This window comes from Vicia villosa, linkage group LG7, assembly GCF_029867415.1.
Source record: "Vicia villosa cultivar HV-30 ecotype Madison, WI linkage group LG7, Vvil1.0, whole genome shotgun sequence".
Classification (NCBI taxonomy): Eukaryota; Viridiplantae; Streptophyta; class Magnoliopsida; order Fabales; family Fabaceae; genus Vicia; species Vicia villosa.
Genome location: NC_081186.1, coordinates 98,278,276 through 98,350,364, shown reverse-complemented (window position 1 = coordinate 98,350,364; position 72,089 = coordinate 98,278,276). Strand labels below are relative to the sequence as shown.

The window sequence follows — 72,089 nt, the reverse complement described above, 5'->3', positions numbered from 1 at the left end:
GAAGTTCATATGAAAATACTTTTTCCGTCTTATATTATAAAAAAATTTACTTTTTAGAACCATTAAATAATTATGTATCTGGTGTATATATATAGACCAAATATATTTAATAAATCTAAAAAATAAATTTCTCTTATAATATAAGACAGAGGGAATAGAAAGTAAACAGATAATAAAATGTATCTTTGAAGAAAACATCGAACAATAAAAATAGTAAAATATACCTTGATGAAAAATAAGCAATAGGAGCAAGAAAAATGGTTGCAAAAGCACATCTGTAGACTACAAATACCCTTGGGCTCATACCATCAACAAGGGCAATTCTTGTTCCAAGAGTCATACCTGAATATATAAATTGTATCAAAACCATAACTATTATTGGGAGGTAGTATTCCATGTTAAAACTTGCCATTATTTGCTTTCCCAAAATAAGAGGTTTATGTTATGTATGAAGAGGAAGAGAAACTTGTTATATACTCCTATTCCCTCATTTTTTTTTTCTCAACGTGATTTGATATTAATTTTTCTATTATTATTATTATTTTATTGCAACGTGATTCGGGATCAGTATAAAGGTAACTTTAATTATTTGTTCACACACGATTGATCATAGTCAAGAAAGCTGGAAGTCAACAATGGATTAAAGTTAATTAATGGCATATGTTGTGAATGTGTACTTTTATAATAGATCTTACAAATCAATTTTCGAGTAGTATAAAGGTATCTTTAATTATTGGAAAACAAACATTCAATAAGATACAATACCAAGTTCAATAGTAGTATTTTGGTTTTTAAAAAGAGAAAAACTATATTTACACTTAATTTATAACACTACACCGTATATTATACCCTTTCCTATACCATTTGTGATTTTTTAAATAATTTGTTTACCTTAAAATCTGTGCCATATTATATTTATCTTATAGTATAAAATTGGTGCCATATACGGTGTTAGTAAATTAGTGTAAAAATAGCAAAGCTATTTTAAAAATTTGGCATCGATCTAAAAACCACTAGTTAATAAGGGTTTTATTGAAGGCAGTACAAAATTTTATATGCTCTACTAAAAAGTAGCTTTTCAGAATCTACTTATTAGCGTCGGCCCGGCCCCTCGTATAGTAGTTATTAGTCCGTATTTAGTGTCGGTCATATTATGCAAGTGACTTCAAATAAGAAGGTAAATTGTGATATAATTTACTTCCTCCATTTTTATTTATAAGTAAATTTTGTTTTTTTGATTCATTGAATAAATAATGTATTTGGACTATATGTAGGATGTATGCATCAATTATTTAATGAACCTAAAAAGTTAAAATTTGTTTATAAATAGAAATGGATGGAGTACTTCTTAATAGTTTTAAAAACAAAAATGTTTTAAGGTTGATCTTTTAAGAGGATGATTAAGAGATGGAGAATGGTTTAGGTAAAAAAAGAAAGAAAAGTAAATAGAGAAGAGATTAGATAAGAATAATTGAATTTTATGGTGGTTCGACCTAAAATCACGAGGGATCCGCCTAGTTTCCAAATATATTTCTACTTCACACAAGTAGCCTATCCATTGTAGTTTTGATCTATGTTGATGATATACTCATCATTGGAAATTCCTCCTCCTTTATTGCTACTTTGGTTAAAAGCCTCAATGACAAATTTGCTCTAAGTAGCTAAGTAGCTTGGACTATTTCTTAGGCATTGAAGTCATACACTTACCAATGGCTCCTTGTTTGTCTCCAAGCCAAGTATATTCGTGACTTATTGGCCAAAGTCAATATGTCTTATGCCAAAGGGATGCCTACAACAATGGTTTCTAACAACAAGCTTTCTAGATCTGGTTCAGATGCAATCTCTGATCCCACTCATTTTCGATCCATTGTGATGCACTTCAATGTCACCTTAACTAGGCCAAAAACCTCCTTCTCTATTAACAAGGTGTGCCAGTTTCTATCTAATCCTATGGAGTAACATTGGAAATATGTAAAAATAATTTTCAGACATTTAAGTGGCACTCTTAACTATGGGCTACTCATTCAAGCTGCTCCTATTCATCAACCTTAGTCACAAGGTTGTCAAGATCGAGGTCTTACCTAAGATCGAGAGAGAATAGCTAAATCGTAAAATATAAAATCGTAGTTAAGATCGGAAGATCCTACTCAATCATTTTTATAAGATCGAGAGAGGGTAACAAGATCGTAAAACAGAAGATCGCAACAAAAATAGAAAGATCCTACTAAAATGAAAAAATAATACTATATATTAGTAGGCAAGTGTATTCGTGAGAAAATGACTCTTTCTCATATTTTTCATATTCTTTAGACATTTATGCTTGAGGTTTTAGTGAACATTTGTTAATATTTAAACACTAGGGACATATATGGTCAATTCCTAGGATTATCACAATTCAAGTAGTTAAAAAAACCCTACAAGTGAGAAGTTTATTCTCTAAACCCTAAATCTAAAACTTCTTTTAAAAAGGCGCAAATTCATCCCCGCCGAACCATAATTGTTGTGCCTTCTTATTTTTTCATCCTTCTCACCTTTTAATGGTGGTGGTCAGAAAACGGTCAATCATGGCTGAAGATGGAAAAGATCGCACAAAATCTATGATTTTACGGATTTTTTTTCACAATTTGGCTACAACATGCGATTCTACTTAAGATCCGAATCATTGGGGGTGAGTGAGATCGTAAAATCTTAAGATTTTAATATCTAGATCGAGATCTTGACAACCATGTTAGTCAATTCTAGGAATATGTGGCGTTGTATGGACTTCAGATCCAGATGAAGGTCGACCTTAGGCACATGTGTATTCCTTGGTCATAATCTTATATAATGGTGGTTAAAGAAGCATCCATCTGTGGCTAGATCCAGTGCAGAGGCTGAATATAGAAGCCTAGCTAATCTTGGTGTAGAAATGCTTTAGGCTCAGTCACTTATCAATGAACTTTACTGCAAGTTTCAAACCCCAAAGATTTTGTGTGACAAACACAGTTTGATTAACACACCCTCAACTTTTAAGGGGGAATGTTAAATTTATTTGAAAACTATTAGCTCTGTATTTTCTCTAAATGTTAAAAGTGTAACTAACTTAGTTGAGCTAGAAGTTTGTTAGTGTTGAGCTGAAAGTTAGTTAGTTAATTCTATCTCTATATAAAGAGATATTTTGTATTCTTTCTCATTAAGAAATACAATATAGATATCATATTCAGTCTAAAAGAATTCTCTCTTTCAATTAGTTACCAAATTTAGTATTTTTAAAAATAATTTTAATCAGGTTCTAGTCTAATTTCTTTCTCTTAAGGTAGATTTTTCTTTTCCCATTATTTAATCCTTAACTTAGGGATTTTATTTTCCTTTGATTTAGCTTTTATTTAGGGATTTTTTTCCTTTTGAATTTGTTTAGATTATATTTAATTGGATTTTATTTATTTTATTTTTATTTTAGTTTTTTTAATGTTATTTAATTCTTCAATTTTTATTTTACTAAATACTACCGAATATATATATATATATATATATATATATATATATATATATATATATATATATATATATATATATATATATATATATATATATATATATATATATATATATATATATATATTGGTTAAGTTCTATTTAAGGTACATTTCCTAAAAATTTTAAACCAATTTTAGATGCAACCATCGTATAAACACGAATGACAAGACCTTTTGTGTGACAATTGTGGCGGTGATTATATGAATGACCAATTCAATTCAGCATGAATGACAAGACCTTTTGTGTGACAATTGTGGCGGTGATCATATGATCAATGAATTCAATTTTGAAGAGTTTATTTGCCGAGGATGCGGTGTATAATGATAATTACCAAGGAAAGTGAATATCAAGAGCAACAATACATAAATAAAGAACAGCCCTATAAACTATATCATCAATTGTATGAACTGTCACAACAATATTACTATCTACTACCACACAAAATACAACAACAAAGATAAGAATATAATAATCATCAACAACAACCTTACAAAAGAAATTACAAAAAAGAAGTCATGTTATGTTTTGCAATAAAATGAATGCAGAAAAAGTTATTATCTTGTGTCTTAAATGACCGGGTCTATCACTTTTACTATGTTCATTTAATAAAATATAGAAAACAATAATATGGAAAAAACAACAAAAGTAATTGTCATATCATAGAGTCCTTGCATAAGGCACACAACAAGACTGTAGAAACTCGTTATGAGAAAAGATTTAGTCCAAAAGGATACTTCTTGAATTATTTCAAAATTTACGAAAATGAAATGAATACATTGTAAATTAAACATAATTTGGATTCAATAAAAACCAAGGATGTTTTTTTTTTTTGGAATTAACAGCAAAATGTAGTTCTTTAATATTTGATTCAATAAAAATATCAAAGATGGTTTTGTTTTTGTGTGAATATATTTGGGGTTTCAATGTAAAAGTTATGAAATAGAGAATAAGAATAGTCTTGTATATATAATTTTACTTGCCAAAAGAATCGATACAAAATGTTTGAAACAACCCTTCTAAAATTAGTTAAAATTCAAAATTTAGAATATTGTTTGGACGAATGAAATTTAACGGAATGAAGCGGGTTAGAAAGATGTAGAATAAAGTTCTATTATTTAGATAAACTAAAATCGGATAAAGTAAAGCGAAATGGAATGGTATGAAAGATTTAAAAGTATTGACTATGAAGTCATTTCTCCTCATCAACCAGACTCATCTAGGTTGTATTGATCATATCTTTCAATTTATTTAGGAATTCTTTTCACAATTTTCTCAATAAAAATTATTGCAGTAGTAATCTGAAATGATTAATCTAATCTAAAGAAATATAAGAAGAATAATCATAACCATAAAGATATACTTTGACATTCATTTATTATAGTACATAGCCCTTTCAATCAATATTTAGTGTAATTAAATTTTTTTAAAATATATTTTATAAAAAATATTTATATATACACGCAAGGGAATTAACCTATAACAAATAGAGATCACAGTCAGCTGTCACAAGTAGTGCCAAGAAACCAAAAGAAAAAGAAGTATAGGAGCTCCCAAACAAAACCACTTTACGATGCCCCTTCCTAACAGAAGACCCGGCTAGAGCTTAGACCGCCAGTCCCACCATCAACAGACCAAGAAACCCCAAACAACACCCAAACCAATGAATTCCACTAGATCAGGTCAGTTAGAACTCTTGATTTTCTAAAGGTTTGTTAGGTAAAAGAGGATCTTCCAAATCATTTTTACAGTGTATTTTTCCACAAGATTCAATATCAACAATCTTCTCTGTCTTATCTTTGACATCAACTGCTTCTTCAGCCTTACCCCATAGCACAATATACAATCCAATGACCACTCCAATCGCACCTATCAAACTAACACAAGAAACAACACAGTCATTTCATTACCAATAGATCAAATTATATTAATATTCATTAGTTATCATAACTTAAATATTAGTACCTTCCAACATATATTTTCTCATGAAGCAATAAGGTAGCTAGTATAGTCACGATCAACGTTAACAAAGGATTAAACACCGCAGAGAAAAGAGGCCCTCTCATTGAAATGCACCATGCTTGGAAACAAAGTGCAACTCCAGATCCCATAATTCCCTGCAAAATGTTTATTTCAAATTAGGCTAATAATGATGATTGATGTATTTATTTATATAAATTAATATTGTTGTATTACTATGAGAAATCATCAACATACCGAATATAAAACGCAACATAATTGAAGTAGAGAGTTAATCTTCCACGCATTTAAATTCGGATCCATGAACAATGCTACTGCTATTGATTGTAATGTTCCCATAAAACACATCCATGCTGCCAGTGATATGGAATTAGGATGGCTTGCATAAGCTGGAACCTGTGGAAGGTATTTGGATGTAAGGTTGCATGATACAAAATTGTCTATTAAGAAAATGGATTCCACTTTTTAAACTTTTTTCAAATTTTATCTTTAATCTACAAAAAAAAAAAAAAAATTTTCAAATAATATTCATATAACATAATTGAAAATAAAATACCTGCAAAATGAGAAAAATTGCCCAGGCAACATTGTTTCCTATGAGAAACAAACATCCAAGCAACCAATTATCATCACTTTCTAATGATAATCCAATGATTGATTTTGAAGTTAAGTTTTCGGCATTTAGTAGTTTTGGACCCTTCAACAATGCAATTGACAATGCTCCACATACGCATATAATTGTCCCAACTATTTTAGCTATACTTCTCAAACTTCGAATATTCACTTTCTCCATTCTGTAATATATTTAATTTCAAATTTAAAAAAAAATTCATATGCTTGAATTTTGACTTGAATAAAAAAATACATTGTGTTTTTTAATTACCCTGCAAAGGCTGCTATAACAAATGTGACAGCTGGAATAAGATTGGCCATGGCACTTGAAATTGAAGAAGAAGATAGTAATAGACCCTCGGAAAGTAAATTTTGATTCAATGTAATGCTGCAATATAAAAGAGTGAAATATAAGAATCAATCTCACATCTTAGTAAAATTGAAATCCTAATATCATTTTTTATTTTACTTTCAAAAATTGAGAAGAAATCCATACACTAAATATCGAGAAATAGAAAATTAAGAATTCTAAATATGTGTCGCGGTATATGAATCCTCACTATAATATTTACTATTTGAATTGAGTTTAATGGACATGCTCCGATAAAAAAAATTACATTTTTCGTCCAATAGAAAATCATCAAACCGCCGTGACATACCATTCATTTGAAAATATCAATATCATCTAATGGAATACACAATGCTCATCGGATGACCATGGAAAATTATTTTACAGTCACATTCCATCTTTTAATATGAATTATACTTACAACACAATAATGCCATGTAATTAACAGACGAGATGTAACTTTAGGAACACAATTTATGATTTTTCATGAATCTAAATATGCATTTATACTAGTTGAGAATAGAAACAAACCCAATTAGTGAGGTGAAGAAGATCCATGAAAAACTCCTTAAATTTAAGGAACATGAGACAGAGTTTCTCCTGTAAGAAAAGAAAAAAGAAACAAGTAACTAGTTAAAGAACATGAGAGGGAATATAGAGTAATTAAGAAACAATAATAACAAAAAAAATGAGAGTAGTAAAAGTTACCTTGATGATATATAAGCAATGGGAGCAAGAAAAATGGTGGCAAAAGCATGACGATATACCACAAACACCCTTGGACTCATTCCATCCACAAGCACAACTCTATTACCAAGAGTTGTACCTGCAGATATAAATTGCAAAACTACCATAGCTATTATTGGAAGATAGTACTCCATGTTGAACTTTGCCATCTTAACTTTCTCAAAACAAACTATGCTTATATGAATGTATGATGAGAATTGAAAAAGGAGAAATTTGTTATATATAGAGCTTGCTCACACGATGGATCAAAGTCATGAATGTGAAAGTCAACGAATGAATAAAATTATTGGCATGATTTGTGAATGAGTATTTTTATATTGTAGTAGTGTGAAGGTAACGTTAGATATCGGATAAACTAAGAGAATGAAATCTACAATATTAGAAAACATTTTAAAGAGAATGAGTTAGAATGAATAAAAAAATCATGGAGTAATAATTTTATTATGAGTTAGGTGATTGTGAAATCGAGGCAGCTTTTATTAGCTGTTGTGTTTATTAGTATGTTGGGCGTGATTGGGGATCACAGATCAATGATAGAAGCTGGGAGACAATAGCTGGCAAAGTTGAATGTTCCACATGCTTCTACATGCATACTTTAGAATTATCCTAAATTGAATGTGTAGGCCATTCTTTATTATTCTCTCTTCACATTGGGTTGGTCAGTTGGAAATACTCGGTTTGGTTTTAATATTATGTGGCAACCCATTTAAAGATTTTACATCTATTTTTTTTTTTATCAAATGGATGTTGAGAATACGACCCCAGCACCTCATCTATGATGTCTCTGAACAACTATCAATTGAGTTGATTTAACGGGATCAATGTATTTAAATTGTATAAAAAACAAGCGTAGATAAAAAAGACAAATATAATTAAAATATGCTCTTATGATATGTTAGATAAGAAGATGAAAACATGTGAAGCAGATAATGATTTTACAGACAAAATATAATAGAAAATTTACTTGCTTAAGAGATAATTCACTTTACTGAAAACAATAATTAAAAGAATTCTGATTAACATAGAAAGAGTGTTGTTCAATAAGACCATCAAAAACTCATTTAAAATTTCAAATTTAATAGTATATTGCTTTGTGGTATCCATGGTCAAATGCAGCTTTGACTGTTTGCAAAAATTAAAATATGGGTTCTAATTGCTTTAGGAAAATCTATGAACTTTTATTGTTTTAAGGAAACCTATATTGACCACATAATTATGAATTAAAACAACATAAAGCTCATGTGAGATTAAAATAAATTTAATTAGAATTGCAACATATGCATAAATTAATGTTTTTATTCAAAATTTTAAAAATAATGACTTAATTAACAAAATAGTATTACCAATCGTTAGTTGGTCCAGTGATGATTGACGCTGGACTTGGTAGGGAGAACCACGGTTCGATCCCCCGCAACTCCGATCAGGAGGGGGATGGAACCACTTGACGCCAGAACTCGCCTCCGAACCGGACTAAATCGGTGGTATAAAGCCAAAAAAAAAAACAAAATAATTTCTAAATGATTTTATACGTTTTTTTAAATAAAAGATTAAAGTAAAAAAAATTAATCAAATTAAAAATAAAATAAAACCTATCATTTAAAAAAAAATAAAATATACAATATATTTTGTTATAAAGTTGAATGATACCCTTAATTCTCTATTAAATATATTAATATATTCTTGCTTAAAAAAAAATAAAATAGAATGATACAACCAGGAGCAACCAACACCAACATTGTGTTTATTAGGTATAGTAATGCTTCCTACATACTCTTCATATTAGTAAGTTGCAACAAATAGTTCTGCAAGGCAACTCTTCTACTAGTCGTATGGAGCACACTTTTGGTAGGACTTGCCAACTATAATATAACACTATTATAATTGATAGATGGTAAGAATAGAAAATCTAAAAAATTATTATGTTCAACATTGAATTTTTTTTGTCTTATAATTCATTTCAAATAATGATGCGTATTAGTTTGGGGCAACAATATATAAATTAGGATTATGGAAAAATTTGTTTAATGAGTACTTTTATAATAAAATCTGATTATATTATTCTTCGGTTTTTAAGAAAATCAAAGGGATAGATCGTTTAGTATTCACTTATAAACAAATAAAAATATAAACTGCAATAGTTGAGACTTGAAGCGTGTCCTGATTTGTTTTTTCCTTCAGTTTCATTAAATATTGATGGAATATGTAGGTTTATTTTACTCGAGGTTTAAAAGTTCAAACCATAATGCTTCAGAATTTGGTGCCCCAGCAAGAGGTACAATTAGGCTTGATTTGAATCATACATGTCGTAACTCAAATCAAACATTCACTTGAAGTTTAGAATTTGGTTTTACCACCTTAATTCAAATATGAAAGTGTATGACTCAAGTCACAACACTTCTTGACTCGAATCAAATATCCTTTTACTCGTATCATGTGATCAAAATCTATTTTTTAAATAGTTGTGATTCAAATTATGTTTTCGTGTGACTCGAATCATAAACACATATTATGATTCAAATCAAATGAGAAATTATTTACTTTACTACCTTTGATTTAAATCATTCTTTGTTTGATTCAAATCACAACCTCATGATTTGACTCAAATCTTGTTGTCTTTCTTTTATTTTTTTACAAAATCTCTTGCACCTATTTAATCAATGTGTATCTTTTCTAAAAAGATTGATGATAATTTTTTAATAATCATTATTGATGCTTAGTTGAGAGTGATCATGATATTCCCCAAGAAACTTATACATGTTTTGTCAAAAAACTTGAAAGAAGCCTTGAGAGATTTCTTCATTCACAAACACACTATCTCTATGATTTAACATTGTGAAAAACTTTCTAGAAAATTGATGTCATGAGAGTTTATAGTTGTGTTGTGAGAGATTATTTAGACTTCGTCAGACTTGAGTAAAGGTTACTGTTAAATTAAAACTTGGAGCAGGATTACTGTATCTAGCATGATAGTTGGATCAATACCATTGGAGATCTTGAATATTATCAGTTGAGTATTGTGCTTCAACATAAGGGATTTTTAAAATTTTGATGGTAAAATCATCAAAGAGTGGAGTAGGCATAACGAGGATGAATTGTCAAACCATGATATATACGGTGTACATTTTTCCTTCCCTGTCTCTTTTAAATTTTTGCGTCCAATCACATCGCTCACTTGTGAATGCCCTGTTTAAAGTCAAAGTAAAGCTCTATATGGACTTGTCCCAGCACAGGAATTATTTGCTCCTATAGCGATTTGAACTTGAGACCTTAAGAGGATCACACTCTCAAAACCCAAGCTTTGACCACTAGGCAAACCCCAATTATATTAAATATATACTTTTTAATTAAATACTAAAATTTTCAAAATTAAGAGTTATTTAACGTATGAATCTAATATTTGAAATGCACACAAAGGTGGTAATAAGAATTTTGATGACAGTAGCCATGATAACCATAGTGTCTCAGGTTTAGATGGATTGATCTAAAATGCTAATGGTCTCGAGTTCACAATTTTATGTGTAATATTGATTATTCCAACATCCTTTATGATGAGCTGATGGTGCTATATATTGGTTTGTATATGGTCGGAGAACACGACATCAAAGACTTGGTGTGTTATTCCGACTCCAAGTATGCTATCAAACAATGTTTTAAAAATCGAGCTGGTTATCAAACCGGTGATGATACTGGATCATTGGTTCATTGATCAAACAAATGAGTCATTGATCGAACAACATGACTAAACTAGATTAGATTGAATAAATCAACTGAATAAGCGGTCTCTATAACAAAATTATATAATTATTAAATCGGTTGAAGTAGATGACTCGGTCTCTAAAAAAATCATAACACCTACAAAATTTTATAATATCACGATTTCACAAGTTCATTCTTTAAATTCTAATTCTAAACATAATTATAACATTCAACAAAATAGTACAAAATACAAATAAATTTTGAGTAAAATTTAATGGCAACATATAAACTGAATAACTAAATAATTGGAGTGTTTGGTGATTTTAAATTCAAGGAGAAAAAGTTGTTCCAAATAACTTTTTTTTAACAAAGTCTACTTATTTTTTAATTTTATTTTTAAAGAAATTATCAAAACAACATCATTTTGTATGAGGAAAAAAGCAAGCATTTAGCCTGTCGATTTTTATCGGACCTGGCTGATTCCCATTTGTCTAATAGCTTACTAGTACATGAATCAAACCAGACTGATGACCCATCTTGTTCCTGTTTTGACGGGTTCGATTGATCGATTCAGTTATGTTTTTAAAACATTGCTATCAAGCTTATCTCAGAGTTTGTTAATGTTTGACATCACTATGTCGCGATTCTTCACAAAATTAAAGAGTTTCTCTCTAGGTCTCTAGGAAATGACGAGTTCAAATATTTTACACTCTTAAAAAAGAAAATATTTATGTTGACTATCTAACAAAACATAAGACTGCGAATGACGTGGCATACCAAACTTTTGCGAAATCTCTTATTAGAATCATCACAATCAAATAGTGAAAATTTATTTTCTAATTTTTTTTTCCTTTTCTCAATTGTAAAAAAAAAAACTAATATTTGACTTCTCACGCATGCCCGATAATTAGTAACACTTCTTTGCATTTAAGTTTTTTCAAGATCGTGTCATAATATTTAAATATGAGTAATGCTATATAGTAAGAATTATTTAAATAAGAAAGACAAGAATGTATATTTGTCATTATTTTAAAAGATAATTTTAATTTTATTTTATTTTAAATTTAATTTCTTTTTTAATAAGAATTATAAGATATTGATAGTAATGAATGACTGAGATTTAATCCTTATTTTTTTTTTTTTACTTTCATACTTTTTATTAATAAATATTTTTCTTTAAATATATGAACGGCTATGTTTTGATGTTGAATATTAATGATTGAAATTGTCCACAAATATATTTAAATTGTCATTAATTATTGAAATTGTCCACGAATATATTTAAATATATGTACTGCTATGTTTTGATGTTGAATACAGTATTAATTTTTTAATTTTTTCATTGAATCAAGACTATTTGGTTACTTGAATGTGTTTGTCAGTATGTCGAAGCATATGCGATTTTCTTAAACCACGTTGAGGCCACTTAGAGATTTTATTATTTCTGGTTAAAGCAATTTTATGATTGATGATACTATTAAGATTATTTTATAAATGGAACAGAGAATTGTTCTCCTAATGACGAACTCTGAACGTGCTTTTGGTGCAATGATGACAGTTTGATTGTGTTGTTGAACTGTTTATTTATACAAATTGGTTAAATCTGTAAAATTCAACTATGTGTTTTTATCTTGTTCAGGTTCATGTTGATATACGACAGAATGTTCCCCCTTACATATTTTATTTAAATATTTGAACATGTATTAAAATTTACAATAAAATTATTAAGTGGTTATGAAATCGAGAAAACACTGTATAAGTTCTGTTTACATGAAGTTTCACGTGGTTGGGGATCAGCACAGAACATTTATAATGCTGGGACTCGGTGACTAACATAATTTATTATGTGAATATAAGTGATAGACCGAATTCGGTTGATTTTTTAACCAACATACCATTATTGAAAATAATCTACTAAAATATCACACTTTAAAAATAAATAAAATAAATTCAAAATGTCATTTTTCCTTATAGTTTCTTCCATTTATTGAGTGAATCAATACTATCAAAATGTTCCTTCATAGATCCGTCCATTAGACGAATTCTTGAAAAATTACATAAAACCTGTTAAGTCGATTAAACAGGATACTTGACTTAATAAGTTCTGATGGATGAACACTTGAAAAATTACAGAAAATTTATTAAATCGGTTAAACATGATACATGACTTAATAAGTACATAATCTGAAATTTACACTTGTTAAGTCAGGTATCATGTTTAACCGACTTAATAAGTTTTCTGCAATTTTTCAAGCATCCGTCCAAGCATGGATGAACCTATGAAGGGAAATTTTTTTAGTATCGATTCATCCAATGAATGAACAAATCTAAGAAGGAAAAGTGGCATTTTAAATTTTTTTCTTCAAAGTGTGGCAATTTGGTGTATTATTTTCAATAGTGTGGCATATTGGTAAAAAATCGAATTCAATTAGGTTAAACATGTGACTCCTTGTACAATAGGGGTGAATTGTGGAGATTTAAAAAATGATGGTTTGAAACAAAATTATTTTCTAAATCATAGTTTGAAAATATTTTCTAAAAAACGTTTGGATATGCAGCGGAAATTAAAGATAAAGAAAATAACCAAAAGGTAAAAACTTAAGGAAAGAAAGATAACATTAGAGATTTATAGAGCACATGTTACCTTGGGTGCGAAGGGAATTTTACCTTAGTGATACATGCGAGGTAACAAATGACGTCGTGAAAACTTGCCACTTTATCCCTTGGTTTCTCATTAACCGAGGGGATAGTTGAAATGGTCACTGGTTCGATCCCAAACAACATCGTTTTTATATTTTCAAAACTAGCGCCACATACCTCTCGGTTTATGACCAAAACTGAGAGGAAAAATATTTATTTTAATACAAATTACATTGTTTACACAAAATATTAAATTAAATTGTTTATTAAAGTAAAACTATATAATTAATTTTGAATCTGATTCATCGTCATCATTAACAGTGAAGATCATAACGGTTGGAAAAAGGATACAACTACGCCTGACCAACCGTTGTGAGGTAAGGGCTGGTTGTATATAAGATGATTTCCACTACGAGCGTGTGACCGTTGTGTTCAACTAGGTAGCATGTTATATATCACAACTGTTATAGTAAACAATTGTTGTGAAATCTATCTAAATGTCACGAGTTTGAAATCCAGTGATTGTATGGTATATAATATTTTGTGCTCTATCTATCACAATGGTTAATGTAAATAACCGTGATGAAATACTTTGTTTTTTTAAATTTTATTTTATTTTTCCATATATTACAAACCTGTATTTTTTATACTTGTATATTATACATATATTAGCTAAGTATTTCTTACATAAAAGTCAAAAATATTATTTACACACACATATACATCATTTACAAACATATATACATCATTGTCATATTTACAAAACATCAAATTAAGCAACAAAAATATATTTACAAACATCAAAGATAAAGTTATACACTAGCACCCATTTTCAACTAGCGCATTGAAAATAAACGCCCAACGTCTGCGGATGTCGTCTAAGTCATCTGGAGAGAAAGGCGTCCTGTCGTTAAACGTCTATATAAAAAGTGAAGAAAATTGAATATCACATGATTTAAATTATAATAGAAAATTACTTTAACATTAATATGTTATTCTAAATATTTCATGATGCATTCACTATATCGACATGAATGGTAATACTTTATGAGTGACTATTGTGGCGGTGGTCATATGAACGACCGATTCAATTCTGAAGGATTTCTTTGATGAAGAAACAATGTATATAGAAAATTATCAAGGAGCGAACTACTTCTCAAATTCGTACGCTCTTTTATATAGGAGCAAATATAAATAGAAATAATATACAAAGCAACAAAACAACCCTATCAATAATATCATCAACCATATCAACCATCAAATCAATGCTATCAACCACTTCACCAAAGGTAACAACAGAGGCACTAGGATGATAATCAACAAAAATATTACCAAGGACAACAACCTTATGAAACTATATATTTTTAAAAAAATTCAAGGGACACTTGGTAGCTCTAAGAAAAAGAAAGAAAGAAACATTTATTGAAACATGCCCCATTCCAAATATTTATACCACTACATTTGTCAGTGAACATCAATATGGACAACAACTTCAATTAAAGCATAATTACTAGCCACACCGACCTTTCGAGTATGATAGGTTTCCCTCTATCAGAGTAACTTTAGCGGATTTTCTGAAAATTTCAAGGAAAACTTTGTAGTGTTAGACGTCTGAATTGTAAGAACTTAGCAATTTTAAAATTTTAAATAGATTAATTAATTATTAAAAAAATTTTATCAGATGAATAACTGTTTGATCTTTGAGTTATTAGTTGCACATCTTGCTCGTTTTACAAATTCGGTATTTTCAGTAAAGAAATAAATAAATAAATTCTAAAAAAGATTAATCAGATGATCATCTATATTTGAATTGTTAACTCGCAAGTTGTACAACTTGCTCGCTTTAAAACTCATCTATTTTAAATCAATAAAATATTTAAAAACTCAAATCAAATTTTCAATGACTAATTTTTCGCATTCAACATCTCTTATTGAAACAAAAATACAATGACATTATTTTGGTATTAACACAAGAAATATATTTTTAAATTTAACCAACAAACAAATATTTTCTGCCTAAGAACTAGTAGTTTCAAATTCTCCATCACACGACGTATGACCACAATTCAACTCTTGTCAAGCACAATAATAAAAATTATTTTCCTTTTTTTTGTTGTAAATATGTTATATTTTATATTTAATTTTAAGGTGAATTTAATAATAAGGAGAAAATAGATATTTAAAACTCAACAATATTTTTGCACAATTAATTAGAGGTAACCATTTTCGAATATATGTGTAGGGTGATAATATATTTTCTACGCATAATCGATCCCCGAACCTAAAATCTAGTTCCAATAACTATTTTTCATTTAAAAGGTGTTTATCAAGGTTTTTGCAATTTAAATAAACTTTGATTGCGACTTCATTTATTTTTGAGATGAGAGTGAAGAATATAGTAATTAAGAAATAATAATATCAAATAGCAAAGTATACTTTGAACATATATAAGCAATGGGAGCAAGGAAAATAGTTGCAAAAGCATGACGATATACAACAATTTTTTTTAATAGGCAATTAGATTGATAAAGCTCGCACTAGGGGTGCAACCCTTACAAAAGATACGACCCTAAAGATAAAAAGAATCGGATAAAGGAAGTTTAAACCATTCGTAATAGTTTGGTCTAAACTTAGAGTATCCAACACACAACCAACGCCAAGAAAGAAAAACTATATTAGAGCAAATGACGTCGAAGCAAAACACCTCCTCCTTGAAGATTATAGCATTTCTCATAATCCATAGACACCAAATGGTTGCGAACCAAACAAAATTGATTATAGTTCTACGCTTGATATTCTTCACCTTTCCTTGTAAATCCCCACAAGAAACGAACTCCACGATGTTAATATCCTCCGTAATTCCTAACCACCCAAAAATATGACTCCAAATCTCTTTCACCTCTTGGCAAAGAAAGAAAAGATGAGAGGTAGATTCCAAAAGATTACCATAAAAATCGCAATTCGGGTTGGAAACACTAGAAACTCCTCTTTTCAACAATTGATCCTTAGTTGGAAGCCGGTCAATGAGAAATCTCCAAGCGAACAACTTGATCTTAGGCGGTAATTTAAGATCCCACATCGCTTTCAAGTACCTAATCAAAATAGAATCCCAACCAATAGGTTTAGAATTGTTATTGACCGCGGAAGATATGCTAGCAACGGTAAACTCCTTCTCCGCGTTTATAGCCCAAGCGAAGGTGTCATTCTCGAACTCGTGGGGAGTATGCCCGCCAACCGTTACGCAGAACCGGTTCCAGCAAGGCATGGCAGCCGCTGCTGCCCATGCAGTTGTACCGGTACCATCTTCTCGGTAAAAAAGTACCTCAAGATCCCACTTATGTGTTCCTTCGATCCAAATCAACACCTCCACCCCCGTGCAAAAAATATATTCGGACTCATAGCTATTATTGGAAGATAGTATTCCTTGTTAAAACTTGCCATTATTGCTTTCCTAAAAACAAACTATGCTTATAAGAATGTATGATGAGAACTGAGAAGGAGAAATTTGTTATATATATACTAAAATTTTGCAACCACACAAAATTTGAATTCACCGTGCTTGTCCACACACGAACACGATCGATCAAAGTCAAGAAAACTGAAAGTCAAAGACTAACTAAAATTAATGCCATGCGTTGTGAAGGAATACTTTTATAGCGTACTAGTTGATAATAACAATATATTTTGAACAAGTAGGAAGGTAACGTTAGATATTGGAATGAACTTGAGAAAATTTATCATGTGTAATATTTTGATAAAAGCTGAGAGACAATTACTTACAAAATTTAGTGTACCACATGATACATGCATACAATAAAAGAATATTTCAATCCATTCCTTAATACTCTTAGGCACCTGACAAATTTCTTTTATGCTCTCGGATTTCGGAGACGAACAACAGAAAGCACCTTTTTTTTTTTTGTTGCCAAAATTTCATTTTTTCCAAAGCTATATCTACGAAAGTATTTTAAATTTGTAAACGTTGGGGAAAACATAAAATTAATTCAGTTCAGGGTTTTTCCATAGCTACATCTACAGAACGTCTTAGCGCCAGAATATTCCGTAGATGTAATTTCGGAACTATTTGATATACTTTGAACCAACATGATCACTCCTCCATTGTTGGTTTTCTTCTTCAACACTCACCTCCACCAACCTAAAAACTCTACATCATCAATATCATTTTTCACTCCAAAATTCCAACTTTTTGGTGCAACATCAAATGGAGCAAGAGAAGACTGAATTTCAGGTAAAGATTCAACTTTGTCCATTACATTGCACATTATGCATCAAAATTTTGTAAAAAAATATTGCTTCCGTAGGTACAACTCCAGAACATGTTAAAGATGAACATGTTCCGTAGGTACATCTCTAAAACATGTCTGTGCTATTTTTCCCAGCAGTTTTATAATTTTGTGTTATTTTTGTTATTGTTTACAAATAGGTATGATGCACCCCGTTAATATCGCAAAAGAATTAGTTTTTACAAACGATGTTTCTCCGAATGTTAAAGGGGGTAGATGTCGGCGATGACTTTAATAACAAGCAAGAGTTTGATGATCGTGATAGCATGCCCACATGGATTCATAGGAATGCAACTAGCCTTAGTTTTGGTGTGATAATAGGAAGATCGAATAATGATTCAGAAAGAAGAAACACTTTCGTAACAATATTGTGCGAAAGAGGCGGGAAATACCACACTCCTCTAAGGAAGTTTAAAAGAGACGACACGGATAATAGAAAATGTGAGTGTCCATTTAAAATTCGTGGTTATATGTTGGCTAGCAAAAAGTGGAAATTTAGTGTTATTTGTGGTTTACATAACCATGAATTGTGCTCAAAGTTACAAGGTCATCCTAGTGTATGTCGGCTTAAACCGGAAGAGAAGACATGTATTACTGAGATGTCCTTGAATCTTGTCCAACCAAAAAATATATTTGCCACATTCAAACGGAAGGAACCCGACAATGTATCAAATATAAGGCAAGTGTATAATATCCGGTACCACAATAACAAGGCGATTAGGGGAGATAGAAGTGAGATGCAACAACTCTTGAAATTGTTGGATGATAACACTTACGTGTACCGGTACAGAACTTGCGACAATGGAGTTACGGTCTGAGATATATTTTGGACTTCTCCAGATTCGATAAATTTGTTCAACACGTTCTCGACAGTGCTCATTCTCGATTCTACCTACAAGATCAACAAATATAGACTTCCTTTGTTGATTGGTTACGCACCGGTGTCAAAATGGATGAGATCTCCGGAAATGAGACATCTTATTGCATGTGCATATGATAAAGTGTGCATTGACTGGACGCAATTCAGGTTTTCGGAAACCTTTTTCATGCTCTGCAACACACCACCTATAAATCCAAATGATTGCATTATGTATATTGGATGACTTGCAAAATCGAGTCATTTTGTACAAGTTTACTTGAAACTAGGATGTCCCATACCACCTACGTCACCGGAATGAGCGCTTCATTCTACCGCAGATGCCGAGACGTGGCCAGATCTTTTTGTTGATAGGATGCACGAATTCGAAAGATTGAAAGACATCGAAAATAAATTGAATGCGGAAAAGTCAAAGATGGAACCACCGATAGATTTAGCTGGCGACACTTCTTTTGATTTGTTTTGAATTTTGGAAGTGTAATATAGACATTATTTAACATTGCAATATAATCAATTTTTGTCATTTCAAAATTTTAATGGAAGGTTAAGTAGGTGTATTATTATTCTGTTCTGCAATATTATTTTGTTCTGCTAAAAAAACTAATAGCGAAAGTTCTGTAGATGTATCTACGAAAGGTTCTTAATTTGCAAACTTTCAGGTTTTTACAAGATATACTTACGGAAACAAAATATCTAAGTTCTTTCCGTGGATATACCTACAGAAAGCTCTATGACAGAAAATGGGTGATCCATATTCACCTAAGTTTTCTATAAATTTGAGGTTTCTTATGTTGTATTTCACACAGGCATAAAAATGTCTCAATATGATATCAACATTCATTGGTATGTCGTAAGTATCTCTTATTCCAACGACAGAACACCCAGGTGGACGTTCAAACTCAACTATTACACCTCGCTCGACGATATCATAGACGAAATCCACTATCGCCTACATTACGAAGACAAACGAAAGGTTGTGAAGCTCGAGTATCATTCACCTTCAGTTGACAACGGAGGAAACGTCGTTTACAACAACTTTGAGCTCAAGAACCAAGAGGATATTTTGGTGATGTGGCGAACGTATTTTGATTTCGAAGAGAAAATTCCGCTCGAGTTCGTAGCGACGACGGTACAAAGAACGGTCGAGTAAATCTTAGAGATGTGCAAGCGTCCATCGGACTATTGAAATGTAATATTTAATTTTCTGTTGAAATCATCGGTGTAATACCAATTTTAATCTATGAATATTATTTTTATCGTTGCAATGTTGATTTTCTGATTTTCTGTATATGGTTTATTCCGTATATATACATACGGACAGATTCCATAGATGCATCTACGGAACGTTTTCACGTTAAGTAAAAAAAAGTGCGTCCGAGAATAATCCTCCGAAAGTCGAGGGATAATTTTAGAAGCACACATGATACTCAAAAACTCCAAGGGGTATAACAAGAGTTTTTTTTTTATATTTTATTTGAGACATGAATAGATTATAATTTATGTAGAAGAGTTTGGTATATTTAAGTATTGATTTAGGAATGTTGGTTATTTGAGTAAAAAATTCAAACTGATAATGTGCAGCTTTTTCTACACAAGCGATACAACACACGTTTGACCACCTTCTTTCTAACACGCCATTGCATAACTCATACGATCAATATTCATGCTACTTATTTTAACACTTATGATACTTCTCCTTAACATGTACATTTAGAGCATTCTTGTTACCGAATATGCCTACTGCAAAGTCAAACTTAATCACTCTAATTTTAATTAAATAACCTATGGTCCTTTTTAGAAGATTCTTATTGTTTAAATATACATTAAATAATTAATCTATTTAGTTTAGACATTAGTTATTTGATGACTTAAAAATAAAATGTTTCTAATTATAAAATAATAAAAAGTATTATTCAACTATTTCTTACTTGCATTGTGTTTAGACAAAATATCAATTATTGATTTTTTTTTTTCAATTAACCAACATTTTCAAATAAAATACTTTAGTAATCAACATTTTTCATTATTAACTAAAATATTCATGTTTCAAACAAAAAATTATAATTAAGAGGAGGCGCCGCTATCAGTGGCGCGTGCACTGAAATTTAGTTGTAGGCGCCATCATTTTCTCTGGTGCATGTATACCCATGCGCCATGTCCTCTGGTGCATGCAGTGGTTGCCTAAAAGGAGGCGTCATGCACCCTAGCGCCATAGTGTATTTTTTATTTTATTTTTTATAAATAGGTTTTTATTTTCCATAATTTTCCACACATTTTTTCATTTCATTCTCTATTATTTCTTCAAACTATCTAACATGATTATTAAAAGAGATGCTCATGTTTGTTTTTCGATTCTAAAGTTTTTGATGAAGATTCGACTTTGGAACACTCATACATTCGAGTATCGAGTATCTGGAAATGAGTTTGATTTGTTGGTTAGACATAAAAATTATTAAGGACAATGAAAAATTAGAAAAAGTGAAAAACTTGTTTTAGTGTTCAATAGTGCGAATGAGAATAAGAACCAACTTATTTTGAGAGTCACTTAAAATTAACATTGATGTGCATGTTGTGATGTCCGTGGAAGTGAGTCCATTTCCAAACAATTCTCAATTACTCATGTACCATTTTTCACCCCAATCATGAATCATTTCATGTACCATTTTTTCGGACCAACCATCAATCATTCATGTACCATTTTCTCCTACCATTCATCAATCACCATCTTATATTTTATCTACAACAATCTCGGACAGTGGTCAACCAAAAGTACAATCCATGTGTGTGCATATATTTATGAAACTTCGTTATCTTTAAAGAATACAGAACAAAAGGACAACAATCATGCCCAATGTTGTGTTTTCCTTGCTATGCATTCACTTCGCATGCCATAAATCTTAACCCGGGTGTGAACAAGCACTTGTGAATAGAGATGTCAATTTAGGGGGCCATAAAATTTGAGCCCTAGCCCACTTAATAAGAGGGCTTAAAAATATCTAAGAATAATGAGCCCTTAAACATATAAGGCCCTAAAAATTTAGAAGGGGGCCTTAGGCCCCAAATAAAAAATTAATAATTAAAAAAAATAAACACACAAATCCAGTTTATGTTAATAGGTGTCAATTTACTGTTTTTTTAGTATTTGAAAATTCAAAATTCAAAAACTTGTTTGAATGTAATGTTTTATAATACTGTATTTAAAAACAGTTTTCAATTTTCGTGTTTTTAAAACTAAAAAACAAAAACAGCTTTAACCTGTTTTCCATTTCAGTTTTGCGATTTTATATGATTGAAAACAAGCTAAAACTAGTACTTTTTATTAATATGGATAAAATGTAATATAAACAAGTACTTTTTTCTCAATTAAGGCTCTGCTTACAATAATCTTTTTTTATTTTTAAATAGCTGGTAACGAATAATGTTTTATTTTTATTAAGCATTGTCTTCTATTCTATTATTACAAATTCATACAATTAAAATTTAAACTAAAAAAGTACTTTATTTCAAAATAAATATTAATATAAAATATAAAAAATGTGTCAAAATAAATATCATTTTATATGTCTAATAAGGTATTAAAAATGAATTATTATAAAAAGTAAATTGCAATTCTTGAATTACGGTTGTCTATATCGCCCTCAATAAAGACGTATCAGTGAAAAATATCTCAAATGTATTCGACAATATTTTTAAATAGTAAAAAATTTGTATACTTATATGATATGCATCTATCCGAAATACCAATAAAAATAATAATATTTTAACATGTCCGTTAATATTATTTTTTAAATATTAAAAAATGATTTTTATTTTTGTTTAGTTTTTTTCTAAGAATAAAATTTAGTTACTGAGTTACTGAATTTAACTTTTACTTATATTCATGTGCACCTTTAAACTTAATTATTAATTATACAAAAATATATTTTTAAAATCAATTGACCAAATAAATTTTTTACTCTTTTTAAAAATAAGTATATGAAAATTAGGCCAACAAATAATTTTTTTTAATTTTATATTTCTAAAACAGTTTTAAAAATAAGTTTACCAAACAACTTTTTTTGATTATTCTCTTCTTAAAAACAGTTTTATAAAATTGATTTATAAAACAAATTTTAAAATTTGAAAAACAAAACAAGCTCTAAATGTCCTTTCCTTTTTTCTTTCTTACCATTCACTTCGTTCATGTTTCTACGAACACCACTAAGATGCATCCAATGGCTGGCACACATATTTAACTCGACCTAAACTGAATTATTTAAGATTAAACAACATTTTCTATATATAATATATATAATAGTTACAGAAAATAACAAAGCTTTATTTATACATTATCTGGTACTTTGAATTTAACACACAAACAGAGGTTTCTCAATGAAAAATAAAGGAAATAGTAAAAAATTACTGCATAAGTGAATTTTTGAAACAGAACAAGGCCCTTTCAATAGGGCCCAAAAATAACACATTAACTAAGGGGCCTAATATTATAGGGCCTGCAAATTTTTTCATTAAGAGAGGGCTTAGTAAAGTGGGGCTTTAGTGGGGCCAAAAAATTGGGGTTTTAAAAAATTGGGCTTATTTGACAGCTCTACTTGTGAATACATATACTCAATACCTTAATATATTTTACTTTATAAAAATAATTCAACATACTCTATCCGCCTTTATTATAAATAAAGATTCTCCTTTTAAATTTATTGAGTAATCAATATCTAGTATACATAAAAGATCGGATAAATTCATTATTCAATGAATCTAATAAGAGAACAATAATAATTAAGGGCAGTATTTAATAAAATATAATTCAACATTTTTTTAAGCAAGTTTCATTAAAAAAGAACAAAAGTTCTCGAACCCGATTACATAAAACGAGACAAAATTTGGAGAAGAAAAAATTACACACCAATTGAGACCTAAGAGAAATAAAACAAAGGATTTTTACAAAACTCATAGAAGTTACAATTGATAGGTGTAATATTTCGGATAAACGACCATCTCCCTTCCTCCCTAAAGATTGCACTTTAATTTAATTTATTTGACAAATTATTCTTCTTTATACTTTAAAAAATATTTAAATAACAAATAATTTTAAAATAGTAAAAGTGATTTTAACACATTGTTTATAATTAGTAAAATTAATTTTGACATTTAGTAACATAAATAAATATTATTAAATATTAAAATGTAGTTAAAATCACTTTTTTTTTTTTAAAATTATATCTTAAAAATCCTTTTTATAAAAAGCTATTCAAACTAATTTCAAAGTTATGGAATTTTTTGAAAATTTGATATCTGAAAAAATTTATATCAAATGTACATAATATCAAAAAATAACATTTTAGAAAAACTATTCAAACTATTTTTTTTTTTTTTTTAAATTTGAAACTTTGTATATATTTGGGAAAGCAACGATGGAGGTTTAAACATTTAGTACTAATGTACTATTTCCCAATAAAAGGTATTGTTGTGATGCAATTTATATAAGAATTACTAAGCTTCTCCTCTTCATACATAACTCTTGTTTTGGGAAAGCAAAGATGGCAAATTTAAACATGGAATATTATCTTCCAATAATAGTTATGGTGGTCATACAGTTTATATTTTCAGGTATGACTCTTTGGAACAGAGTTGCCCTTGTGGAGGGTTTGAGTCCAAGGGTATTTGTGGTATATCGTCATGCTCTTGCAACCATTTTTCTTGCTCCTATTGCTTATATATCTTCAAGGTATGCTTTATAATTTTTTGTCATTATTATTATTTTTTAATTAGTCTCTCTTAACTTTCTTCTTATCTCAAGTATTTTGATGAATTGTTATGTTTCTTTCTTTTTCGACAGGAGAAACTCTACTTCGTGTAACTTAAACTTAAGGAGTTTTTCGTTGATATTCATCACCTCACTAATAGGGTTTGTTTTCATTCTCAACTATTATAAATGAATATTTAGGCTCATGGAAATCATAAACTTGCTTACTAAAAAATTCAATTGAATGGCCGAATTAATTTAATTTAACTTTTATATAGAGTAATTGAAATTATTGTTGTGCTTAATTTGTGACCTGATGTCAACGGATCATAACGGTTATATAGGAGATAATATACCAAATTGATGCCCAAAAAAAAAGATACGTAGCAAAAACAATAATAAAAACAACAACAAAAAAAACTAATAAACAACCTGTTGTTGAATTTCGAATATGAAAGTGTTAAAAAGGTTCCACAATGATTAAGAATGGAGGTATGGACTAAACATTCAAGATCAAAAAGATCGTGACGCCACATATCCACCCAAAATCTTAAGCCAATGGAGGTATGTGTCGCCTATTATAATTAATAATAATGAGTCATCATCCTTTAGAAGGATCTAGATTAGGTTATGTTTATGTTATAAATAGATGGTTGGTGAATGTAATGAGAATCAATGAAATGAATGAAGAAATTAGTTTTAGAATTGTTATTATCTTTTTAGTGTAGTTTTCTCTCTATTTCTCTTAGCCCCAAAGTTATGTTCATAACAAATGGTGCTTTCATTGCCATGACTCCACCTCCCCCCTCCATGGAAGAACTCTCTGCCACGCTCACTCAACTCCTCCAAAGCCAACAATTATTTCAAGCTAGTTTTTCAGCAAACATCAACAACCTCACAACTGAAATCCATCATCTCCGATCATGTTTTCCTCCACCAAATTTTAGTTCACCCATCACACCTCATATTCAACAACAAACTACACCACAACCTCGTGAAATTTTCATTCATCAACTTCATCCTCAGCAACACCCAACACCAAATCCATTGTGGTATTCACATACATCATCAGATCTGTTCAAAAAACAACCAAAGCAACTCAATGTGTAGCATGACCTCGACACTCTCAAGAAATTCGATGGCGCTTACCAACATAACCTCGACACTCTCAAGAAATTCGATGGCACTTACCAGCATAACCTCTTCGATGCCCACATCGGTAAAACCACACGGCCTTATGATTTTGATGTATGGAGTAATATTTGGGCTCTACCTGAGGTCGATGATGACGACATCGTTAGCGCTTTTAAAGGTAACTCTAATCTTTTCTGGGCTAAACATTTTGACAAACAGTTTCTAGGCATGAACAATTGGCGGTTTAATAATTGTGGTACTAGCCATACTGGTAGTTTCAAGGATCTAGGTATGAATGTTCTTGCTAGAAAAATAAATTGCCATGTTGTTGCTGTTGGATATGTTTCTACCAGTGACACTTCTGCTGCTTTATCTTCTTATTGTGCATCTGTTGGAATCCCTTCCATTGTTTTCCTTCCAGCTAATAGAATTTCAATTGCTCAATTGGATCAACTGATTGCCAATGGTGCTTTAGTTCTTAGCATTGATAATAATTTTGGGACTGTTATGGATGTTTTGCCCAAATATTTGCAATACCCTTTGAAGATTCCATGGGATAGAGGAAAAGAAAATCAATCTCAATTCTTTGATAGGTGTGCCACTAGTAGTCAACTTGTGATACTATTAGCTATAAGATCTACTGCAAGTATAGCCAAAAGAATGAGGTCTGGGACTCTGATAATGCAGAAGAGATATCAAGGAAATGATTATTCGTTGGCCTTCTTAGTAACCCTTGGCTGCTCAATATTCATTCTATATCCTGCAGGAACTGACATAAGTCCATATGGTAGAGCAGGTCAATTTTTTATTTCTTACATGATTCTCACCTTTGGTGCTCTAACAATTGCTACCATAATGACAACTAGACAATTGGTGAGCATTATTTTATCATGTGTGTGGTTCGCTCATCCTCTTAGCTCAGAACAGTGGATTGGAGATGTAGTTGTCTTTGGCACCATTTATGCTTTTAATGTGTTCATTCCAAATTCTGCATTGCCTCATGAATTGGAGACAAGAAAGATCTTTTTAAATGGGTTGTCTCAAGATAAATTTGCTGTTATAATTCTTCAGTTTAGGCAGTGGAATCCTGGAAGCAACTTTAACATTATATTTACAACCTTGAGGACAAGGTTGTTTTTTCAAGATCGGTGGAATGTAATGAATTAGGCCCAAGTTCTATAAGCCTATTATAATTAATAATAGTGAGTCATCATCCTTTAGAAGGATCTAGATTAGGTTATGTTTATGTTATAAATAGATGGTTGGTGAATGTAATGAGAATCAATGAAATGAATGAAGAAATTAGTTTTAGAATTGTTATTATCTTTTTAGTGTAGTTTTCTCTCTATTTCTCTTAGCCCCAAAGTTATGTTCATAACATCGCCTCTCTTATAAATGCAACATTTCCTCGATTCCTAGTTGATGTGAGACTTTTGCACTTTCAAACTTGAAATACAAAAATCTCCTCCACAAGTGTGAGTCACCCACATCACTAACCTTGATCTACACTAGGATCCATTTCCGCTCCCCACCGCACCTAACCAGGGTCAAATACTACTTTTTGGGAAGTTCGGGGTGCACCAAAAGTGTTGATGTGAAACTTTCGCACTTGATATTCAACAATCTCCTATACAAGTGTGAGTCATCCACATCACTAACCTTAATCCACACTAGGACCCACTTCCGCTCCCCACCGCACCTAGCAAGGGTCAAATACCACTTGTTGGGTAGTTCCAGGAGCGCCGGAAGTGTCAATGGACTAACTGTCTATTATCCAAGAGATCTTGACGCCACGTATCCATTCAAAACCTTAAGACAATGGAGGTATGAGTCACCTCTCTTATAAATCCAACATTTTCTCCATTTTTAGACAATGTTATACTTTAGCACTTTCAGACTTGAAACCCAACAATATCTCTCTTATAAACCAAAATGTTTCTCCATTCTTAGACGATGTCATACTTTAGCACTTCCACACTTGAAACCCAACAATATCTCTCTTATAAACCCAAAATTTTAGCATTTTCACACTTGAAACCCAACAATCTCTCTCTTATAAACCCAATATTTTCTCTATTCTTAGACGATGTCGTACTTTACCATTTTCACACTTGAAAACCAATAATCTCTCTCTTATAAACCCAACATTTTCTCCATTCTTAGACGATGTCGTACTTTAGCACTTTCACTCTTGAAACCCAACCATCTCTCTCAATAGTGTGAGTTACCAACATCACTAGCCTTGATCCATATTTGGACCCACATCCACTTTCCCACCGAGCCAACCATGGCTCTGATACCTTTTCTTGGGGAGTCCTGGGAGAGAGGCTTGGAAATGTCAATGAGTCAAACGTTGGGGATCCAAGAGACCTTGACGTCACATATCCACAAAAAACATTAAGGCAACGAGTGTATGTGTCATCTCTCTTATAAACTCAACATTTTCTTCATTCGTGGTCGATGTGCGACTTAATTAACTACATACTTGAAACCCAATACAACCAATAATCAAACAACTAAAAGGAGGGAAAACCAAAACACCAAAAACGGAACTCTACTAAGAGACCACATATTAGATCTTAGTTAATAGGGAACTACTATACAAAAATAAGTCGTTCCAAATATGGACCAAGAACACTTATCCTTAGGGACAATGTCAAAGCCTCTCAAATTGATATTGATTCATATAGAGGATAAGGTTCTCAGGTCAAGGAGAGAAAATATACTTATAAAGATGTCATTTCCAAGATAAAAAAATTTGTTCTTTCACATCTTTCACGATAATTGATGAACTAGAAAAAAAATAATGCCATTCCTAATTTTTCAAATAGACCAAACAACATAATTTATAATAACGGTAGATATAATTAAATCAAAAAAGTTAAGATCCCTAAGAAGAACTAATAAACACACCATCCACTTAAAAATATTTTGCCACACAACTAAAGCATTCTTACCAATTGCAAATATATGAGAAGTTAACTCTACCAACCCTTTACACATAACACATGAAACCTTAGTTGGATGAATTAAAATACTACGCTTAAATGCATTCTCTTTAGTAAGGATTTTATATCGCAGAAGTTGCTAAGAAAAATCCACCACTTTAGGATAAATTCAACATATAAAAATGAGGGAGAACATCAAATTCTCGTAGAGGAAAATTAAGCTAAATTTTTAACGATGTGAGTTTAGAGATAAAATTGATGGTTTAATCATAATGAAATACATAAAATTGTTGTTTCGTAAGTATAAAATTAGATTGTAAAAATTAGAGATAATTTTTTATAGTTGGTACACATGTTTAGGACACATAATTTTGCACTTCTCAATATTTTAGTGTGAGAATTTCGTCTCTAAAGTTCTTAGAAAAAAATAAAAATGATATTGTAATTTACATAAGGTATGTTTTGAGATTGATTGATATATTTCACTCTTTTATGTTGCAGTATTACGCTAAATCAGAATTTATATTCTGAGGGTTTATTTCTATCTTCTTCTTCAATTACAAGTGCTATGACCAATCTTATTCCAGCGGTTACCTTTGTAATAACAGCTATTGCAGGGTAATAAATAAACTTAATATACTTTTGTTATTCATGTCAAATTTTAAGCAAATATGTTTTTTTTAATTTGAAATTAATATATGCCAGAATGGAGAGAGTGAATATTCGAAGTTTGAGAACTATAGCTAAAATATTAGGGACAATTATATGTGTAACTGGGGCAGTGTCCATTACATTATTGAAGGGTCCAAAGCTACTAAATGCAGAACACATACCTTCAAAATCAATCATTGGTTCATCATTAAAAAGTGAAGAAAATAGGTTGCTTGGATGTTTGTGTCTTCTAGGAAGCATTGTTGCTTGGTCAATTTTTCTCATTTTGCAGGTATGTTATTTTGAATAATGATATAGTAAGAACCAAATCTAAAGTAGGTTAAAGACTAAGTTTGTAAAAAGTTAAAAAAATGCATTTATTTTTTTACTTATCGATTTTTTTAGAATGAGTTTCACTAAATATAAAATTTGAGATGACACAAGAGTCTTAGCAAAACGTGTTTGGCCTCATGCTTTATGGTTACTGTCATTTGGTCACGTTCTATATATTCGATCCTTAGTGTGAGAGATATGTGTTAAAAATATTCAATTAAAAATGATTTAGCCTAAAAACATGTTTTTAAGTAGTAGACAATCATCACTACAACTTGTTTCTTAAGCTTGGGTTGAATAAAAACCTAAATTTTCAAGATGATATTATAGCTTATTGAGTCGAGTTATTCACCAATAATATTCACGCACTAAGTTTAATAACAGTGGACGTGAGTAGATGTAGAGGAGAAAGCCAATTTTCATATAATATTTAATGGAGCCTAAAAATGTTCATAATAAAGCACATCTCTCCCCTTAGAAACATCATAATATCATATATATATATATATATATATATATATATCTATATATATATATATATATATATATATATATATATATCTATATATATATATATATATATATATATATATATATATATATATATCTCCGTATATTTTTACCTCTATCATTATTACATATGTCTCATACAATCTTACCCATTTATACCTTCCACAGGTTCCTACTTATGCAAGCCATCCCAATACCTTATCACTAGCAGCATGGATGTGCTTAATGGCAACATTACAATCATTAGTAGTAACGTTGTTTTTTGGAGACAAATCTTAATGCATGGAAGATTATTTCTCTATTTCAATTTGGTTGCATTTTATATTCTGTAGGTTGATGATTTTTCATTGTCAGAAAAAAATTATTGTTTCTATAAATAGATATATTATTTGTCACTTTATTAGTAATAAAGAAAATAAGTAATACATCATCATTAGCTTAATTTGTAATAAACATATTTTGCAGGGAATTGTTGGATCTGGAGTTGCACTTTATCTTCAAGCGTGGTGCATTTCAAAGAGAGGACCTCTTTTCTCTGCAATGTTTAACCCTCTATTAACATTGATTGTGACTATATTAGCTACCTTATGGCTTCATGAAGAAATATATATTGGAAGGTACAATTATTTAAATTCAGACAACTAATGAAGATTCTTCTTATAACTTGGCTTATGGGGATTATACAATATTATTGATCAAATTAAATGATTATGCTATTTCATATGCTAGTTTAATAGGTGCAATTGGAGTGATCATTGGCTTGTATATCGTACTTTGGGGTAAAGCTGAAGATGTAATTGATCTCCAAGAGAAAACTATTGATAATGAGTCTTGTGGAAAAACATATTATAAATCTAGTTTGAAGGATCCTCTGCTATCCAACTAAAAGTACGTTTTGATAAACAACTTATTTGGATCTTATTGTAATGAATAAGTTTATACAAGCAATTTTTATAATAAAAATTAAATAATTTTGTTATGAAATTAATGAAAAGTGAGACATTAGGGCACAAACATATCACTAAATTCCAATAATAACAATGAACTAATATGAATTAAGGAATAAGACAAACTAGGAAAAAAGACATCCTCATTAAAACTAAATATTGTTCATAACATTCTCACTTGAATATCCATTGAGAATGCGACTCGTTAAAATCTTACTAAAAAAAATACAGGGAAAAATCCTATTGAAAGAAAAAGAGTGCAACATCCTTTTTGAAATAATTTTCTCTTTAAAAATCATACTTGGGAAACTCAATGGGACAAAAAAATGGTATAGGGAGAAAATTGTAGAATGTAATTAATTCTCTCTTCAATTGAATGACCATCTCTTAGATGATCAAGATCAACTTTTGTACTAGTCTTTTTAAAGTTCTACTTGGAAGCGACTTCATATACTGTTAAAAGTTTTGGAAGATTTGAAGAAGTTTTTGCTATGAGTTATTTTACAGATATCCATGAAATAGTTATACCACCATAAATAAAAAAGTAACTTGTTTTTGATCTACCAATATGAGGATCTCAAAAGTAACCTGCAACTCTAAAGTAATGAGATATATGTTTGACTATATTCTTATATCTTCGCGTAGTGAAGAACCATATATTTCTAATAGATTGAGAAAAATTGAAATATTATGGTGTGTATAATTAGACAGATATACTAGTGCCCAAAATACACTAAAATATGGTACTTTAGGACCAAATAATTGTTCAACATCTTCTCGAGGTCTCAAAGGATCTTCTCCATATCCGATGATCTAACAATCATTGGGGCAGATAAAATATGAGATTTATACATATAGAAATATTTATCACTTTTCCTATATAAACTTTTTGGTGTACAAAAATTATGTTGTCCTAATGTTTAATTAGTGATCCTAGGCAAAACTATATTCTTCCTAAGTCCTTCATCTCAAACTATTTCTTTAAGAAATTCATAGATTTTGTAAGCTCTTAAAAAGTGCCAACAATATTTATGTCATCCACATAGACAACTATTATAGAACTAGATATTTTCAAAAAAAAATGAGGATAATTGGAGTAATTTGTCTATTCATCCCTTAAAAAATATTCACGGAGACAATTATACCTTATGCATCCATATTGTTCTTGCTTTGGATCTGGGAGTTGAACCAAGACTTTTTTCCATATCAACCTTATTATTCACAGCAGCATGAGTTAATTCAGCTAATTTAAAATTCACCCCAATATGATCAGGAACCTCATTGGACTAGAAAGTATCATAAACGCGCGTACCAGAAGATATAGAATCAGGATGCAGGCCAGAATGGCCGCGATCCGATAACAAAGCAGAGTCACTTGCCTCCTTCTCATGTCTGACTGCGTCGTCAAAAGAGCCAACAGCCTCACCATTCCCCTCTAAAATAGGAGAAACAAGATCCCCCGATACATAGCAGGCAACCTCCTCATCAAACAAACTCCTGGGACGCCCATCCTTCTGGCCAATATCCCCCCGTCGATACTATCATCAGAACCCACCTCACTATCTTCAGAGTAAAAGGAACTTGACGAAGAGGAACTCGTCCCCTTAGAGCTTACCCTCTTCTTCATAATCTTTAAAGGCCCGTAAGAATCTTCCCTCAGCACCAACCTAAACATATAACCATCAATGTTGACATTCAGATTTTCTGATAAAACAAAATGCAAAGGAACTCTCACCAAAACTCTAGAAATAACCATATTACCTCCATCGATAGTTGCCTCATCAACACAGACAAAGTTACCAATTAAATTAGCCAAATTCACAAAGAAATCATAACACCACGCGTGACATGGTAAACGATGAATACGAATCCACGCCAGCCTTATAGAGTCCACCTCACTTTCACTCCAGGGTCTAATTGAACGAAACCACTACTTCCACCAAGAACACCTTTCACCAATTAAGTCTCGAATCATTCCCTTCTCATTCTCCTCCAGAACACATAAAGTAGGCCCAATGGGAAAGAATTTGATAGCAAAAAAGCCCTCTACTTCAAGATGCGTTTGAATGTTATAAGACTCACCTGGAAAATGCACCTACCCGATAATGACTTCTTCCATCTGTTTAAAACACCGGAAACAGAGTTGAACACCATTGCCACCTCTTCCTTCTTGTGAACGGCCACCTCCTCCTTTTTATTATTACTCGTGGTACCTTCCGCGATGACATAGGCAAAAGATTTAGAACCCATGTCCACTATCTTCCCTGCCACAATCGCAACTCTCCTGACCTCCACTGTGTTGCTGTTGGAACCAACAGGCTGCTTCAACTTGAATCCCATACTTCCTTTACCACTTCCTCTTTCAAACCTAGGGAGATTGGCATGAACTTTCCTCCCGTTAATCAATATATTATCCAGTTTTACCTCCAACATCCTAGCATCCGCGACTCCCTTAAACATTGCAAACCCATACCTTTTACCTAATATGTTCCTCCTTGGAGGTATCACCACCTCCACAATATCTACGACACACCCAAATAGCTTAAATATATCCACCGCTCTACATCTCTCCGGGAACTCGGAGAAAAAAATCGAAGAAATCTCCACCTCCGGAGCGACTACGTTCCTACCAAAGGGAAGGTATCCCACTTTTGAGCCAAGTGACGAAACCCCTTTCTATTAGCACTAATCCACGCGATAAAATCGAAAAGGAGAACCCTAACCGCCGTGCTAGAGAAAGACTCCGGAAAAGATCAAAAGAAAAAGGAACGAAGACGGTGTTCCTCTCTCATCTCCCTGTAAATTTTAATTGATTTGAACTAGTCAGGAGACGAAAAATGCTTTTTAACATGAAAAAGACCATATAAGAGGTTTTTAAATATATATTTGTTTGTTTTATATATATATATATATATATATATATATATATATATATATATATATATATATATATATATATATATATATATATATATAAAAGGATACAAGTTAAGAATTTTGTAAATAATGAGATGTATGAGTGTATTATTGCAGTTATTTTAACATGTGCATGCAGTAAAGGATAAGATGTAGACAAATCGTCGAAACGGAAAGATATTGTCCCCAAAAGTATCAATCTCTCTTCAATCGTCGATTTCATTTTCTTTTGTTGTATGCGCATGTGTTTTCTTTACTTATATTTTGTAACTTCTCTCCTACTATCCATCAATACCTATCAATTTAAGTTGGGTATCACTAGTCTATTGCGGACCCAGAAATTTTAATTTTGGACAAAATTTTTACATTTGTTTTTAATAATTTTATATCTTGTTTCTATTAATTTTGTTCATGATTTTTTTTAAAAAATTTAACTTTGATTTTGTCTAAAAATTTCACACCCCATTTTTATTAATTTTACACTTAATTTTTTCTAAAAGTTACTAATTTTGAAAATCAACCATAAGAAATATACAATAAAAAGAGAGGTTGAGACCGGACGCGTGTCCGGGCTTGTTGCGCTGTAGATCTGCCCATGACTACTTTTAATGTAAATTATAAAATATGTTAATTTATTTTAAAAATAAAACAAAAGTACAGTAATCATGCCCAACATTTTGTTTTCCTTAGTAGTATGCATCAAAAACGTATGCAATTAATTTTAGAGGGGGTGCTATGTGTACACTAAAATGTATGTACACTGTATCTATACAATAGCTTTTTCAATACATTTTAACACTAACACAAAAATCTAGGCTAAAAAAATTATAAAAATATAACAAAAGTATAAGTAACCGTATGTATATACGGTATTGGTGTGGCTTTTTGTGGAACCATAACATTTCTCTTAATTTTAACCGGGTGTGAATAAGCACTGTGAATTGATCCTAGATCATGTTGTATATATATATATATATATATATATATATATATATATATATATATATATATATATATATATATATATATATATATATATATATATATATATATATATATATATATATATATATATATATATAATAAAAATAACATATTTAATATAAGATAATTCAACACTTTAGTTTAATATATTTGACAAATATTTTTTTTTATATTTTCAGAAAAAATGATTTAAGTTACAAATAATTTTAAAATAGTAAAAGTGATTTTTAATAGATATGCACTGACGTGTAAAATAGTTTTACACTGTCATCCAATAGAAAACAAGCCGTCTGTCATGTCATTAAAAAGTTTTTAAAATAAAAAAGAGTTATAATTAGATACATGGTTGTGATTGATTGACAGTTAAAATTACTTTACACTGTCTGTGCATCATCCATTTTCTCATAACAAAAATATATATTACTAACGATCAAAGAAATAGTCAAAATAAAAAATGATTTGCTAAAAATTATAAATCATAAAAAAAATTTATAAAAAATTATATGATTTTTTGATAATTTGATATTTAAGAAAAAGTTATTTCAAATGGACAAATATATAACAATTAACAATTTAAGAAAAATCATTCTAACTAATTTTTATTTGAAACTTTGCAAATCGTTTTTGGGAAAGCAAATATGGGAGGTTTAAACATTAAGTACTATCCATCTCGCAATAAAAGTTGTTGAGGTTAAGCAATTTATATAAGAACTACTGAGCTTCTCCTCTTGATACATAACATAAGCTTCTTGTTTTGGGAAAGCAAAGATGGCAAATTTAAACATGGAATACTATCTTCCAATAATTGCTATGGTGGTCATACAGTTTATATTTGCAGGCATGACTCTTTGGAATAGAGTGACCCTTGTGGAGGGTATGAGTCCAACAGTATTTGTTGTATATCGTCAAGCTCTCGCAACCATTTTTCTTGCTCCCATTGCTTATATATCTTCAAGGTAATACTTTATAATTCTTTGCTATTATCTTTCTTCTTATCTCAAGTGTTTTGATGAATTGTTATGTTTCTTTTTTTTTTTACAGGCGAAACTCTACTACGTGTAGCTTAAATTTAAGGAGTTTTTCGTTGATATTCATCACCTCATTAATTGGGTTTGTTTTCATTCTCAGCTACTCCCTCTCAGCTACTCCCTCTCTATTTTGCTTTTTAATTGTTTATTTTTTTAAAAAATTAATTTTTTTTAATGGTCACTTTCAAAATTTAATGTAGAAATTATTATTATTGTCAAAATAGTATACTATTATTATTGTAGAAATTAATGTCAAAATAGTATAAATTATTGTCAAAATAGTATAATAGTATTAATATTATTATTGTAGAAATTATTATTATTGTCAAAATAGTATACAAGTGGTAAATTTATCAAATATAGAAATTAATTTTTTTTAATGGTCACTTTCAAAATTTAATGTAGAAATTATTATTATTGTCAAAAAACTTTTAAAATAGTAAATTTATCTCGGTAATGTGCGTATTTAATGTCTTGAAAATTGAAATGTTAAATTTTCTATAAAATATTTTCTTTTTTTAGAATGCTTAACCATTGCCCTGAGGGCACTGGTTATCAAGACCCTTTAAATATTTTGAGATATATTGAAATAAAATAATTTGATAAGTAATATTTTAAATTCAATAAATTTTTATAGATTTGACTACCTTATTTAAAATATTAACTTGAATGCTGAATTAATTTAATGGGTCATGCTAACGAGTGTCTTAGGGGCACTGGTTAAGAATTCCAAATATAAAAAGTATTCTATAAATAAATAAAATATTTTAGTTTACAATGCATTGAATACAAGTAGTTTTAAGAAAACATACCTTTTATTTCTTAAAAAAGTCAATTATTTTCATTTTCATTACATTGAATACAAATATTTAATAAACTAAACATACCTTTTTAAATCCTTAACCAGTGCCCCTGGGGCACTCGTTAGCATTTCTCTAATTTAATTTGTCTTTTATTTATTGTAATTGAAAGGAGAAATAGTAATTGAAAGGAAAAATACTTACATAAAAATGAATGTAAATTCATATTTTTAGGAACAACCAATAAGGAGAGAGAAAATTTAAATTTATTAGAAATTTAATTTTGTTTTTAATTGGAATCATGGGGTGGTTGTGATAATGAAGGAGAAAGATGTGAGAATAGGATCGAACTCCAGTGGGTCGAAGAGTAGCTTCCTATTTCGACAAAGAATGTGTCAAAGATCTACATACTGTAGTGGAAGTGTATTCTAGTATGTGGGTGTCGAAATGCTATGATTGTTGGTGTTTTGAATTAAGCTTGTTTGTTATGTCTAATTGTGTAAGTTAGCTTGTACCCTAAGTTGGCTTGTAATGAGTATTTGTGAAAAATTTCATTAGTTTAGTATGTTAGGTTGATTATAAATAGCATACTAGTCTCTCATCATTGCATACTGCAAATCCTAATTTAGGGTAAGAGGGTTATTTGGTATTCTTGTAACTTGTAATCTTGGTTGAAAGAGAAAGTAAATAATAGCAGTTATAACCAATCCTTGTTGTTCTTCTTGTTTTCTATTGTGTTCCCTATTATACTCTGTTCAAGGCATTCTTTTCACAACAAATTGGTGCAGTGAGCGTGGAGAAGATTCCTTCAACAAAGTATGATATTGAAAAGTTTACTGGAGTGAACGGTTTCGGTCTGTGGCACTTGAAAATGAAAGCCCTACTGGTTCAACAGGGTTGTTTGGAAGTGTTAAAGGGAGCGGCGGCTATGGACGTTGTGTTAACGTAAGAGAAAAGACAACCATGATAGAGAAAGCCAACATCACAATTCTGTTAAGCCTTGGTGATAAAGTTCTTCGACAAATATCAAAGGAGACGACGGCATCAGGGTTATTGGTGAAACTTAAATGTTTGTACATGACCAAATCTCTGGTAAATCGAATCTACTTGAAGCAAGCTTTGTATTCATTCAAGATGATTGAATATAAAGTGTTGGCTGAGCAGTTGAATATGTTCAACAAGCTGGTTCTTGATCTTGAAAATATTGATGTGAAGATCGATGATGAAGATCAAGCGCTGTATTATTGTGTGCTTTGCCTCGATCTCATGCTCACTTCAAAGAAGCTCTCTTGTATGGAAGGGAGTCCATGAACTTTAAAGAAGTTCAATCAGCCTTGTATTCTAAGGACTTGAACAAACGAAAGGAGCATAAACCTTCGACTATTGGTGAAGGTTTGGCCGTTAACGGAAAATTGTTGCGAAAGGACAATAAGTTCGACAAGAAGAAGAGCAAAAGTCAGCTGAAGTCTTACAGTGGAGAAGCATCGGGTATTCAATGCTATCATTGTAAGAAGGAAGGTCACACACGAAAGGTGTGCCCTGAATGCATGGAAGAACATTAAGGTAAGGATAATGCATGGCAATGTAGCCATTGTTCAAGATGATTTCGAATCATCTGATGTTCTTGTGGTTTTAAGCAGTGACTCGAGTAAGGAGTGTATTATAGATTCAGGTTGCACTTGGCACATGACTCCAAACAAAGACCTATTCGAGGAATTATGTTATCAAGATGGTGGATCCGTATTGCTGGGAAACAATAGAGCTTGCAAGATTACAAGTGTTGGATCTGTGAGATTTAAGCTCCATGATGAGTCAATAAGATTGTTGACTGAAGTCAAGTATGTTCCTAATTTGAAGAGAAATTTGATTTCTCTTGATGAATTTGACAAGAAAGGATATATTTTCCAAGGAGATAAATGTATCCTAAGAGTCATGAAGGGGTCGAAGGAAGTCTTGAGAGGCGTAAAGAAACAAGGCTTGTATACCCTTGAGGATGAAGTTGTAAGTGGTTTGGTAAATGTTGCATCCACGAAATCTATGTCAAAAACAGAAATTTGGCACCTGAGATTGGGCCATGTCAATGAAAGGGGTCTGGTCGAATTGAGAAAATAAAATCTTCTTAGTGGAGACGTAATCGAAAAGCAGAAGTTTTGTGAACCATGTGTACTTGGAAAGTCTTGCAGAATGAAGTTCAACAAAGGCAAACAAAGAACACATGGATCCCTTGATTACATCCATGCTAATCTTTGGGGGCCTATAAGGTGTCCATCACATTCAGGAGCAAGGTATTTTCTATCCATAGTAGATGATTATTCTAGAAAATTATAGGTATTCATCCAGAAGACTAAGGATGAAACTTTTGAAAATTTCAAAAATTGGAAGATTCTGGTCGAAAATCAAACTAGTTGAAAGGTCAAGAGGTTGAGAACCGATAATGGCCTTGAATTTTGCAATGAGGCGGTCGAAAAATTTTGTGTTACCTCTGGTATTTTAAGGCACATAACTACTGCAGGTATTCCATAGTAAAATGGTTTGGCTGAAAGGTTTAATTGAACTATTTTGAAGAGAGTTAGATGCATGTTGACTACTGCTGGGTTACAGAAACAATCTCCTCGATAGTGGAATAGGAGATTCGACAAGTTCATGGCACGCATAAGTTTCGTTAGAAGCCAGTTCGACCACTGTGTTTACTTCCGATTTTGACCTGGTAATTCATTTCTTATTTTGTTGCTATATGTGGATGATATTCTCATAGAAAGAAAAAATTTCAAAGATGTGATGAGGGTGAAGGCTGAACTCATTAAAGAGTTCGATACGAAGGATCTAGGAGAAGCATCCAGGATTCTTGGGATTGACATCCGAAGAGATAGAAAGCAGTCGAAGTTATGCTTATCTAAAGAGGCATACCTACGGAATATTCTCGACAAGTTTGGATATGTTTTCACCATGTTTGGAAAACCAATTAGTTGGAAAGCAACACTTCAAAAGGTTATTGCTTTATTAACCACTGAAGCGGAATATATTGCCCTAATTGAAGCTGTGAAAGAAGCATTGTCGCTTGAAGGTTTTGCGAAGGAGCTGAAACTTCAAGGTCGAAGTATCACTGTTAAATGTGACAGTCGAAGTGCAATACACCTATCGAAGAACTCATCATATCATGAGCGGATCAAGCATATCGATGTGAGGTTGCATTTCATCATAGGAGTAATCGAGCGTGGAGAATTCCAAGTGCTGAAGGTTTCCACAGATCACAATGCTGCTGCTATGATCACCAAGACATTGTCGAGTTGTACGTTTTTCCACTGTATACAGTTGATAATGCTGCATGAAGAAAGCTAGTTTGTTCTTTGATGATATAGAGTTTGTTCCAAGGTGGAGATTTGTGAGAATTGGATCGAAACCTAATGGATCGAAGAGTATCTTCCTATTTCGACAGAGAATGTGTCGAAGACCTACATACTGTAGTCGAAGTGTGTTCTAGTATGTGGGTGTCGAAATACTAAGGTTGTTAGTATTTCAAATTGGTCCTGTTTGTTATATCCTATTGTTTAATTTAACTTGTACCCTAAGTTGGCTTGTAATAGGTATTTGTGAAAAAGCCCATTAGTTTAGTATGTTAGGTTTATTATAAATAACATACATGTCTCTTATCATTACATACTGCAAATCCTAATTTAGGGCGAGAGGGTTATTTGCTATTCTTTTAACTTGTAATCTTGGATGAAAGAGAAAGTAAGGATTGCCATTTATAACCAATCCTTGTTGTTCTTCTTGTTTCCTATTGTGTTCCCTATTATACTGTGTTCGAGGCATCCTTTTCACATAAAGAGACACATTTATTTTTATTGTTTAACTAATCAAAAAATTGTAATTGGTTATGTGTAATATTACGTGTTATGGTTGTGTCTACCTAAGAATTTTCCAATTGAAAGTTATAATTGTGATTAATTTAAGATCTCATGTCAACAGATCAATATAATGACTACTATATGGTAGATGATATAGCGAACTGATACCTCTAAAACAAAAAAGATAAGTAACAATAAGAACAACAAGAACAAAAATACATCGGAAAAACCAATAAACAACCAGTAATCTGACAGTTGAAAGGAGAGGAAACTAAAACACCAAAATTGCACCCTGCTAAGAGGCCACATTCTAGATCCTAGTTTATAGGGAACCATTATACAAAAAACACGTCCTTCCAGATAAGCTAAGAACACTTTTCCTCAGGGAAAGTGTCAAAGCCTCTCGAACTGATATTTATTCATATAGAAGAAAATGTTCTCAAGTTATATAGAGAAAGTACAAGAGTTGACCACATATCTACAAAGATGTCATTTCCAAGACAGAGAAATTCTCTATTCTTTCACATCTTTTATGATAAATGATGAACTAGAAAAAATGATGTTGTTCCTTGTTTTCCAAATAGACCAAACAACATAATTCATGATGATGGTAAGATCACCCTCAAATCTATATCTACAATTAAGAGATATAAATAACTTAAAAAAAGTTAAGATCCCTAAGAAGTACAACTAAGCACGCCATCCACTTAAAAATCATATGCCACATAAATAAAGCATTTTCATATTTTACAAACATATGAGAAGCCAATTATACCAACGCTTACACACATTCTCCCTAGTAAGGGTTTTATGTTGCATAAGTTGGCAAGAAAAATTCACCATTTTAGAAGGAACCCAACATATACAAATGAAAGATAGAATCAAATTCTCGTGGTGAGAAAAAATTGCAGAAGTGAGATATTAAGCTAAATTAAATTAACGATGTAAGTTTTGAGATAAAATTGATGGTTTAATCATATAATTTTTGTTTCGTAAGTTTAATTTTGATTGTAAAAATTATAGAGATGTATTTTTATTGTTAGGATATATGTTCAGGACTCATAACTTTGTACCTTGTGTGAGAGTTTTGTCTCTAAAGTTCTTAGACCAAAATAACAAATGATATTGTAAGTTACATAATGTAAGTTTATTTTGAGATTAATTGATATATTTCACTCTCTATGTTGCAGTATAACATTGAATCAAAATTTATTTTCCGAGGGTCTATATCTATCTTCTTCTTCAATTACAAGTGCAATGACCAATCTTATTCCAGCGGTCACATTTGTAATAGCAGCCATTGCAGGGTAATAAATAAACTTAATATACTTTTTTTATTCATATCAAATCTTAAGCATATATGTTTCTTTCAATTTGAAAATGAATATATATGACAGAATGGAGAGAGTGAACATTCGAAGTTTGAGAACTATAGCTAAAATATTGGGGACACTTATATGTGTAAGTGGGGCAGTGTCCATTACATTATTGAAGGGTCCAAAGCTACTAAATGCAAAAAACATACCTTCAAAATCAATCATTGGTTCATCATTAAAAAGTGCAGAAAATAAGTTGCTTGGATGTCTGTGTCTTCTAGGAAGCATTGTTGCTTGGTCAATTTTTCTCATTTTGCAGGTATTTTATTTTCAATTATGATATTTGACTATTATTTGAAGAACCAAATCTAAAGTAGGTTAAAGATAAAGTTTGTAAAAAGTTAAAAAAATTGCATTTATTTTTTACATATCGATTTTGTAAGAATGAGTTCGACTAAATATAAAATTTGAGATGACACAAGAGTCTAAAAAAAATGTGTTTGGCCCCATGCTTTATGGTTACCGTCATTTGGTCACGTTCTATATATTCTATCCTGAGCATGAGACATATGTATTAAAAAAATTCATATGAAAATTATTTTGCCTAAAATCATGTTTTTAAATAGTAGACAATCATCACTACAACATGACTTTTATGCTTGGGTTGAATAAAAACCTACATGATAAAGATGATATTATAGCCTATTGATTCGAGTTATTCACGCACCAATTTTAATAGCACTAGACGTGAGTGGATGTAGAGGAGAAAACCAATTTTATTATAATATTTAATAAAGTCAAAAAATGTTTATAATAAATGACACCTCTCCCCTTAGAAACATTATAATATCATATATATCTCCGTATATGTTTACCTTTTCCTTATTACATGTCTCATACTATCTTACCTCTTTATACCTTCCACAGGTTCCTGCTTATGCAAGCCATCCCAATACCTTATCACTAGCAGCATGGATGTGCTTAATGGCAACATTACAATCATTAGTAGTAACGTTGCTTTTGGAGCCAAATCTTAATGCATGGAAGATTGCTTCTCTATTTCAATTTGGTTGCATTTTGTATTCAGTATGTTGATAATTTATCATAGTGAGAAAAAAATTATTGTTTATATAAATAGATATCTTATTTGTGACCTTATTATTAAAAAAAGTAATACACCATCATTAGCTTAATTTTTAATAAACATATTTTGCAGGGAATTATAGGATCAGGAGTTGCATTATATCTTCAAACGTGGTGCATTTCAAAGAGAGGACCTCTATTCTCTGCAATGTTTAATCCTCTCTTAACATTGATTGTGACTATATTAGCTACCTTATGGCTTCATGAAGAAATATATATTGGAAGGTACAATTTTTAAAATTCAGACAACTAATGAAAATTCTTATTATAAGTTGACTTGTGGCGATTATACAATATTATTAATCTAATTGAATGATTATGCTATTTCATATGCTAGTTTAATAGGTGCAATTGGAGTGATCATTGGCTTGTATATTGTACTTTAGGGTAAAGCTGAAGATATAATTGATCTCCAAGAGAAAACTATTGATAATGAGTCTTGTGGAAAAACATATTATAAAACTAGTTTGAAAGATCCTATGCTATATAACTAAAAGTCTATTTTGATAAACAACTTATTTGGATCTTATTGTAATGAATAAGTTTATATAAGCAATTTTTATAATAAAAATTAAATAATTTTGTTATGAAATTGATCAAAAATGAGAATAGAGATGAAGGAGAAAAAGATAAGAGGAAAAATAATATTATGTTATTATTTTCAAGTATGACATGCATTGCATAATAACTCCTATATTTACGAAACATTAGCGCAAAAACATATCACTAAATTCCAATAATAACAAGGTAATGAGATATATGTTGGACTGTATTCCAATAACTTCGCGTAGTGAAGAACCATATATTTCTAATAGATTGAGAAAAATTGAAATATCATGACAGATATACTAGTGCCCAAAAATACACTAAAATATGATACTTTAGGACATGTAATTTTTCAACATCTTGAGAGTTCCATGTAAATGTCACTATCAAGTGAACCATGCAAATAATATGTTACAACATCCATCATGTACAAATTAAGCTCTTCACGTGATATCAGACATATTAAATATCGAAAAAATTACTTGTATCCATTATAGGTGAATATGTCTCATGAAGACCAATCTTAGTTCTTTGTAAAAATACTCTAGCAATAAATTAAACTTTGCATCTCATAATCTTTTCATTATTATTTTGCTTTTTCATAAAACTTATTTAAATCTAATTGGTATCTAATTGGTATCACACCTTGAGGTGTTCAGACTACAGGTCCAAAAATTTTTCACTTTTAAAGTCAGTTTAATTCTACTTCAATTATATCTTTTTATTTTGGCCAAAACTCACTTTGTCTATAATTTTTAATAGACTTTGATTCATGATCTTCTTTATAATTTATACTTTTAATTCTATATTTTTAGAATATGACTTAAAACCTTTTGTTGACAAAGAGAAATAAAACATATTTCGAGATTGCCACAAATCAGAAAGTCAAAACTAGTCTGGTCTGAGCAGTTCATGGGTATCGAATTCGGTCGGTTCGATTCATTGATCCAATTATTAATGTTAGAATAATTTATATTAATTTGGAGATAATATTAATTAATATAAAAAGATATTATAAGATATTAATTTAAAATATTCTAAAAGATATTATAAGATATATTTATAATAATATTCTAAAAGATATTATAAGATATATATTAATAATATTCTAAGAGATATCATAAGATATTAATAATATTTGAGAGATATTATAAGATTATAATAATGTATTTTATTCTAACAATTATGGAGATATGTTTTGGGATTTGTTATGGATTTGTTGGATTTTGACTATTATAAATATGTATCTCTTCTATTATTATAGTGTGATAAGCTTAGAGCTTTAGAGAAAAAGGGAGAAATAAGGGTTTAGGGAATTCCAAGGGAAAACTTAGAAAGAAAAATATGTTTAGGGAACCTTTGGAGTTATCTAAGGAGATTGGGAAATACTTCTAAATACCTTAGGTTTGAGTGATTCTGGTATTGAGAGTTAGAGAGGTTGGGAAACACTTGGGTAGAAAATAGGGTTTGTTCTTTGGGAATTTTGAAGGCTATTTTCTTGTAACTCATTTGTAATATCTTGTAACAACTTTCTAAGTATAGTAAATTGGAGAGCTGCTCTCTCCCCCAGAGTAGATCATTTGAATATTCTGGCTAAACAAACCTTCGTCTTTTTCTCGTCTTATTCTGTTATATTATCTGTGTACGGATTATTATTGCAGTAGACCATTTATTTTTGTTGCTACTATTCTTTGGCTCACAAATTGATATTGAATTTTGTCGTAATTCACAATAAGATTCACAACAAGTGGTATGGTGAGCATGGAGCAAAGAGGTATTGTTTACAATTAAGCACCATTGTTAGATGGGAGATCCATAAATTTTCGGGTAACAACGACTTCGGGTTGTGGAAAATTAAGATACAAGCAATTTTAGTTCAAGAGAAGTGTGTTGATGCTTTAAAAAGTGAAGCATTGATGTATGCAGGTCTTACATAGGTACAGAAGACCGAGATGGTAGATAACTCCAGAAGTGCCATTATCTTATGCCTCGGGGATAAAGTTCTAAGAGAAGTTTCCAGGGAGAAAACTGCGGTTACTGTATGGGAAAAACTTGTATCATTGTATATGACTAAGTCTTTAGCTCACAAGTTGTGTCTGAAACAACAATTGTATTCATTCCGAATGATGGAACATAAATCCATAGTTGAGCAGATTACATAATTTCACAAGATTATTGATGATCTTGATAATATTGAAGTGAAGATTGATGATGAGGACAAAGCTTTGATCTTGTTAAGTTCATTACCTAGATCCTTTGAGCACTTTAAGGATGCCTTTCTTTATGGTAAGGAATGTACTATTACTTTGGATGAAGTCCAGATGGCGGTGAAATCTAAAGAATTATCAAAGTCGAAAGATTTGAAGATTGAAGATAGTGGCAAAGGCTTAAATATGTCAAGAGGAGGAAGTGAATGTAAAGGGATTTCAAAATCAAAGAGGTCTGACAAGTCAAAGGTAAAATGTTTTAATTGTCAGAAAATTGGTCACTTTAAAAGTGATAGTTCTAAGAGAAAGGTCAATGAAGATTCTGTTCAAGTTGCAGTTGCCTTGGTTGAGGAAAGTTACGAGGATGCCGATGTACTAGAAGTATCAAGTTTAGAAACTGAAAAATAGTTGGGTCATTGACTCAGGTTGCTCTTATCACATGTGTCGAAGAATAGGATACTTTGAAACTTTAAAGATTGTGCAAGGTAAAGTAGTCCGTCTTGGTGATAATAAGGCATGCAAAGTCAATGGTATTGATACGGTCAGATTTAAAATATTTTATGATTGTGAACTTCTTATTTATAATGTGAGGTATGTTCCATAACTCAAGCGAAATTTGTTGTCTATAAGTATGCTTGATGATCTAGGCTATTGTACTAGAGTTGATAATGGAGTGTTGAAGATTTTGTGTGATGAATTGGTTATTGCTAAAGGGTCTAAAATATGTGTTCTATATACTTTAGAAAGTTCAAATGTTGTTATTCATTCATCATTAACTAGTGGAGACTTTTCAGACAAGGAAAAACTATGAGATTTGAGTTTAAGGCGTTATGAATTCCTTGAGAAAGTTTTAGAGGAGTATAATGAATTTTGCAGAAATCAAGGGATAAAAATGCATGTTACCGCTGAGCTGTTATTGAGTTTTTGAGGAAAATCTAGGGTTAAAACAACTTACTTGGTTGGTAGAGAATTTCTTCGGAGGAAGAATAGTGAAAACCAAGGAAGAAACCTGGTAAAAACTATAACGGAGAAAACTCAGTTTGAGGTGGAGTTTCCTACTATGGATGTCAGCAGTAGTGATAGGAAGGTTACAGAGATCACTAATTATCATTTGACTCATGATAAGGTAAGGAGGGTTATTGTAGCATCTCAAATGGACAATTATGCTACCCTTGGATATTATGTTCTTAATGTGGCTGAAAGACTGCAAAATAAAAGAAGAAAAACCTTCAAGGAGGCATTTGAAAACAGATGGAGTCAAGGGTGGTTGAAAAATCATACTTGTAGGCTTGTTAAATTACATAGCCAGAAAAAGGTAATTGGAAACAAATGGATGCAAGTGGCGAGATCAATATTCAAGGGGTGATTTAATTTGATCAAGGTTATTGATCAGAGTTTCAACCAGGTAGAGAGCAACATTGTTATTGATGGTTAAATTAATATCAACACGGTTTAAAGTCAAGGTTTAGATTGATGGAATAAGCCTTAAAACCTTTGTTGACGAAGAAAAAGAAAACATATTTTGAGATTGCTTGAAATCATGAAGTCAAAAATAATCTGGTCTGAGCGGTTCACGGGTATCGAACTCGGTCGATTCGGTTCATTGATCCATCAATTAATGTTAGAATATTTTATATTAATTTGGAGATCATATAAAATAATATAAAAAGATATTATAAGATATATTTATAATATTCTAAAAGATATTATAAGATATATTTATAATATTTTAAAAGATATTATAAGATATATATTTTTATGTAATAGTCTAAGATATATTTTAAGATATTTATAATATATGAGAGATATTATAAGATTATAATAATATATTTTATTCTAACAATGCGATATGTTTTGGGATTTGTTATATATTTGTTGGATTTTGGCTATTATAAATATGTATCTCTTATGTTACTATAGTGTGATAATCTTAGAGATTTAGAGAAAAAGAAAGAAATAAGGATTTAGGGAATTCCAAGAAAAAACTTAGAAAGACAAATATTTTTGGGAAAACTTCGAAGTTATCTAAGGAGATTGGGAAATACTTCTAAACACATTGCGTTTGAGTGATTCTTGTAATGAGAGTTGGAGAGATTGTGAAACACTTGGGTAAAAAATAGTGTTTGTTCTTTGAGAATTTTGAAGGTTATTTTCTTGTAACTCATCTGTAATCTCTTGTAACAACTTTCTGAGTATAGTCAATTGGAGAGCAGCTCTCTCATTCAGAGCAGATCGTTTGATCGAATTGGGTAAACAAACCTTTGTCTTTTTCTCGCATTATTCTGTTATATTATTAGTGTACGGTTTATTATTACTGTAGACCATTTATTTTAGTTGTTACTATTCTTTGCCTCACAAATTGATATTGAATTTTGTCGTAATTCACAACAAGATTCACAACATGTATTATAACAAAAACATGGTAAACGTTGACTTCATTTTTGGATCTATTAAATCAAGTTCTATCTTATTCCATGAATGACATAATTTGTCAAGATCTCTTTATTTTCAAAAAATTTAAATACCTGGTTAATTCTTCTATAACTTAAAAATGAATTTATCAAAGTACTCTTAGAATTTTCATATCTTCACTAGGGTCATATTTAATTTTAGACTTAAATAGTCAGTTGGTCCCTATAAGCTAGCGTGTTTTTGATTTTCGTCTCTGTATCTTTTTTTCATGGGAATGATCCCTCAATATCAAAATCTTTTTGGTTTTAGTCCCTAAAGTTAAAATTCGGAGCAAAATCCGAAGGAAAATTCGCAGGAAACCTGAAGATTTTCTTGTGGATTTTAGTTTTAGGGATTAAATCCAAAAGAAATTTAATATTTAAGGACTTTATCCAAGAAAAAAAGATACAGGGACGAAAAGCAAAAACACGCTAACTTACAGGGACCAAAAGACTATTTAAGCCTTCATTTTATCTCATTTTCTTAGTAAAGGAATTTTAATATTAGAATCAACTTTCGTACCACGCTTAATGCATGACTTCAAATCATTGCATTTGTACTATATGAAAATCTACTTTGATTAAAGTATTAGGGACCATAATTGGTTTAATCAACTTTTCAAATGAAAGATCTTTCGATTTTCTGGTTCATATTGGTTCATACGAGGATCAAGATGATAGGTTATTTTAAATTAATCATTTGGACTTCTAATTCATAGTTTCATACTCTTAGTTTCTCATCTAATATTGGGAAAAATTCATTTATCAATTAATAACCAATATGTCGAACAACAATCAAGTATCAAATTATATGCTCAAGTTATATCCTAAAAAATGCGATTGATATCAATTTTGTACAATATTCTTTCAAGACTCATATTAGTGTATTAATTTTTAGCAATTGAAACATACATATAACACATACAAAAGTTCACTTAGATGAGAAGTATTAGGTTATTAACCTGAAGTAATTTTACTTTAAAGGAGGAGAAACATTTAATAATGTGTTGGCTTAATACGAATAAATATTTTAATATTCATACTCGTATTTTTGAATAATTAATTCATAATCAATGATTTCACAAGTATCAATCATACAAATAAATTTAGACGTATAAAGAATGGACATTCAAGTCTATTTTTTATGAACATATTCTACAATATGTTCAATCTTAATTTTTATAATATACGTGATGCTTATCAAAAGTTTTATGAAAATTCAAAAAAAGCGATCTAGACTATTTAGTTGAGATTTTTTTCAAAAACAATAGATAATAAACACATGCATGATATTTTAGTCGATGCGACAATTAATATCATAAATATTTAAATGTTCTACATGATTGGTGTATTAATTCACAAATATCACCTTATATATGTTATGAAAATATAAAAAAAACTCAACTTCTCAATTTTTTTATAACATCCTTTAGGGACTAATAACACAAATTTTATTGGACCGAAGAAACATATGGTTCTAAAATACATTTCCCTTGTAGAAAGAACACTACAAGAAAAAAGATTTTTGCAACACATAAGTTATGGCGATTCTATTAAAATTGGAATCCCTTGTGTAGTGCAACGATTTGTAATTGAAAATCTTTTATTTATTTAACCTTTTTTTTGTTTATATCAGAAACAAATGAAAGTAAAAGAAATTGTAAATATAGTGGCACCTAGCATTTGATCTTGCCCAAATGTCAAAGATTCGAAGATCCAACATATGATCTTCATGGACAAATTTTGTTTGTTTTATGATTCTGTGTAAGCAATGTAATATTCTTGGTAAACATTTTAGTTTGTAAAAAAATAAATAATAATATTCTATGTAAACAATGTATCAAATTGTAAAAAAACCATATATCTTACTCCTCGGTTTTATTAATTAACCAAGAGGTATATATGACGCGTTAGTTATGAAAATAATAAAAGTGCATAAGATGGGGTTCGAACCCATGTGCAAATTACCTTACCCCTTAGTTTTTAAAAAATCGAGGTATAAAGGGGCAGCTTTTCATGATGGCCTTTGTTACCTCGCGTATGTAGCCAAGGTGAAATGAATTTCATGTCCGAGGGAAAATGTATTTTTTTTAGTAGTTATTCTGCCTTTGTTGAGGTACTTCATGCATCTCTTTTTGTTTTTGTGGCAATTGTGACAGCTGCATGTTAGTTAATCCACCATTTGAGTTAACAACTTGTTTTGAGAAAAAATAGCATCATTAATGTTTTGTTTTATGATATCGTTTTTCATTTAGGAAGGGTTTATGTTATGTTGTCCTTTATAATCACCGAACGTCATTCGCTCAGAGATTATTATTGCATTTTCGACACTTTTGGACATAAGATGTCTATATGTGTAAGTTCTTCAAAACCATGGTTTGGACATCGTCTCAGCACGGACTTGTACCTTTCCCGTGCTTCATAGAGAGTTTTCGTTGCACCTTGGGAAAACACTGTGATGATTATCTTAGCTTCCATGAATTTGTTGTGAGGAAATAATTGGTTAAGAATATTTCCTCTAACAAGTTCTAGTTTGCCATCGTTGTTGTGATTTTATCTAGTTACCACTCCTTTGCTTTTCCAATCTGAGAGTGTGGAAATAATCGTAGGAGTACCGCTTCTTCCTCAATTTTTGGAGCTCGTAGCTTACCAACAATTTCATATAATTTTGTGAGGAGTGTGTACATGTATTCATGATCTAAACCTACCAAAGGATTAGCATACAAAATTTGAAATAAACCCAAATTAATTCCACTTTGTCAGACATTCCTTCGTGTTCTAGATAGATGAGCTAGACATACGGGACTATTGTGACATGGTGTGCCAAAATTGTTGTTTCCATTGGTTTTGCTGTTGGTGTCGACTTCAGTTACAGTTCTTTATTTTGAGACAAATTATTCTTCTAGATATAGCATTTCTACTATTTATTTATTTTTTCTATTTTTACGGAGGTTTCAGCGTGCAGTTCTTTTGATTTTGGGACGACATAACAATTGCTCTACGGGAACTTTACCTCGCATAAACTAGTAAAAACAAAACTAATTCTAAATGTTAATGGGTTAAAGTTTATAAATAAAATATATAGGTATTAACAAATATAGAAAAATATAAACACTATTAAAATAATAAAAACTATGCTATATCTTTAAAACTAGCACAGAGAAACAAAAGTAAGTTTACAATTATTTAATCTACGAAGGCTACTAGTTTCAAAGACCATTCATGAGATTTTTAAGAATTTCAGTAGAGAAGGGTTGTATATTTTTTATGATGCGTGAAAGTAAATGAAATAAAATAAATTAGATAAAGTAATATGGAGATTTCAATGTTAATAATAAAATTTTTGCTAGTGATAGATTTCATTATTACGAATTTATCATGCACATCCATATGTCAGTTATATGATCCTCTACTAATATATAAATTTTACCACTTGTTGCTCTCAATCGCAACTCCTTTCAGTTTCAATATCGTGAGATCGGTGTACATTGCCCAATTGCCGACATACTTGACTATTAACCAACACAAAGCATTAAGTTTCAATAGTTATACTACAATACATTATGATATTGAACCTTACCCTATATCTAGGCTCTTGTATCCAATAGATGATTATTTTAGATCAACTAATGACAAGCACCTTTCGATGTTAGGTCACACCATGAAAACAAGTTTTAGGTAACAAAGCTATAAAACAAGCTTGAAGATTAAAGTGTCATCAATATTCTAGCATGAGTAAAATAACATAGAATGTTTGCCCTATTTAATACATGAATATATTGACTACATCGAACCCCCAACGTAGAGATTTAAGCTATGCTTATTCGTTGTAATGTAACTTTCGGTAATCTCACGAAGTTGATCTTGGCAGTTTATTTTTCTTGTCACTTGAGCATTGCTTCCGCCTTTAGGCACCCCCCTTTATTCTTCAGTTGTAGACCAAGGTGGAGCTATTCCAATTTTGTACTACCTCATTACACCAAAATGAACTTTGCAATGAACTAGATACTCCTATATTTAAAAGCAAAATTATGTATCCCTCCTTCAACGCACCGTCCTAGCGGATAGCTAGCCTGATTTCTTCTCCCTTAAGAAATGTTATTGTCTTCCACGTGGCACTAGTATCCTTTCATCGATAAGCGCATCACCCATGTGCATATCATTCAAACTCTTACTTCAAAATGAAGTACTTGCATCTGGTTGTGTCATTCGACCTTCTTTACGCGCTTAAAGCACCTCTGGCTAGGCCTAGAGAACCTAGTCTTCTATGGGTTTTCTCAAACTTTGTCTTTGCATGCTGAATTGTGGTTTTCCATTCCTTTTTATTTGTTTTCAATTAATAAATACTAGAAATGTCCAAACAGGAATTTTTTCACATTTCATAAATAAATTGGATGATTTTTGAAACGATTGCTTGTAAAATAAATTAATAAGTGTTAATGTATTCCATGTAAATCAGTCACTTATCAACTTCCAAACTTCATCTTCCATTAACCAAATTATGTTTCTCCACTAAAACAAACTCAAAAACATCATATAACACATAATCTAATCTCGAAAGCATCATCTCATCCGTTTCGGATCTCTTATCCAATTCCAACAAGGCAATGAAAGCATGCACTTAACTTAGCAATGTAAGTTTTTTTTTAATTGTTGTTGTGCTAGGTAATGTTTAATGTTGTTGTTGCTGTTGTTGTTTTTGTTGTTATATTTGTCCAAATTTAAGGTGGAAAAAATTTGTTGATTTGTTATTGTTGCCGTTGTTAATGGTATTGTTGTTGTTTTCGTTGTTGATCATGATATGACAACACCATTATATTTGTTGTTTCTCTTGTTGTTGTGTTATGACTCTTGTTTAGATGACTCGACTCCATATATTTGACGTGTATATAAGACATTCTCCGCAGAGAGAAGACTAAAGTTCTTATAAGGCACTGGGATCAATGAATAACCTAGGGGAATTGTTTATGCTCTGGTTCATTGCATCATCTAGTGAAACTAATGCAACCCAAAAATAGTGTAAATTTGAAAAGGAAAGCAACACATGCAACACATTGTGTTGTTTCCTTTTTAAATTCTCACCGGTCACTTCTTATTAGGTTGCAATTCTTCTCTAGATGATTCAATTTCTTTTTTGTTGAACAAATAGATATGCTTTTAATAAATACATATGTTAATAAAAAAAAATGCTCTTAAAAGAAATTTTGTTTGACCCAAAATGTAAAGAGCACAATAAAAATGCACATTAAAGAGAATAGTAAAGAACACATTTAAAAGTCTCGACAAAGGGGGAAATTTATCCCCTAACACCTATTCCCTAAATTAAAAGTCTCAATTAAGCAAGGGGAAATGGGCGAGTGCTATATTTCACCTCGATTATAACTCTCAACCGAAGGAAAGACAAATCATTCTCTATTTTAAAAATGATATTGCTATGAATTGAACTCATGACCAAAACCACTATTTACTTCGGTTGTTTGTGCCATGAGGGACAAAGTAGCCAATTTCTATTACACTCTACATTACTTTGCCCTTCCAACCGAAGTAACATCCTTATTGCAACCATATAAAATCTCATATTCGTAGTAGTGTCACACTCAAGTCATGCAATTGGGAGGGAGCAAATTCTTCATCCAACAATTTGCCCCATCAGCTCAGCCTATAAATATCCCAACATTAAGTATCATTCACTATTCAAAGATAATTGGCAGATACCTTATAGCCCTCTTACATTCATGACATGAACAAAGTGTATTCTTTATTGGATTTTCCGCAAGTACAATTGAAATTAACCACATATTCTCAATTTAGATTTGAGAAGATCATAATTTTTCACTTAAAAAACTATAACACATCTCCTATTACAAAAAAATTCTCGACATTTATAAACAAAGTAACTCTTAGCATAATGTATTATGTATCAAAGAAATAAAAAATAAAAAAATCTATTGTGATGAGATATTCATTTGTTCTAACACAGTAAGAGAGGTTCTTTCAAATCATTTTTAGAATATTCCTTTTCAGAGGATTCATTTATAACTAATTTCACTTCCTCAGTCTCATTAGCCTTAGATTTTGGATCCATCTTCTCTTTGTAATCAACTACATCTTTAGCTTTACCCCAAAGCACAATAGACAAGCCAATAATCACTCCAATTGCACCTATCAAACTGAGACACAATAAGCAAAAGATCACTTAGTTATATTTATATTGTTTGAAATTGTCACCTAGGCTATAATTTAATTTGTGTCTAGGATCTTAATAAATATTAGTACCTTCCAAAATATATTTCTTCATGAAGCAACAAAGCAGCCAATACAGTACAAATTATAGTGAAGACAGGAATAAACATAGCATAGAAGAGAGGTCCTCTCCTTGAAATGCACCATGCTTGGACACAAAATGTTACTGCAGATCCCATAATTCCCTGCAATATATATTAATTATTAATAATGCTACTTATGATGTGTTAATTTATATGACATATAATTAAATAATATATATATATCATTCACATACTGCATATAAAGAGCTTCCAAGTTCAAGTACAGAAGTAATCTTCCATGCATTTAGGTCTTGCTCAATGAATAATGTCACTACTGCTGATTGTAATGTTGCCATTAAACACATCCAAGCTGAGAGTGATATATAATTTGGATGGCTTTTATAAGCTGGAACCTGAGGAAGATAAAAAAGGAAGAAAAGATTTTATAAATATATGTTAGTAGTTGATAGTTGATAAAAGATAGTTTTAGAGAGTTGTTTAGAAAGAAGGCTATTTCATTGATTTCTTGGATGATCAATTACAAGATAGCAATTGCCTATTTATAGGCTCAAGTCACCAACCTCTCAATGGTGGTGAATATTTCTACATCTCTTTAGTTCTTTCTAGAATTCTCATGATAGATTAGTATCATGATGATTCTAGGTTATTCTATATTTTACATACATTTATAATTCTAGATTGATCTACCATATCCATTCACACTAGAGTTCTAGATTATTCTACCATATTCCTATACACTATAATTCTAGGATATTCTACCATTTTCATACATATTATATTTAGAATATTCTAGAAATTTGTAGCAATTTCAACAGGATGGAGTATCCATCAACTAGATGTCAAATCTGCCTTCCTTAATGGCGTACTTGAAGAAGAGATCTATGTGGAGCAGCCACGAGGATTCATATCCAAAGGTGAAGAAAGCAAAGTGTTAAGACTAAGAAAAGCACTCTACGGTTTGAAGCAAGCACCTCGAGCATGGTATAGCAGAATTGATCAATATTTCATGGATCGAGGATTCTGGAGGAGCAAGAGTGAGCCTACACTTTACATCAAGTCCCAAGGTCAGTACACTCTCTTACTCTCACTATATGTAGATGACCTTATCTACACGGGAAACAATACTAAGATGATGATGGAGTTCAAAGAAGACATGATGAAGACCTTTGAGATGACCGACCTTGGTTTGATGAGTTACTTCCTCGGTATAGAGGTAAGTCAGAGAAATGAAGGGATATTCATCTCGCAAAAGAAATACACAGAAGGCTTACTTAAGAAATTCAATATGTACGGTTGCAAACCTGTCGCTACTCCACTCATAACAAATGAGAAACTACAGAAGAATGATGGAGCACCACAAGCTGATGCATCTAAATACAGAAGTCTAATTGGAAGTCTTCTATATTTAACAGCTACACGACCAGATATAATGTATGCTACAAGTCTTCTATCAAGATTCATGCAAAGCCCAAGTCAAATACACTTTGGAGCAGGAAAAAGAATTTTGAGGTATCTTCAAGGAAGAAAAGAGTTCGGTATATGGTACACTACCGAAACCAACTCAGGATTACTTGGCTACACCGACAGTGATTGGGCAGGTTCGGTAGACGACATGAAGAGCACCTCTGGCTATGCTTTCTCTCTAGGATCAGGAATTTTCTCCTGGGCATCAAAGAAGCAAGCTACAGTTGCACAATCAACAGCAGAAGCAGAGTACGTGGCAGCTGCTGAAGCAACAAGTCAAGCTATATGGCTTCGCAGGATACTCGAAGACATGGGAGAAAAACAAGATGAGCCAACTAAGATCAACTGTGACAACAAATCAGCAATTGCAATGGCAAAAAATCCAGTTCATCACAGCAGAACAAAACACATAGCAATCAAGTATCACTTTATCAGAGAAGCTGAAGCAACTAAAGAGATCAAACTCGACTACTGCAGGACAGAAGATCAAATTGCAGATATATTCACGAAAGCGTTGGCGAGACCAAGATTTGAAGAACTACGAGCCATGCTTGGAGTCACGGAAATTTGCATCAAGGAGGAGTGTTGAAATTGCTACAAATTTCTAGAATATTCTAAATATAATATGTATGAAAATGGTAGAATATCCTAGAATTATAGTGTATAGGAATATGGTAGAATAATCTAGAACTCTAGTGTGAATGGATATGGAAGATCAATCTAGAATTATAAATGTATGTAAAATATAGAATAACCTAGAATCATCATGATACTAATCTATCATGAGAATTCTAGAAAGAACTAAAGAGATGTAGAAATATTCACCACCATTGAGAGGTTGGTGACTTGAGCCTATAAATAGGCAATTGCTATCTTGTAATTGATCATCCAAGAAATCAATGAAATAGCCTTCTTTCTAAACAACTCTCTAAAACTATCTTTTATCAACTATCAACTACTAACAATATATATAGAGATATAGAGAGAGAGATTGAGAAAGGGCACTTAAAAAATAAAATGTAGAGAGAGATTATGAATTAAAATACCTGCAAAATGAGAAAAATTGACCAGGCAATAATGCTAACTGAGAGTAATAAACATCCAAGCAACCAATTGTCATCACTTTCTAAGGATAAATTTATAATTGATTTTGAAGGTATGTTTTCTGCATTTAGTAGCTTTGGACCCTTCAACAATGCAATGGACACTGCTCCAATAACACATATCACTGTTCCCAATATTTTGGCTATAGTTCTCAAACTTCTAATATTCAATTTCTCCATTCTATAATGCATAAAATCTCAAATTAGAAGAAACACATTTTATTTGAGTTACAGAAATAGGGTTTGGTGAGTATAGTAATTACCCTACAAAAGCTGCTATTACAAATGTGATTGCTGGAAGAAGATTGGAAATGGCACTTGCAACTGAAGATGAAGCAAGATATAGTCCCTCAAAATATAAATTTTGATACAACGTAATGCTGCAACATATACCGAAAGAAACAACTAATTAAAAATGTGAAAACACTTAGACTCAATATCATATATTACTAGAGACCAAGAAACAAACCCAATAAGAGAGTTGATGAATATCAAGGAAAAACTCCTTAAATTTAAGGAACAAGTTGAAGAGTTTCTCCTGTTAAAAAAGAAAAAAAATTAATATAATAAATACACACTTGATTATGTAATTATTAACAATGAAATTAAAGTAAAGTACCTTGATGATAAATAAGCAAGTGGAGCAAGAACTATGGTTGCGAAAGCACTACGGTAAACAACAAACACCCTTGGGCTCATACCTTCTAAAAGAGCAATCCTTGTGCCAAGAGTCATACCTGCAAATATAAACTGTAATAACAACATAACAACTATTGGAAGGTAGTACTCCATTTTTGAACTTGCCATATTTAATTTCCAAAAACAAGAGAATTCTGTGTTATGCATGAAGAGAAGAAGAAACTAATTATTATATATATAGAGACCAAAGAGGATAGGTAGGCATGTGTAGATGGGATGGACATTAAATTACTATTTTTGCATGTCATATAGCTGCGTAAGTTGCCTAAATCGACCAATTTTAATTATATAAATATTAGGTTAGGATAGTTTTCAAATTTATATTGTACTGATTTGAATTTGATTCTGTTGTGGTACTGTTTATTAATATATTTAAATATGTAAAAATTCAATAAAGTGTTTTTATGGAAGGTCAAGTTGATACAAGAGAATGTCTTACATTTCGCCAAACGACTTACCATTATATGAAATGTTTTCCCACTTGCACGATTAATTTATTATTATTATTTACTTTGTTATAAGATGAATGAATATTTTAGTTTTTGATCAATTATTAAAAATTACAATAAAATCTATCTATACAATATAAAAAAGAAGCGTGTATTCTCTTCCTAACATTTAAACTTCATTTCTGTCATATCATCTTATAAGCTTATGTAGCACTTTTCAATAGTCATTTAAATTTTCAAAATTCCAAATACCATATTTATTCACGCGGCTTTTTGTGAGAGCTTGAAAGCGCTTTTTATTTGTTTTAATTCTCTAGTGTCTGATCGTTTAATTTTGAAATTTTTTTTAGATGGTTTCTGTACTGTTCGGAATAGTTATAAGTGCCTCAATTTGTTCGGACTGCAATAGACAATAACTCTTGAAAATGGGCGTGGCATATCCCTGCTCATGAGAAGCTGAAAGTATTTCTTTGGAAGAATTTACATAAATCCCTTCTTACGAGATTGATGTTGTTTCATTGTGGTATGCTCCAGACGAATCTTTGTCCTAGATGCAATCGGGATGCTAAGACGACTCTACACTACTTAAGAGACTAAACATTAGTTCCTCACTTTTGGAAATCTAGTGACTTCTTTGACCCAATATTCTATCAAGGGGATAGTTTACATTATTGGATTAGACTTGACATTGACGGTGGCTCTATCGTTTTGACTGCTTGTGGTAGTTGTGACATGCTATGAACAAATGGTGTCTTGCGAATGAAGTGATATCTTCCTATACTTTAAAACTCATCACAACGAATTATGATAATATGTTAGCTATGTTTTCCCAATTATAATATGTCTCATCCAATGAAAACGACCACATGGAATGCATACAAAGATAATAATATGATTTTGAATGTTGATGGTAATAGCCTCTGTAATCTCGGCATCTCGGGGTTTGGTAGATTAATTCGAATAATTCTTCTTTCAATCAACTAGGATTTGGAATAAACATTAACCACATAACAAACTTTCTTAGAAGCTCCCCACTAAAGACAGACCCCTAGAAAACCCAATCCAGAGAAAGAAAATAAAGCCTTTCCTTTAGAGTCACCCCAAATAGAAAATAACCCACCATTATAACCAATAACATGAATAAAACTCCACTCACCAAAAGAATTCCACCAAAGAGAGTGAACAAGGGAATCAGAGACCTCATAAGGTTTAGTCTCTTGAATATCCATGAATTCCTAGGAGTTATCTAGGATAAGGTCCCTCACATTCCTTCTTTTTATTCTACCCGTCAAACCCCTAATATTAAAGGAACACATTAACATATACCCTTTGTCGCTCCCGGGATTTTCATCCAAATACAAACGGGAAAGTGGCGCAAGAAATAGAGTTGCCATCCGTGTCTATTCATCCCAAGAGAGGGAAAGGAAACACAGAATAAACCCGAGGGAAGGATAAGCACGGTTGAAGCGAATCAGAGAATCAGATAAGGGAGTCGGTTACGCGAGGGAAAGGTGTTAGCACCCCTCACGTCCATCATGCTCGATAGGATCCACGCTTGTTGTATAATCTATGGGTGTGTAAAGAATCTATGTCTAAATCTTGGAGCTAAAATGCCTGCAAAATGTAGGGAAAATAAATAGTTGTACTCGCACAGACCCTACCCCACTGCCTACGTATCCTTTTTGAAGAATCAAAGTTATCGTAGCTCGGCTAACTAATTTCTCTTTGTTTTGTGTTTTTTAGGTGAATAGTTACGTTCGCATCCTACGGTAGCTCGACCTTTGGAGACTTATGCATGGGAGGAAGGAAGGAAATAACACGTTCTTAGGCGCCGTTGAGGTAAAAGAAAAGAAAGAGTTTGGTTTGTGTTTTAAATATGTATGACAGATAACCTAATGCAAAGAGACGTCTACCTAATGTTAGCATACCAAAGGGAAGTCTAGCAATCCTAACGGGAGAAAGCAAACACAAAAGCAATATCATACATTCGAGCGCCACTCGTAAACAAACAACTACCGAAGTAGCGGCCTGGGGACAGGGGAAAAGAAAATAAAAGGGGAGCTTATCCAAGGGGTCATATTAACCAAGGCAAAAAAAGCTACTGTGATGGATAAGGGTGTCCATACCGTGGTATCATGTCACTGGGTAAATGACGAAAAAAGGGGAAAGCAAAATAATTGTGCGCGCGTACACGAAGCATCAGCGCGGGTGACGCGAGCTAGACAAAATGTGGGGATCCGACTTCAAAACCCTTCCACTTATAACTCGACTCGATAACAAGATTAGGGGATGGTTCAAAATCAATGGCGTGTAACACATTTAACAACCTTCTAAACCCCCGCGGAATATAATTGAAAGAATGGGCAAAATAGGATCATTATAACAACTTGAATAGAAAATGCTACCTTAATTGCCAAAAATTCTCAATTCTACAATTTTATAATCAACTCTCTCATCAATCGCATCCCATTCTCCATACATTTCTTCGACATCACGAGAACCCCTTATCTCCTCCCCACTGTGAGTAAAAGGTTCTATGAGGTTGTTACTCTCGTTTCACTTCCTATAATAATCTCCATCTCCAAAAAAAAAAGAAGATAGCTGAGTAGGATAAGTTAAATACTTAATTATCGGTTAACGATGATAGTAAGTTGATAGGGCTGAAAATGAGTCAAACTCGCCTCAGCTCGGCTTGACTCGATAAGAATTCATTCATCTTAAAACTCGAGTTAAGTTTGACGCCAACTTTTTTTAAGCTCAAACTCAACTCGTTTTAAGTTCACAAACAAATCGGATTAACTTGTTGGATTCATCATGTTAAGATCATTTCGTTTGCTTCATAGACTTATAAATATATATTTTTAAATATATTTTAATTTTTAAATTAAAGTTTTTTAAAATAAAAACACTGAAAAAAATAAATATTATAAGATTGGAAGAAATAGAGAGCTAAGATTCAGAATAAGTAAGTTATAAAGAGAAACGATTGAGATTAATTGTACAATTATGTGCCCAAATCCTAATTATATATGCAATTATGGAGAAAAGAGAAAAAAACCAGACTCTTTTAATAGGATTGAGAAATTATTTAAAATATATTTTAATCACAACTTTTAATTTAAATCAAAGTAATGATTGTTATTAAATTCTCAAATTCTCTTATAACTTACTCATTATATATATATATATATATATATATATATATATATATATATATATATATATATATATATATAGAGAGAGAGAGAGAGAGAGAGAGAGAGAGAGAGAATTGATCAAATTACACCCGTTCAATAACTTAACATAGGACAAATATTTTTTAAAATTAATCGTTGGATTGAAACATAATATTATATAGATTATACCTATAAAGTTTGAGTTTAATCTATAATGATTTACTATATCATCAAAATATCCAAAGATTAACGTAAAAATGAGCTTTCATATAACATTAATTTTGATGTAATTTAATGACATAGTAAATCATTATAGATTAATCTGAAACTTTGTAGGTGTGATATGTATGATAGTATGTTTCAATCCAACTGTTGATATTAAAAAATATTCATTCGAAACGAAGTTATTGAACGAGTGTAACTCGTGATGTAACTTTTCGGGTGTAATTTGATATAATATATATATATATATATATATATATATATATATATATATATATATATATATATATATATATATATATATATATATATATATATATATATATATATATATATATATATATATATATATATATATATTCAAAATGTGTAAGTTATATGAAAATATGAGAATGAATAATAATCATCAAATTTAAAAGGAAATGTTGAGATTAAACTGTGATTTTCATTGAATCATGTGCTAAAAATTTAGAAAATTTGGCCCTTTTAAGAGGAAAGAGAAATCATAATCAAATTTTAAAAATATGTTTTAATCTCCACTTTGGATCCTCTCCTTCAATTTTCTCTCCTTCCCTCTCCATCCTCTCTATCTCTCTCTTAATTTCATTCTCTCTCTTTATTATATTTTGTTTTTTAATGATGAGTGAGAGTGAGATTAAGAGAGAGATAGAGAGGATGGAGAGGAAAGGAGAGAAAATTGAAGGAGATGATCCAAGTCCTTTAATCTCAGCCATTAAATTAAATTCAATGGTTATTATTAAATTCTCATATTCTTATATATCTCAATCGAGTTGACTCATTAACCTATCGAGTCAAACTATACCTAGTTCAAGTTTAACCCATTTAGTTAACGAATTAGTTTTTAAATACAATTGCAACACAAAAAGAAAATGGTGAATGGTCAAAATTAAAAAGGAAGCAACACACATTGAAATGCTTCCTTTTTAAATTCTTACCATTCTCTTCTTATTAAGTTACAATTTTTATCTCGATGATGCAATTTCTTCTTTGTTGAATAAACAATCATGTTTTTACTCAACTTATATTACATGAGTTGCTTATGGAAAAGAAAAAAAAAGAATTTCGATCAATCCAACATGTTAAGAGCACAATAAAATTGATAGAAGATACATTAGATTTACTCTCGGTGGAAAGTCATAACCAAGAGAAAAAGTTATCCCGTAATACCTATCTCCCCTCAATTAAATGTATGAACCGAGGAGGAAAAAGGCGGGCGCTATATTTCACCTTGGTTATAACTCCCAACCTAGGGAAAACACAACATAGGCCAATTTGAGATTACTGATCTAAGCCACTATTTACTTCGATTTTCTGTAGCCCGAAAGAAAAGTAGTCACATTCTATGAACCTCAATGTTAACTCGCCCTCTCAGTCGAGGAAATATCCTTATTGAAACATGGTAAAATCTCATAATCATAGTAGTGTCACACTCTAGTCAAACAATTTGGAGGAAACCGATTCTTCATCGAACAATTTTCTCAACGAGTTTTTAAAATTGAAAAAGATGATTCACTCTTCAAATATTCAGCATGTACCTTGTAGCCCTCTAACATTCATCAAAGAACAAGGTATTCTTTATTGTATTTCCCGCTAGTATCAATGGAATTAACCACATGTTTTTAACGTAGAATTAAAGAGATCATAAATTTTCACTTAAAAACTTATACCACATCTCCTATTACATGCAACGTATAAATAATCTATTGTGATGAGATATTCATTTGTTCTAACACTGTAAGAGAGGTTCTTTCAAATCAGTCTTAGAATATTCCTTTTCAGAGGATTCATCTATAAGTAATTTCACTTCCTCAGTCTCATTAGCTATTGATTTTTGATCTATCTTCTCTTTGATATCAACTACATCTTCAGCTTTACCCCAAAGCACAATAGACAAGCCAATAATCACTCCGATTGCACCTATCAAGCTGACACACATGAAACAGAAGAATCATTAAGTTAGATTAATAAATTCGGCCGAAATCATCGATAATTTAATCCATGTAAAGAATCTGAATTAATTATAAGAACTTAAATTTTAGTACCTTCCAAAGTATATTTCTTCATGAAGCAACAAAGCAGCCAATACCGTACAAATTATTGTGAAGACAGGAATAAACATAGCAAAGAAGTGAGGTCCCCTCTTTGAAATGCACCATGCTTGGAGACAAAATGTTACTGCAGATCCCATAATTCCCTGTGAAATATATCAATTATTAATGATGCTAATAATTTATATGAGTTATAGTTTATTAATTTGTATTATTCAATTCACATACTGCATATAAAGAGCTTCCAAGTTCAAGTATAGAAGTAATCTTCCATGCATTTAGGTCTTGCTCGATGAATAATGTCACTATTGCTGATTGTAATGTTGCCATTAAACACGTCCAGGCTGAAAGTGATATATAATTTGGATGACTTTCATAAGCTGGAACCTGAAGAAGATAGAAAAAAAGGAAATATTATATATATATATATATATATACATATATATATATATATATATATATAGAGAGAGAGAGAGAGAGAGAGAGAGAGAGAGAGAGAGAGAGAGAGAGAGAGAGAGAGAGAGAGAGAGAGAGAGAGAGAGAGAGAGAGAGAGAGAGAGAGAGAGAGAGAAACATTTTTATGTTAGATTATGAAATAAAATACCTGCAAAATGAGAAAAATTAACCAGGCAACAATACTTCCTAAAAGAAACAAACATCCAAGCAACCAATTATCATCACTTTTTAAGGATAAGCCTATGATAGATTTTGATGGCATGTTTTCTGCATTTAGTAGCTTTGGACCCTTCAACAATGCAATGGACACTGCTCCACTAACACAAATCACAGTCCCCAATATTTTGGCTATAGTTCTCAAACTTCTAATATTCAATTTTTCCATTCTGTAATATACATTAAATTTTAAATTAGAAGAAACATACTTTATTTGAGTAACAGAAATAGGGTTTGGTGAGTATAGTAATTACCCTACAAAAGCTGCTATTACAAATGTGATTGCTGGAAGAAGATTGGAAATGGCACTTGCAACTGATGATGAAGAAAGATATAGTCCTTCAAAATATAAATTTTGAAACAATGTAATGCTGCAACATATACCAAGAGAAACAACTAATTAAAAGCGTGTAAACACTTAGAATCAATGTCGTATATTACTAGAGAATAAAGACAAACCCAATTAGAGAGGTGATGAATATCAAAGAAAAACTCCTTAAATTTAAGGAACATGAAGCTGAGTTTTTCCTGTTAAAAAAGGAAAACAAATTAATATTTACCGTAAAGTTAAGAAATAATAATAAGATAGAATGAAAATTAGTATAGCACACCTTGATGATAAATAAGCAAGAGGAGCAAGAACAATTGTTGCAAAAGCACTACGGTAAACAACAAACACCCTTGGGCTCATACCCTCCAAAAGAGCCATCCTTGTGCCAAGAGTCATACCTGCAAATATAAACTGTAATAACAACATAGCAATTATTGGAAGGTAGTAATTCATGTTTGAACTTGCCATATTTTCTCTCAAAAACCAGAGGCTTCTCAATTTGTTATGCATGAAGAGAAGAGAAGAAAATAATAATATATATAAAGTGGATAGGTAGGTAAGTAGTACAGTTCTCCATGATTGAGTCCCCATATTGCCTATAAAGTTATTATATTATATTTAAGTTGCCTGAATCGACCAACTTTAATAATTCATATTAGTATATATAGTTTTAAAAAATGAGTGTACTGATTTGAATTTGATTGTGTTGTGGGATTCTTTTTTCTATAATAATAAAATTTTTAAAATTCAATAATGTATGATTATCCGGGGTCAAGTTGATACCAAAGAATGTCTTACCATTATGTTAAATGTTTTCCCATTTGCAAATTATTATTAATAGAAAACAATTATGTGATTGTGTTTTCAGTTGTTTAAAGTTACTCATACATGCCTTTATATGTTGTTCAAAGTTACTCTTACATTGCCTTTATTTTATTTTTTTTAAGCAAGTTATATTAATGAAGAACGAAAGTTTTAGAAACACGGATACAAAAAACTCAACGACCGAACAGAAAATTACCCACCAAATTGAACCTAGTTTAAGTAATATAAAGGGTTTTTGTAAAATTCATAAAAGTTACAATTGAGATGTATAGTTTTTCCAACAAAAGATCACCTCCATACGAGCATTTTACAACTCCACACTAGATCACTAGAGTTGCAAGATGAATTTTTGAATATAATTCCATTTCTGTTTAACCAGAGACTCCAAATAATAGCAAGGAAAAACTATAAAATAGCAACTAAACAAATATATATATATATATATATATATATATATATATATATATATATATATATATATATATATATATATATATATATATAACCTAATCAACTAGGAGATTTATAAGGGAATAACTAGCTTTTAAGTCTAATATGGGAATCTATTCTCTAATACTCCCCCTCAAGTTGGAGGGTGAGAGTTATGAACACCCAACTTGGACATGAGATCATGGAATGTTGTAGACCCCAATGAGTTTGTGAAAATGTCAGCTTGTTTTTGATAAGTTGGTCAATAAGTTGTAGTGATAGTTCCTGATTGTATATGATCTCTGATAAAATAAAAATCAACTTCAAGACTTGATTGGCGGATTGGCGGCTAAATGAATTACTGCTTGATTGTCACATTATAACATGGTGGATTCTATACAAGGAACTTGAAGAGTTGATAGCAAACTTCGTAACCAAATTATTTCACCAATAGCATATGCCATTAAGCAATATTCTGCTTCACTAGAGGATCGAGATATAGTTACTTGCTTCTTTGTTTTCCAAGAAATTGGAGCATTCCCTAGTTTCATTAAATATCCAGATATAGATTTTCGTGTTATTGGACATGATGCCAAATCTGAATCACAAAAAGCACCTAATTTGAGGTCATTATATTTTGGTAAAACTATACCTTATCCTGATGAGAATTTGAGATATCTAAGCACTCACATTGCTGCATCCCAATGATCTTGGAGAGGTGCTTGCATGAATTGAGTCAATATATATACAGAGTAAGTAAGTTCTAGACTTGTTATTGTAAGATAAATCTGACGACCAACTAATCTTTCATACTTTGTTGGATATGAATATGGATGTCCTTAGGCTAGAGCAAGTTTGTTGTTTTGTTCCATTGGGAATGAGGAAGGTTTAGAACTAAGCATACCACATTCATGTAAGATGTCCAATGTGTATTTTCTTTGACAAATGAACAATTCCTCTTTTCATTGTGCTAGCTCGAGACCAATAAAATATTTTAATGCTCCAAGATCTTTCATGTGAAAACATTGACTAAGATATTGTTTGAATTTTTCACATACTTCATCGTTATTTACAACAATGATTAAGTCATCAACGTATATCATGACTACTAGAAAACATATTTTCCAGAGTATGTGAAGAGGCTATGATCAGCTTGACTTACTTGGAATCCATAACTTATTAATGAGTTAGAGAGTTTGGAGTACCAATTTTTAGATGCTTGGCGTAAACCGTACAATGATTTCTTCAATCTTCACACCATGTTTTTGTTGGTTGTATTGAAACCTTTTGGAAGTTTCATGTAGACTTCTTCTATTAGACATCCATGTAAGAATGCATTACTAAAATCCATTTGGTGTAATTTCCATCCTTTGGTTACCGCAATAGCTAGTAAACATCTAATAGTTGTCATTTTAGCAACATGCACAAAGGTTTCATTAAAATATTCATCCTCTATTTGAGTGAATCTTTTTGCTACTAGACGAGCTTTGTATTTTTCAACTTCTCTGGTAGCCTTACGTTTGATCTTGTAGATCCATTTGCATCCTATCACTTTTCTACCTTCGTGTAATGTGGTTATTTCCCAAGTCTTATCATCTTCTAAAGCCTTAATTTCTTGAGCCATAGCTTCTTGCCATATTTTATGTTTTGTTTCTTAACTATACGACTTAGGTTCATCATCTGAAGTGATTGCTGCAAGATGTGCTTTATGTTGTTGTGAGAATTTGTCATAGTGTAAGAATTGTGAAATTGGATATTTGATACTACTTTGAGATGATATTTTAGAGTTGGTACTGAAATTGTAACAATCATAATCTTCTTGAATGATCAATTATAAAGTACTACCAATTATCTACTTATAGGCTCAAGTCACCAACCTCTCAATGGTGGTGAATGTTTCTATATTACATTAGTTCTTTCTAGAATTTTCATGTTTCTATATTACTTTAGTTAGTTTAGTACCAATTCCTTATTTATCTGCTCAAATATAATCACCAACCTCTCAATGGTGGTGAATTTCTATCTTTTCCATGTACTTATAATTCTAGGGTTGTTCTACCATATTCATACACATCATGGTTCTAAAATCTTCTAACATTTTCATACATATTATATTTAAGAATTTTAAACATTTATAGCAATTTCCTATGATTTCAATAATTTTACTCATTATATTGTAACTTTTGTTAACCCGGCCATTACAGTTCGAGAATACTTTTAAAACAAAAAGGTCTATCAACAAGATGCTATTGTAGACTAACTTTGGAAACAATCCCAGAAGATACATTGAGTCCTTGTTCTATGAGGTGATAACTAGAGTAGCTTTGTTGTGTTGGTGGTATTCTAGAGGTGGTATGTGATAAATTATGGTGTTGCAGGATTCTGCAGAGGAAAACTGGATTTAGTCACTTTTTGCACTATACTTCCACTGATGGAAGATATGCTTTAAAACTGCTATTTTATTGAATTCACCACCAACTGCTCTATCTTTCTTAGCATTACAAAGCCTTTATATAGGCTTGAATCAAAACTGACATAGAAGACAATAAGATGATAATTAAGATGAGGACTCTTTGGTTCTCTCAATCTTAATGGTACAATTCTAACATAACTCTAAATAAAGACAGTAATTATATTATGATGGTTGAAATTCTCTCATAATTCTTACTAAAGCCAGTGGTGGTTACAACACATTAATTTTAACACTCCCCCTTAATGTGTTGCTCTTTAACTCCCATTGCTTCTCTAAGTTGTTGAAATCTTCCTCTTGGTAGTGCTTTAGTAAAAATGTCTGCAAGCTGCTCTTGTGAACTGCAGAACACTAACTGCACATCGCCATCTTCAATCACACTTCAAATGAAGTGGTGCTTTATATTAATATGTCTTGTTCGATAGTGGAAAACAGGATTCTTCGCCATGGCTATTGTTGATTTATTGTCACAGTGAAGCAACAGACTTTCTTCTTGCTTTTCTCCGATATCTTCAAGTATTCTTCTCAACCATAATGATTGTTGTGTAGCCAAACCAGCTGCCAAATATTCTGCTTCAGCTGAAGATTGCGCCACAATGTCTTGTTTCTTCAAACACCAAGAAATTACTCCTGAACCTAGCCTGAACACATAACCAGAAGTGCTTTTCATGTCATCAACACTTACAGCCCAATCACTGTCACAGTAGCCTTTAATTTTGAGTTTAGAATTTTTTTCAAACCTGATTCCATGCTCCATGGTTCCCATGACATACCTTAGAACTCGTTTTGCTGCTCCAAGATGTAAATGACTTGGTTTACTCATGAACCTTGAGAGTAAACTAGCAGCGAACATTAAGTCGGGTCGTGTAGCTGTTAGTTAAAATAAGCTTCCAACCAAACTTCTATACATGCTTACATCTACTAATCTTCCACCATCTTCCTTTTTTAATTTTTCATTCACCACTAAAGGAATATCAACAGGTTTGCAGCCATTCATGCCAAACTTTTTCAAAATATTTTCAGCATATCTTCTTTGACAAATAAAAACTCCATATCATCTTGGTAAACCTCAATACCAAGAAAATGATGCAGCAAGCCAAGATCACTCATCTCATATTTTTTCATCATTTCTATTTTAAAATTTTCAACTATTTTCTTGTTGTTACCCGTATACACCAAATCATCAACATAAAGGGCAACAAGAAGGATATCGTCTTTACCTTGATGCTTCACATACAAGGTATGCTCACTCTGACTTCTTTGAAATCCTTGTTGAATGAAGTAGCTGTCAATTTCACTATACCATGCTCTAAGGGCTTGTTTCAACCCATAGAGAGCTTTCTTCAACTTGTAAACTTTTTCTTCTTGGCCTTTAGTCACAAAGGCTTGAGGTTGCTGCACATATACCTCTTCTTTTAATTCTCCATTCAGGAAAGCTGACTTCACATCAAGTTGGTACAGGTTCCACCCTTTCTGAGCTGCTAATGCAATAACTGTTCGTACGGTATCCAATCTTGCAACTGGGGCAAAAGTTTCACTATAGTCAATTCCAGGCTGTTGTGCATAGCCTTTTACTACCAATCTAGCCTTGGCTCTTTGAATTGACCCATCTGGATTATGCTTTAATTTGTACACCCACTTTACTCCAATAGCTTCTTTGTCATTTGGCTTTTCAACTAGCTGCCATGTTTTGTTTTTCTCAATGACATTTATCTTTTCTTGCATCGCATTCCTCCAAACATCTTCTTTGATTGCTTCATCAAAATTGTCTGGTTCCACAACACAATAGTTACATCTTGCATAAATTTCACTCAAATCCTTCAATTTTATTGGAGTTGAGCTGGGAGATGATGAACTTGAACTTGATGAACTTGGAGAGGATGAGGAACTTGGTGTACATGGGGCTGGTTGCTCATTCTCAGGTGCTGAATTTTGTTGTTGTAATACGATTGCAGGGACTGTTTTCTCCTTCATTTTGTCTTCTTCCCAATTCCAAGAAGCATTCTCATCAAATACAACATCCCGGCTAATGATCACCTTGTCTGTCTTCAAGTTGTAAAGTCTATAGCCCTTCAACATGGAACTATAGCCAATAAAGACACATCTTTCACTTGTTTCTTCCAGCTTTGTCCTCTTTTGTTTAGGAATTTGAGCATAGCAAACACATCCAAAAATTTTAAGATGGTTCACCGACGGTGTTCTTCCACTCCAAGCTTCAAATGGAGTCTTTTTCCACACGACCTTTGTTGGACACCTGTTCATCAAATACACAGTAGTGTTAACGGCCTCGGGCCAAAAGGTTTTAGGTAAACCTTTCTCAAGTAGCATAGATTTCGCCATCTCCATCACAGTTTGGTTCTTTCTTTCAGATACACCATTTTTCTGAGGTGTATAGCCAACAGTGAGTTGTCTTTCAACACCTTCATCTTCACAAAATTTGTGAAATTCATTTGAGGTGTACTCCTTTCCTCGATCACTTCTCAGCATCTTTATAAATCTGCCACTTTGTTTTTCAACTAATGCTTTAAATTTCTTAAAGATTACAAACGCTTCAGATTTTTGTCTCATGAAATATACCCAAGTCATGCGGGTAAAGTCGTCAATAAACAAGATAAAGTACCTGTTTTTGCCATGAGACAAAGTATTCATAGGACCACACACATCTGTGTGTACAAGTTCCAACACTTGTTTGGCTCTCCATGCACTTTCCTTTGGAAATGGTTGCCGGTGGTGTTTGCCAAGGACACATCCTTCACACACACACCATATTTTTCTTCAATTCTTGGTAGCCCATACACCATCTTCTTTTGATAGAGTAACTTGAGACTTTCATAATTCAAATGCCCAAGTCTCCTGTGCCATAAACACGAGTCATTCTCTTCTCTGGCCATCATGCTTACATTTTTCTCATAGTTGAAAGATAGTGGAAAGCTCCTGTTGCTAGTCATCTTCACAACGACAACACTTCTTCTTTCTGAGTCAAAAATTCTGCACTCTCTATTCTCAAAGTTTAGAGAATAGCCGTGCTCCAGAAGTTGTCCAATGCTAAGCAAATTTTCGTCTAACTCTTGCACATAAAGCGTGTCATGTATGACTTTGCTTCATTGCTTCGTGGTGACTCCAATGCTTCCTTTCCCTTTCACTTCGACATGTTCTCCATTGCCCAATTTAACTTTTGAGCCGAATGAAGAATCAATGTTTATAAATGCTTCCTTCTGTCCGGTCATATGGTTGCTACAGCCGCTGTCCAAATACCAAACATTTTTACCTTCTTCATGCAATGCTTTTTGACAAGCAAAAAACAAATTTCATTCATCAGATTCTCCTTCTGCGTACGAAGCATGTTGCTGATTTGCAAGACGACAATCCTTTTGAAGGTGCCCGAATCTCTTGCAATTGTGACATTGCGGTTTGCCTTTGTTCCAACATTCCTTCTCGTCATGAGTGCCACTGTTACAAATTTTGCACCATTTGTTTGATGATTCATTCCATCTTCTGCCATTTGCACCTCTTCCAAATCTGCCACGTGAGTTTTGACCTCTGCCTCTGCCTCTTCCAAATCTGCCACCTCTAGAAGACTCACCTCTAGTTTGTATTTGGGGCTTATTTTCACCATTGTTGGGCTGAATGTTGAGTTTAGATTGAAAGACACTCTCAATTGATTTTTCAGAATG

At 31.5% G+C, this 72,089-nt stretch overlaps 5 protein-coding genes and 1 pseudogene across 6 annotated transcripts in view; 2 read left to right on the top strand and 4 right to left on the bottom strand.

Moving 5' to 3' along the window:
* The window catches only part of LOC131617958 (WAT1-related protein At4g30420-like), an 8,274-nt gene extending 7,856 nt beyond the window's left edge, over positions 1-418 (bottom strand). For both annotated transcript variants that reach the window (XM_058889227.1, XM_058889228.1), the window contains exon 1: positions 225-418. In XM_058889227.1, coding sequence (XP_058745210.1) covers positions 225-412 — 188 coding nt within the window. In that variant the 5' untranslated portion in view covers positions 413-418. The remainder of the gene's footprint in view (positions 1-224) is intronic.
* A 4,448-nt stretch (positions 419-4,866) lies between these two features.
* Positions 4,867-7,629, bottom strand: LOC131617956 (WAT1-related protein At4g30420-like). The gene is made up of 7 exons (XM_058889226.1): positions 7,163-7,629; positions 6,986-7,054; positions 6,377-6,493; positions 6,050-6,287; positions 5,731-5,889; positions 5,479-5,630; positions 4,867-5,390 (listed from the first exon to the last, which is right to left on the bottom strand). Exons 1-7 carry the CDS (start codon positions 7,348-7,350, stop codon positions 5,201-5,203), a joined length of 1,113 nt encoding a protein of 370 aa, XP_058745209.1. The 5' UTR covers positions 7,351-7,629; the 3' UTR covers positions 4,867-5,200.
* Positions 7,630-24,166: 16,537 nt separating this feature from the next.
* On the top strand, positions 24,167-31,353 carry LOC131616074 (WAT1-related protein At4g30420-like; annotated as a pseudogene).
* Positions 31,354-35,507: 4,154 nt separating this feature from the next.
* Positions 35,508-42,969, top strand: LOC131617955 (WAT1-related protein At4g30420-like). Its single transcript, XM_058889225.1, has 5 exons — positions 35,508-35,837; positions 35,923-35,991; positions 41,748-41,864; positions 41,955-42,192; positions 42,801-42,969. The coding sequence occupies exons 1-5, from the start codon at positions 35,650-35,652 to the stop codon at positions 42,966-42,968; spliced, it is 780 nt and encodes a 259-aa protein (XP_058745208.1). The 5' UTR covers positions 35,508-35,649; the 3' UTR covers position 42,969.
* An 11,221-nt stretch (positions 42,970-54,190) lies between these two features.
* LOC131619800 (WAT1-related protein At4g30420-like) lies at positions 54,191-57,865 on the bottom strand. Its single transcript, XM_058890858.1, has 7 exons — positions 57,693-57,865; positions 57,543-57,611; positions 57,337-57,453; positions 57,017-57,254; positions 54,740-54,898; positions 54,496-54,647; positions 54,191-54,389 (listed from the first exon to the last, which is right to left on the bottom strand). Exons 1-7 carry the CDS (start codon positions 57,863-57,865, stop codon positions 54,191-54,193), a joined length of 1,107 nt encoding a protein of 368 aa, XP_058746841.1.
* A 5,501-nt stretch (positions 57,866-63,366) lies between these two features.
* Positions 63,367-65,171, bottom strand: LOC131617954 (WAT1-related protein At4g30420-like). Its single transcript, XM_058889224.1, has 6 exons — positions 64,972-65,171; positions 64,615-64,731; positions 64,293-64,530; positions 63,917-64,075; positions 63,683-63,834; positions 63,367-63,565 (listed from the first exon to the last, which is right to left on the bottom strand). Exons 1-6 carry the CDS (start codon positions 65,157-65,159, stop codon positions 63,367-63,369), a joined length of 1,053 nt encoding a protein of 350 aa, XP_058745207.1. The 5' UTR covers positions 65,160-65,171.
* Between the last annotated feature and the right edge of the window lie 6,918 nt (positions 65,172-72,089).

Bases quoted from the DNA above. Each gene is read 5' to 3' on its own strand.
- LOC131617956 (XM_058889226.1), bottom strand. From the start codon at position 7,350: ATGGCAAAGTTCAACATGGAGTACTATCTTCCAATAATAGCTATGGTA. The intron at 7,055-7,162 runs GTAACTTTTACT...CTTTTCTTACAG, and splicing joins ATTGCTTATATATCATCAAG to GAGAAACTCTGTCTCATGTT. The intron at 6,494-6,985 runs GTTTGTTTCTAT...TTTATATTGCAG, and splicing joins TTCTTCACCTCACTAATTGG to CATTACATTGAATCAAAATT.
- LOC131617955 (XM_058889225.1), top strand. From the start codon at position 35,650: ATGGCAAATTTAAACATGGAATACTATCTTCCAATAATTGCTATGGTG. The intron at 35,992-41,747 runs GTTTGTTTTCAT...TCTATGTTGCAG, and splicing joins TTCATCACCTCATTAATTGG to TATAACATTGAATCAAAATT. The intron at 41,865-41,954 runs GTAATAAATAAA...TATATATGACAG, and splicing joins GTAATAGCAGCCATTGCAGG to AATGGAGAGAGTGAACATTC.
- LOC131619800 (XM_058890858.1), bottom strand. From the start codon at position 57,865: ATGGAGTACTACCTTCCAATAGTTGTTATGTTGTTATTACAGTTTATA. The intron at 57,612-57,692 runs GTACTTTACTTT...CTTTTTTAACAG, and splicing joins CTTGCTTATTTATCATCAAG to GAGAAACTCTTCAACTTGTT. The intron at 54,390-54,495 runs GTACTAATATTT...ATTGTGTCTCAG, and splicing joins GAAGAAATATATTTTGGAAG to TTTGATAGGTGCAATTGGAG.
- LOC131617954 (XM_058889224.1), bottom strand. From the start codon at position 65,159: ATGGCAAGTTCAAACATGAATTACTACCTTCCAATAATTGCTATGTTG. The intron at 63,835-63,916 runs GTATGTGAATTG...TATATTTCACAG, and splicing joins TTGGAAGCTCTTTATATGCA to GGAATTATGGGATCTGCAGT. The intron at 63,566-63,682 runs GTACTAAAATTT...CATGTGTGTCAG, and splicing joins GAAGAAATATACTTTGGAAG to CTTGATAGGTGCAATCGGAG.